The sequence below is a fragment of the Eretmochelys imbricata genome, chromosome 9 (genome assembly GCF_965152235.1).
Source record: "Eretmochelys imbricata isolate rEreImb1 chromosome 9, rEreImb1.hap1, whole genome shotgun sequence".
Classification (NCBI taxonomy): Eukaryota; Metazoa; Chordata; order Testudines; family Cheloniidae; genus Eretmochelys; species Eretmochelys imbricata.
Genome location: NC_135580.1, coordinates 29,566,145 through 29,638,233, shown reverse-complemented (window position 1 = coordinate 29,638,233; position 72,089 = coordinate 29,566,145).

Here is a 72,089-nt window from a genome sequence, read left to right as displayed (position 1 = left end):
GTCATATGTCTTGATGGAAGGGCAAGGAGGGCAGAGCACTTAACTGGCAAATAGATGGACTTGGCTCTCATGACAGCTTCTCCTTATTGCCTAAATACTACTGCCTACCAGCACATCAAACAATGGGCCTGATTCTCTTTTATACTAGAGCCCCTTTACACTATTCCAGCAGTAAAAAGGGTCCACAAAGTGGGTGCAAATGTAATTCAGGCCCACTTTAAGATCTCCAGCTCTAGCAGACGAGAAGAGCCTTGGTGTAAAATAAACATCAGGCCCTAATATGTGTAGATGCTGAAGAATCTATTGTTTGAGATCCTTATTTTACAGTTGCTCCATTGGCATGGATGTGTATCAGTCAGCTCTGTGTGTGTGTGGAATCCTGTGATGTGTGACTTGCCTATCTCTTGTTTGCACCTGTCACAGAATGACCTGCTTCTCCCATCTATACTTTTTGGTACTGCTACATCTCCTGGGAAATTCTGAGTTAGGAAAATGGTCACTATGGGTGTAAGGGCTTTTCAGATCAAATATGCTAGCACGTGGGACAAGTCCCTCAATTTACTTTGTACACTTCAGATCCTCAGTAGCATTCCACCCGCTTTCCTTTGCAAGTGTGAAACGTCACTATTGGCAATGCGCCAGCATAGACCACACCACTGCTCTTTTGTGTCTTGTTAAGCCTTAGCAGCTACCTTGGACAGCCACAGTAGTTTCTGGTATTTGGATCACAGATCATCATCCAGTGTCCATCATTGTCACTTACATCAAAGGGGATTTTGTCTAATGTTGAGCTTGAGCTGTGTCCTATGTGTCTGTGTTATGTAAACGCCTTGTCTGTATCTTCCTTTCAGGTATATGTCAGAAAGGTCTGCAAGTAAAGGTTAGTGATCTGTGAAACTGGGCAACATCTTGAAAACAGACGGGTAAAGCTAGGATATGGAGAGCCTGTACAAAGATCTAATTGTATGCAATTTAAAACACAGTAGAAAAAAAATTACTCTGAGAACTGTACACTAGAAAGACAACACTTTCACCATGGCAGAATCCTAGCAGCATACTTAGCATTACTTATCAATCTGCCAGCTACCACATCATCAACATTGCTTCCAGCAGTACTTTGTAATTGCACTGGAGATTATCCATCTAAAGCCTGCCACAGCCCAACCCTGCATAACTCACCACAATCAACACTATCACAGTCCAAAGAAGCTGAGTACATGCAAACTTATGGGTTTGTTGTTCCAAGGGAATACAATGTGCCTAACTATTTCTACCCCAGGCACTTTTTATCTTGTATTTGCAAGTGCTAGAACTCCTACAAAGGCATCATAATTACATGTGACCTTGTGCTCTCTCAAATGCATCAGCAGCACAAGGGATGATTCAGGATGACAGGGTCACAAGCAATGGGAGAGAGTGTCTGATCTATGCCCCTTTTACATACATCTCCATCACATAAAATAGCCTGCCTATGTTTTCAAAAATCCTGATGGGAGGAATTAGAATTTTACATAACTTGAGAGGATTTAGGTTCTGGCCCTATTTTATTAAAATTATGATAGAATCAGATTTGCAGAGGACATATGCACCTGAAAAAATGATGAAATAATGGTTATACGGGTGATATAGGCTGATATTTCACTGTATGATAACAACTATTAATAACATTTAGCTCTTACATAACAATTTACCTCTTCAAAGGCCTGCACGAAGATTAATCAATACAAATATACCTTTGAGGTAGGTAAGCATTGTTTCCATTTTACACCAGGGGAAACTGAGAAACAGGTTGAGTGACTTTCCCAAGGCTACACAGCATGCCAGTACCAGAGCTGACATTAGAACTACAGACTGCCTGACTCCCAGTCTCAAATTCAGTACACTAGTAACTTCAATTGATTTAACAAAGTAATGTTCTATTTACCTTGACCTGCGGAAAGTGTTTCTGGTTTCAGGCTAAAAACTAAACCACACTGAAGCAAAAAATTGAACAGAAAATACAAAATAGATACAAAATAGAGACAAAATGCCACAAATTCACACATTCTGCAGCACTGAAAACTTTGTTGAGGAAGAGAACCTATGGGCCCTAAAGAATTTCCACTGTCCCTGGCAGCACAATGTCACAGGAAGCCAACTTTCAATATATCTGAGAGGAAACCATTTTTACCAATCAAAAACACATTGTCTGATTCAGCAAGTTACCTCGCCATTATTATTATGTCATTATTAAATATTTTTGTTACTTTTATGGCAGTAGTGCCTAGGAGCTCAAGTCATGACCAGGACCCCACTCTACTCAGCACTGTACAAATAGAACAAAAAGATGCCCCAAAGAGCTGACAGAGTTGCCTCACTGAAACTAATGGGACTATTCATTTGCATATGTCAAGCACATGCTTAAGTGCTTTGCTGGATTGGTGCCTCACATCTTTTTTTAAAACCTTAAATTACCACAAAACTCAAGAAACTGCGCCATTTGGATAAATACCTACACCTCTGTGCTGTATACACTGGTATCATACCACCCGCGGTGCAGGGGACAGAATCTTCCTTTTATGTTGTAGAACTTCCTCTCGTAGGCTGAATTACTATTTTTTTTTTTTATAAATTGCAAATATTTAAATATTAATAATACAACTGAATCTCCAATTTTTCCCTTTTCAAAAATCATAAATTTCCAAACCCACTTTGCTTAAATGTCTAGATAACTCTATACATACCTCTCTACAAATACTACAAGATTTTAATTAATGTGAATATTTTCCAACCAAATCCGCTAATACATTGTCATGGTTTGGTATTTAGCAAGACTGTCTTCCCCAGTTGTTTCTCCTGCCCCAGCCTCCACAATATAATCAACTAACTCACACTTCGTGCAGTTTTGGACTATTTTCCTACTCCCTATATGGTAGGCATGCATGTGCAAAGCTTGAAATCATAATTGTGGGACATCTCTGTATTTTTTGCTGATTAGCATGACATTCACAATATTATTAGATATTGGACCTAGGATTTGGACCTAATATCCACGCACTCCAGTTCAGGTCTGTTTCTGGAAACTCTCCCTAACAGGAAAAACCAAAACCCCAGAACTTGGAAGACTTGGTAATCCATATCAAAACTTTGCACCTCTTAATATTATTTTAGGCCCTGATCCAGCCAACCACTTGAGAACATGCTCACCTTTCAATATGTGAGTAGAGCCATTGAAGCACTACTTGTATGCTTAAAGTTAAACATTGTGAAGGCCAAGACTATAATAGGGTTCAAAAAAGAACTAGATAAATTCATGGAGGATGATCCATCAACTGCTATTAGACAGGATGGGCAGAGATGGGCATCCCTAGCCTCTGTTTGCCAGAAGCTGGGAATGGGCAACAGGGGATGGATCACTTGATGATTACCTGTTGTGTTCATTCCCTCTGGAGCACCTGGCACTGGCCACTGTCAGAAGAGAGGATACTGGGCTAGATGGACCTTTGGTCTGACCCAGTATGGCCGTTCTTATGTCCTTGTGGGTGTTTACATGTCAGGGCCTTAGTCAATTTGCCAGATTAAAGAACAGAAATATCTCTGAAGTTTTAAGAGATTATCTAGATTTCACTAGGATTTCTGTCAGTTCATGACAAACTTATGTACTTTATGTCAATTATATTTTTAACCTATTCAGAATACTGAATTTCAACATTAGGATGCTAGACTGTTCATAACAATTTTCCATATAGATATGTCCTGTCACTGATGATCACCTCTGGTACCTTCCCAGTTCTGCAAGTTTTATAGATCGTTTGCGTTCACTAGACAAGCTGACTATTAATTGTTCATCTCCTGCCTAAGGAAAACCAGTCCTGAAACACCTAATGGGTTAATTAATGGAGTTCTTCACAGGTGTGGAGGTCAGCAACATAGAACTCAATGCAGAAGCAGAGACTTAGATCCCCCAATCCAACAAAAATTTATGCAAATATTTAACTTCACCACCATGAGTAGTCTCATTGAAATCTATGGAACTACTCACAGTAGTAAAGTTAAGCACATGCATAAATCTTTGCACAATTGGGTTCTTGTGGACCCTGTCAGTTCTCCCTGTTGTTTGTGTGGGTCTTTCACACAGCACCAAGGAGAAAGAAAAACTTTTTAAAAAAAAAAGAAAAAATGTTATTGAAAGCCCATACAAAATTTACAAGGGAGCTCAGAGTACACATAACCCTGAAATTACTTCTAACTCATTTCCTTTAAACTGCCTGGATTGCAACTTAACTTTGTCCCTTTAAACTAAGCCACAGTTCTCATTACTATCCTTTTGTCTAAAGCTATACTAGAGTTCACGTAAAACACTGCAACAATGACTCCTGAGTCATTTGTTCATTACAACCAGAATCCGATTTTCTCCAAATGTTTCTGCTCTTTCCTTTGTTCTTCCTCCATCCATACTGACAATTTGTATCTTTCAAACACTGGGATTTCCTAAAAGCCTCTCAAAGGCTAGAACGTCCTTATTTTAATCTTGTTTCCCATTTCAGAGGCCTTGTGTTGTGTAAAACTGTCCTTCCAGTAAGAGGTTGGACAGGACTCCTCTCCTATTTTGTCGACCATGCCTGAGTCAGCCAGGGTCACTGCTGAACAATCCCTTCTATCCTTTCAGAGGCTCAGTTTGCTGCCCACTGCATTACTCGCAATCAACAGATGACCATGCTTATAATTCTATCTCCCGTTTTCTCACATGGTGACATATTGTGCCACCACTAGATCACTGTTTTTAAATGTATTTACAACCTACCCTACATTATGTATTTTTCTGATGACACCACTCTTATGACAAAAATACTATCCATGTATTTCATATGTATTTGAGCTATGGTTTAAAGTTATGTATAATCTGTTTAAAAAAGCAACTATTGAATATAAATGTGTACAAAGGCAAACAACATGCCTTTGCAATCTGCTGTGTTTGCAGAATAACTTGTTTTCTTTCACCTATAACAGAATAACCTTCAAAATGTAAATATGCTGAGTTCAAACCAATCAAAGGATTGGAGATGTTTTTCCAGTGCTAATATTAACAGTGGCTCATTTTATTTTTAGTTATTTCAAAACAGAAACAATGCAGGGCCAACACATTTTTCTCCTGGGGAAAGTGAGAAATGTCAGTGGAAGTGATATGGAAGCCAGAATCTCAGACATCAAAGGATGCTTCTATGGAGTTTTACCATCTTTGATACAATCCCAAAGTTGATTAAGTGGTAAAAATCAAACAAACCAACCCTACAGATGTTCCATATGTATAAGCTGGCTAAACAATAAATGTATGTAACCATCTACTAAGAAGAGGGCAAGACCTTTATTCTGTAAGACATGCCTTTGAAAGCATTTTTGACACTGCTTGCATCTCTACCATGGTTCTGAAATTCACTGTTCAGACTCACCCATCATTTAATTTCACCCAGTGTTGAAATTCACAGGCTTGTGGATATATAGTATAGGGGAACAGAATGAAATAAGGAAAAGCAGCTGGTTTCCCGCCAGAGAGAAGCGTGCATGTGGAAGCCTAAGCAACAACTTTCGGACCAGACAAGGCTCAGTTCATCTTGTGCGTTTCAAGGAACTAATCCACAACAGCAGAGAAGTGAGTAGCAGAATTAAGGGGTGCCCTATGGCAATGAACCTTCCTGGGGTGTGAAAATCAGGTAAGCGGGCAGGGCTCTGAGCCGTTGTCTCCTGTGTCCAAACGCACAGAATATGGTTGTATCCTCCCCCACCCCCAGCTAACTAAATAGGTTTTCTCCAGCGGCAGCAGCAAAGCGCAGCTGATTGGAGACTTACAACCCACGCGTGCCCCAAACATAGAAACCGAGATCTGCTGCAAATCACCCTCACGAGTTCTGACAACCGACCGGACCTTCTCCAAATACCAGCTCCCGCCGCCTTTGCGTGACCCTCCCCGCTCCTACCAAGCAGCGCTCGTGCAAATCTCTCCCCCAGCTCTGGACCCTGCAGACTGCATGGACCCCGCCCTGCCCCACACGGCCCCTCTCCTCCTTCCCGGGGCTGCCCACTGGCCACGGCAAGCCCCACCCACAACTCACAGCCGATGCAAACTGCTCACGAAGCCTCTTGCGCGCCCCCCTCCCCCCGAAATCGCAGCAGCCTAAGCGCGTGTCGACCCAACCCAGCACCGGCTTCCCCACGCGGCCGCGTCCCCCCAGCCCGCTGGGGCCCCCTGCGGCTGCAGCGGGCCCTTGCCACGCGTGCGCAGCCACGCCCCGGCCTGGGCCCGCCGCCCAGGCAAAGCTGCTCTGCGCGCGCCCCCTCCGCCCCACCCAGGGCAGGGAGCGCAGCCGCCTCGGTCTCTGGCTGCTCCCAGCGGGGCTGCACCACAGAGCGGTCACCCGGGCGTCTCATCAGTGCTAGAGAGCAGCGCTCAGTATTGCTGGGGGCCTGGGTGTGGTCCCCAACATCATGCCACCCGCCCCAAACACTACACTGCCTGGCAGGGCCGGGCCCCAAACACCAAGCTACCTCTCCCACACAACACACTGCCTGCCAGAGGGCACAGCCCCAAACAGCAGGCCACCTGTCAGAGCACACTGCACAGCTGGGAGGGTGCGGTACCCAGTGCTAAGCCCAAAGACTCTGTGCCAACCACCAGGGTACAGTTCCCATCACTAACGCCCAGGCATCAGCCTGCAAGTTAGGGTGTAGCACCCTGCCTGAAGTCCCAGGATCACGTGGCATCTGTGGGGTTAGAAAAAAGGAGCTTTATATCTTGAAGATAAATGGAGATTTCCCTGGCTTCTCAATGGGGCCCAGCACTCACTTCTAGTCTTGGAAGGTCCTGAGATAAGGGACTTTACAATCGTGACAATTTTATGTAAGGAACAGCTGCACCCAGTTTGCAGATTTGTACGGCTCCTCTGAGCTCTCCACAGCTGTCTTCATAGTAACTAAGGCACTTGGCTTTTCAGACAGAGGGATATTTTTAAAAACATTCTAACCTGACACTTTTCTAAGATAGTTTTCTTTCACAATATAAAATACATGTTGGTGTGGTTTAAACTGACAGTCACTTGAGCAGACCTGCACTAGAAGCTTTGCCAATCGTGTTATTGTGCCTATCTTAAACTCTCGCTGATAAAACCTGATCATACCACACCATCGCATATGTCCCATACATACACCGACAGATATTGGATTAGTAAGACAGTGGATCGCTTAAAGTGTTCTTCAGAAAGTGTGTTTGTTTGGGTGAAAATCCTCATGCGAGTACTCTCAAACTTTAGGCCAAATTTTTCAGAAGTGGCCAGTCTTTCGGTGAATCCCACTGCACCTCTCCCTTCTCCTACTTCCAGTTTTCTGCTCATCTCTTGTATGCTGTCCCCTGCATCTGAAACTACTTCCCTATTACACTGCAACATGTTCACTCTCCTTCAGATCCTTCCTCAAAACTCACTTTTCCCATGAAATCAGAGAATAGAATCATAGAAATGTAGGACTGGAAGGGACCTCATGGGATATTTTGTGTGAAATTTTTTTAAAGAAACTAAAAATTCAGAAGAGGTGTTTTTTTTGAAGAACTTTTCCTTTTTTTTTCCCATGTAAAACCAATATGTTGATTCCCAAGGGCCCAATTAGCAGATTTTACCTGTCCAGTTGTGAGTTTCTGGCAAGAATCAAGGATGAGGTTTGAGATGAACCAATGATGTGAGCTGTGTGTTAAAAAATATAAGGTGTAGAGATTGATATATTTAAACAAGAGATGAGTTAAAGTCCTCTGAGAGGTAGTAAAGGTAAGCCATTGATGGAAGTAATACTTTTGTCTATGACTAAATATTTATAAGCAAGGATGTTGAACTAGACTTATATTTCCTATGGAAAGAAGAAGAAATATAGAAGGAAATCAGGATCAGCAAAACTGTTTCATCAAGAAGTTAAACTGTCTGGAGATGACAAATGAGGATGTGAGAGGATCCATCAAACTATTCAGAGGGAAGCAATAAAAAAGAGATGTCTTAAATATTTTTTTTCAAAACCTCTTTCCTAACATGAGGGGCACTGATGGATTGGAGAAAGCTAACACAACACTTATAGTGGAAAAGGGAACAAAGAGAGATTCAACCAACTAAAGACCCAGGGCCTGATTCAGGATTGTGTTACTCCAGTAACAGTAGGTTTCAGAGTAGCAGCCGTGTTAGTCTGTATCCGCAAAAAGAAAAGGAGGACTTGTGGCACCTTAGAGACTAACAAATTTATTTCAGCATAAGCTTTCGTGAGCTACAGCTCGGATGATGAAGTGAGGTGTAGCTCACGAAAGCTTATGCTCAAATAAATTTGTTAGTCTCTAAGGTGCCACAAGTACTCCTTTCTTTTTCCAGTAGTAGTAGTGAATTAGGTCCTTGTCTTCTTTATATTAGCATTAAGAATTTAGTGAAGACTTTAAGTGCAGAAACACAGAGAGATGACAGGATATTGGAAAGTTTAGAAATGTACAGTTTAACTGAGAAAAGTCAGTATTAAATCATGGAATGGAAATTATGCCCAACAAATGTGACAGAATAACAATAACAATAAGCTGACAAGAAGAATTTATGGCCATGATGGATTCGGGCTTCTGGAAAGCCTTAATGCAATACCAAAAACTAGCCTACAAGGTCAGAAAGTGTTGCAAAAGGGTGAGCTGCCTGAGTGGATAAAGAAGTGGCTTTGATTAAAAAACAGAAGATGTTTATAGATGGATGGAAGCAGTTCAGAATGGAATTTTTGGAAGGATGTTTTCTCTTTATTAATTATCTGGTAGAGGAAGAAAAAACAGCACAGAGGAAATTAATCAAATTTTCTGTAGACACAATAGGATGAGATTTAAGAAGGAAGGCACAAGGTAATAAAATCCAGAGTGACTTGCAGAAATAAGGAATAAAAAAAGGTCTGATTCCTGTATTTGTTGAAAAATAAGAGCTAATGAGAGTTATAGCAAAATTTTAAAAGAGACGATCCTTTCATTATCTCTTGGTTATAGAATGCTGAACATGAAAATGACAGCGATGGATACAACTGAAATCTTCCACCTAATGCTTCACAGCAGTAAAATATGCAGATCAAGACTTTTCACAAACGTGACACAAAGTTTTAAGCACATCCACTGTAGGCTGGCATACGTAGTCCATTTATGATACAGAATACCATTCAAGAAAATATATTCAACCTCTATATCTGCCTATGCCTAAACAGATCTGTTATGATGCTGCATTCATATCCTAATCATTAGGCACTGCAATTTCAGCAGTGAGAGCACTGAAGTCACTTTGCGGTACATCACAGTAGCAGCAGATAGTACTGTCTTTTCTTAAAGAAAAGGAGTACTTGTGGCACCTTAGAGACTAACCAATTTATTTGAGCATGAGCTTTCGTGAGCTACAGCTCACTTCATCGAGCTGTAGCTCATGAAAGCTTATGCTCAAATAAATTGGTTAGTCTCTAAGGTGCCACAAGTACTCCTTTTCTTTTTGCAAAGACAGACTAACACGGCTGTTACTCTGAAACCTGTCTTTTCTTAATCGTAGTGATATCACAGCCAAAATGCATCAGCATCTTCACATATTCAGAATACAAGACTACTCTCAGTGCATTTCCAATATATCTCAGACACTTCTGAGTTAGATCCTGCTCATATTTCATTGGAATTAAATCCCATAGCTTTACAAACATAAAGATCTTAGTATTTCAAAATTTCATGAGACTGTTTCCTCTTTTTGAATTAAGAGCTTAATGATTGGCTCACAGTTCATACACAGCAGTGTTTTGAATCACCATGTACTGTACCTTTATAGAGGCTATTTTTCCTTTGTGTGTAGAGTCAAGCATATTAGTACGAGTGCAAAATATGCTACATTAAATAGGAATTGTTTGTATAAATCAGGTATTCTTACCCTTGTTCCAAAGAGTGGAAAATAATTAATTGCCTCATTGAGCATCTTTTCTCCCACGTGTGATCGTGTGGACAACCTGTTCTCCTGTTCCTTATGAAGAACACCGCCCCTCCCATTCACAAATGTTCAGGCCCCCTCAACTCCCATTTCTAACCACATCACCCAACTTCTTTTCCATTTACAGTCACACACAGCATTTGCCCTGTTGATCACCTACCATGCCTTTGGCATCTACAGCAATTGCTTGTGTGGAAAAGTACTATTAGAAAAAGTATTTATGGATTTAATTGCTTTTACTGTGAGAAGTGTTTTCTCCTTTGTGAAAGAAGTTAAGCATGCTGTCGCCTTTTGATTTTCATTTCATCTTCTACGGGACAGATGTAGAAGCAGCTGGGAAAATGGAAAACCAACACCAGGTGACCAGCCAGCCCTCTGCATACCAGCAGTAAGTGCTCTGTCCAAAGATTACGGTTTGAGAACCATTGACATACATTGTTCCTTTGCATGTAGCTGTGCCTTGGCTATTTTAGATATACTATGGAATATTGTTAGTGGTAGTATTATGGTAGCACCTAGAGGCATCAGTAAAGATCAGGGTCTTCATTGTGCTGGGAGCTGTACAAACACATAGCAAGAGACAGTCCTTGCCCCAGAGACCTGACAGTCTAAAGAAACAAGTTGTACAAAGGATGGGAGAAGGAACAGAAGCACAGAGAGGTCAAAGGACTTGCCCAAGGTCACACAGCAGGTCTACATTTTCTGTGCTTTAAGACCATTGTTTAGAATGTTTTAAACTCTCTTTTCCTTTGATTCTGTTTTTTCTTTTTAAGTGCCAATTGTGGATTTGTGGTGATGATTCCATGGGAAAGCTTGAAAGTCCCATTATGTTTTAAGACCTATTTCTAATACTCTTCAATCTTTGTCAAAATCACTCCTTTTGTCCTGAAAATGTCATGCTTAGTCTCTGGTCAGGAGCGATGGGTTTGGTGAGTTGCTGGATTTTTTTGTTTGTTTGTTTTGCATTTTCATTTGAAGCAAATCAGCCAAACCAGTGTTTGTTTTATGTCAGACTGAAACATTTTAGGATTAGATCCTCAGCTATGACCCAGCTGCACAGACCACTGCTGCTCTGTGGATGGCTGGTCCCCCTGCTCTATTAACCCCACTTGAGAGCTGCTCTGACTTATTCCAGGCTGCAACAACCAGATGGACCAAAAAAGCTGGTAAAAATTGGTGTAGTGAAGAGGCATCCCAGTTCCCATTTCTTTTTCTCCAACCATGCCCCTTTCCCCTGAAATGCCAGTGGCAAGGTGGATGTGTGGCATAACAGATTATGCCATCAATGCAGCACAGAATGTCTGTGTTGCACAGAAGATCTGGCCCTCTATTATTTTCTTCTTGTTTTAATTAAAAACAAGGTTTTTATAATGCTTCAGACCTATGATGAAACCAAATTCAGTTAGAAAAAGTGCCTTTGAAATGTCAGAAGACAGTACAATTTAAAATAATAAAGTTATTTTTAAAGTGTCCCTTAGTATACAATGACAGTTTTTGATGTGTGATTCCCAGTGCAATTGTAAATCAAGATATCAACAATTGTGGCTGCATGCATTAACCTGTATGTTGTGTTTTAATGGTAAGAACTGATTGGTAAAATGGTCTGTGTTTGTAAAAATAATTATGGATTTACTTAGGAGTCTTAGAAAATACTACTATTTGGCCTAAAAATGCCCTTGCTTAGTTTCAGGATGAATTGGGGGGTGGGTCGGGGGGGGGGGGTGAGGGGAAGGGAGAGGAGGAGAGCATGCTTGAAACAAATTGGCCAATCTATTTTGAGTTATACAGCTTTGAGAAATATTGGCATTTCTAATGTTTTAAAGGTGTTTTCAGTGGGAGTTAGGTGCCTTAACCTTCTTAGGCACTTTTGTAAATCCCACTAAATGAGCTTTAAGCACCTAAATAAGCACCTTTGAAAACCTTAAGCACCTTTGAAAACCTAACCCTGAAAGAATAAATGAAATCTGAATATTAACTGTAAATCTAGAGAAAACCAACTTTCTGATTATATAATGCTCCCCCACCAACTGCTAATAGTCTGGGAGAAGCTTGTGTCTGACCACTCATGTTTTCACACATTCAGAATCCCCATGTAATGTACTGTGTAAGATAACTTCCACGGACAGAACACAAATCGCTAATTCACATAAGGAACTCTCCTAATATTGCAAGTTGAATTTGAATAGCAGCAGGGTCTTAATTCACGAACCTGTTCACTCTTGGGTCTTGTAGTATTAGATTTTACTGTGTGCCAATCCCACTTTAAAATGGAGGATGAAACTTGTAATACACAAATCTATGGATTTAAAAGTCTGTCTGCAACTATTATTAGTAAATTAATCAGTGAATTAAAGCTGTTAAATGTTAACTCTGCAACCTAAGGGCCTGCTCCAAAGCCCATTTATATCAATAGAGGGACTCCCACTGGGTATTGGATTGGGCCTTAAAGCTCTGTACTCTGTCCTAATTACATTAGGCCCAGCCTGACTGCTAGCATATTAGTTCCACATCCTCTGCAAACGCAGTATCTCAACTCATGTGTCCTCATGGAGACAACCTGGCACACTGATGGGGATGCCTTTTACGTGGGCCCAGTGGTAATGTTTATTCCTATATTTTTCATCTATCTGATCCCATTCCTATCAGAGCAGTGACATCATTCTTCTACCACAGAACCTCCCATCAACTGAGCACAGTCTACAACTATCAGAGGGGTAGCCGTGTGAGTCTGGATCTGTAAAAGCGGCAAAGAGTCCTGCGGCAAATACGTCTGTTAGTCTATAAGGTGCCACAGGACTCTTTGCCGAGTCTACAACTAGTGGCTGTTGAGCTCACCCTCATGTTGTTTGATTGTCCCAATGCAGAGAGAAAGGAGAACAGGCCCACAGCAACTTCCTCAAGTCCGGGCAGCTGATAGGGGGGAGAGAGTCTTTTCCAGCCACAGATGTATAGTTCTGCATGCCCAAGTGAGAAATGCGCTTGGCACAATATTAAACAAATGCATGTTGCAGGTCTCTACCAAACCGTCCTAATGATCAACTCTGCCCCAGCATTCTGACTCCTAAACTATACATCAAGAAAGGGTGCCCCAGAGAGTCACAAACAAAAACAGAGTGGGAGAGTGAGAGATTCCATCATCCCGTCCATACAGGAAACTCTTGTGTGCTCCCCATCAGCCCCCTCACACGTGTTGCCTCTGCTGCAGAGCGCCCGCACCCTCACGAACACCTCGGCAGGGGGAGGGGTGCAAGCAATGCCCCTAACTAGGGCTGAGCACAGTGAACCGACTCCCAGCACCTTCCGCAGCGACCTTCCGCTCTGCGCCTGGCCTGGGGCTGCCATGCTTTCCCCACCCCACCAGGGTTAGCTGCCATGTAGGCTGCTGCAGCTACCTCCCCAGCTGAGTTCTCTCAGGCAGCTGCCGTGCTACACAGAGGCAGCGACCTGGAGTGGCCACTCCTGGCAGGAGAAGTGTCTCCTTCCCACCCCCTCTTCTTCCCGCCCGGGCCTGACGGCCAGGGAGAGGGGCCAAGCGATCCAGAAACATTCCAAGGGGGCACAGCATGAGGACAGAGCTCCCTCCCCAGCAGCCCGAGCAGAGTAACCCCAAGAGTGGTCCACTGAACTGCAGTGAAGGGCCACGAGCTGGAGGGGGAGCAGTGCTGGGCGCAAGTGGCCCACGCATCGTGTTATGCAGCACCTGACCATTGTGGCCGTGGACTCTTCATGGGTCTGCAGGGTTAATTCGCTCTGAGCTGTGTCAGGGCAACTCAGCACTTGCAGAAATCTTGGGGGGGGCATGAGACCCCAAATGACACCCCCCACACACGTTGCCTCTGCTCCTGAGCACATAGCTGGGTCAGTCTAATTTTCTAGTGTAGACCAGCCCTCAGTGTAGGAACACAACCTCCCTGCATGACATTAGCTACCTTGACAGAAGCCCTCTCCAGCGACACAGCTGTGTCTGCCCTGGGGTTTATGTCAACCTCATTAGGGCAGTGTTTTTTTTCACACCCCTGATGGACATAGGTATGTTGTTATAACTTTTAAGTGCAGACCAAGCCTGCCTAAAACTGCGATTTAAAACCAGTTTGGTTAAACAAGTAAAAAAAGGCAGAATGGACATTCTTATTTCAATTTAAACCAGGTTTGTTTCAGTTTAACTGAAGTTGATTAGGAAACAGTTTAAGATAACCTCAGCTAAACCACTTTTAATCCAAAATAAGAACATCCACACAGGAGGTTGCACTGATTTCACTAAATCTGTTTAAAAGCTGATTTAAATTAAAACAGTGCCACTCTCTTGTGTAGATAGGGCCACTAAGCAGTCCATCCTTCCGAGGCATCATCCGGGTAATCCGACACGGTAATCTGAACATCCCATGCAAATAAGATATAGCATTGTACCAGTGAGATTTTAAACATTTTAAGCTAAAACTTTGCATTTTTTTTACAAGTTAATGATATAGGACCTGATTCTACTTCTCTTACAAAAACTTCCATTTGACATAAGTGGTGCAGGATTAGTCCCTTAGCCTGTGGTTTGAAATGAGCGTATTTACTTAACATGAACATACAGTTCTCAAGAACTCATACTTACACAAACAACCAATATTGACTAATAAAATGTTTATCATGCTTAATTAAATAAGTCTTTATTTGTAAAATAGGGGAAAATATGCGTGACCAGTACTGCAAATTTGAGTTTTAAGAGAAAATACTTGTTTTTTTCATACCAGCTGAAAGATACAAAGGGAAAATTTATCTTGTGTATTATCTAATAGGCCTTCCAGAACTAAAGACCACAGGAGGTAAGGCTAACAAAATTAATATGCAAAGAAGTTCAACACTAGGGACCTATAATTTTCTTGCAAATGGTTTCACTTTAAGGATGAAACAACACAAGACAATACCAATTTCTTTCAGTGTTTTTTTTTCTTTTTCAAATACATGACGCTTTAAAAAAATTAACACATGACAGCAGGTGGGAAGAAACTAGAAGTGGGTATTCAAAGTATGGAGACTACAAATTTGATTTGCCTAATATTTCACTAATCGATTTTAATGTATTGATATGTTAAAATAATGTGGATAGATATATTTAATTAAAGCAAGTTTGGCTATCATTCAGACACAGAGTAAACATTTAGTACATTCAGTGAATCATTAAAATGCATGAAAAATAATATGGCCTTCAGAAAGTAGAATCATAAATAACAAGGATTTGGGGAGTTAATACAGGCAATCTACTTGACCACATTTTGTAAATTACATTCATTTTTTCTTGAATTAAGTAATACCTAAAAACTAACCATTACCAAATGCATTATTAGTTGCAGATTATTAATGCTATAAGACAGTATTTAGTACATTAACGGATTTATACTGCATTTTCCAAATATAGGAATGGTAAAACACATGGTCAATGAAAGTTTAATCCATCCTTGCTTATATTTATGGAATTACCTTGACATTTAATGTTCTCTTCTTCTTATCTACTTTGTAATCAGTCAGCAATAGCTAGATGTTGTTTGTCTTGTAGTAAAGAGCTCACTGCGATTAGATTTCTAAAATATATTCCTGCACCCCAGGGAATGGTTCAATGCAGTCCTATTCCTATCAATTTAAAATAGGTTAGTGTCAGACAAGCTTTGAAACTAACAAATCAGTTCAGTATAATTTGAAATTTTAAAATCTGGGCTTTCAAAAGAAAAGGAGAGAATGTCAGGTTGTATGTCTTGGCCTAAATTCCTCATAATTTGATGTTCAGACAGGTCTAAATTTGATCTGTTATGATAAGACAAATTAACTAAAATAATTTCATTGCTATGGCTCACCTTTTAGAATTATGTGATGGGAAGTGTTTCAATAAGTATTGTGTAACTGATGCTACATAGGCATTAATTGAAACAAGGTTTCCATAATAAAAATAATTGTAAAGATATTTTACATATAAAGAGCCTGATCCTTACCAGGCACAACACCCCACTGTAGTCAACAGGGAGTTATAGCAGAGTAAGGACTGCAGAATTGTTTGTGGTTTTAAACCACTGAGCACAGAAAATTCTTTGTTAAAATTGAACAGTTACTAAACACTGTGTTAATGTGAGATTGTGATTGTGCAGGCCCAATCCTGCACAGAGGATCACAATGAGACTGCTTACATGAGTATTTATGAGTTATTCATGTGCATAAGTGTTTGCAGGAATAGACTGTACCACAAATACTTCCTTAAGGTATAAGACAGCAACGTAAAGTTGCAGAATCATTTTAAATTTGACAAAAAGCTATCATGGTAGAATTCAGTCTAAAAATGCCATAGCAAAGTTTGCGTTCTCACATAAAGCACATTCTTGGCCGGATTGTATTACATGCACTCTTATAACTAACACCCTACACCATGAGTGGTCTCACTGCAATGAATGGAACTGCTTTTGGAGTAAGATCCTACTCAGTGTTAATAAGGGTATAAAAATCTGGCCTTATAACAGTAAAAAGTAAATGGTGAGGCCCTGATCCTGTGATGATATACACTCAGACAGATCCTACATGCACATGAAGCCCGTTGATTTTAGTGGAAATCTGCACAGGTGAAGGAATCTGTCCATGTGCATGTCATGGCAGCATTGGGGCTTTTTATCTATAAAACCGCTGGTGCAATATCTTTATTTAAGGCCCAGGTTTTCAAGCAGTCACATAGGTAACATTACTCACACAAGCAGTCCCATTAAAGTCAACAGGACTACTCAGAAGTAAAGTTATTCACATGTGTGTTTGCAGGATCAGTCCATGAAACTGACACATGTATTTCCTTAAAATGTAACACCAGAGGCTGAAGAGAATAACCGTTTGGTTTCATGAACTTGCTAGGTTGTTTTATTCCCTCCCACTAAACTTTCCGTTTTCTTCATTTTAAATATTTTTTAAAAATTAATTCAGCTATTTAAATCTGAAAAGATATATAAATGGCAATTGCTTGATTATTAGTTCTATGGGGATTTTATATTTAATTCAGCTGCATAATTTAGGACTTTGATCTTCAGCCCATAATAACAATAGCAACAACAATAATGTATTATTTATAAATTTATAGTATTCCAAGTTCAAATTCCTCTGGAAGACTAAAAATCAAGCTCCATTTGTTCAATATGAAAAGCCTCTGAAATGTAATCTCTGTGGGTTGATTGATGTATTATATAATGTAAAATGTTTTTTATCTTTCTCTCCATATAAACATGTTAAACATTCTTGGTATTTTTCTGAATAAAAATAATTTGTTCCATTTCCCTTGTGCACTCATAATTTGTTATCTTTTACAGTATTTAATAAATTAATGTAGGCAATATAAAATTGAATTAGCTTATACATAATCAAATTAATTATATATTAACTTTTTCCAAGGCTATAAAATATGAATTTCTACTGAAGCAGTTGTTGCATTATGCTGCAGTTTTGAAAGAATGCTCTTATTTTTTAAGGAACAGCAAGAAGGTAATTGCCAAAATTAAATACAGCATCACACTTATTCCCTTTTAATTGTGCTATTTTAATTTCCTTAGATGACCATAAATCACATCTTAGTGAGCAGAGGGAGGGTTCCAGGGGACAGAAGAGTTTTGTTTAGTTAATTAAAGCTGCACTTTTTGTCCAAGGCTGTTACATCATGGACATCAACGTGTTTGCTAAACACTACAAACTTCATTTATTCCATTTGCTGGGCAACATTTTATTCACATAAAATGCAGTCCATATACTAATACCTTTAAGGAAGCCTCATCCAGTTCCAGCTGCCTCATCCAGTTCTGGGCTTTGCAGCTGGGATGCTGCTCCCAGTTCAAAAGAAAATGTACTACTCTCTTATTGCATGTGTAATGCTCAGTTTAGGACTCAGTCCCAAAGTGGAGTTTCCCTTTCTCCAAGAAAACAGCAATAGGCAGAGGGATCTCTTTTTCTTCAATGACACAGCAGAGATTATGGGCTTTGAATGTGCAAGGTACTGAATGCCTCCTTTCTGAGGGAGTATGGGCTCTGAGCACTCCCCAGAAGTGTTCAGCATTTTACAGGGCAGGCAGCAGGCCTCTCATAGCCCATTAGTGAGAGGCAGATTTCCTCCCACTCCTACATAAGGTTGTTCTAGTCTTAGGGCTGCAGTAACTCCAGTGTGTGTCACTTCAGCAAAGGAGGACATAATGGTAGCTCTAGTTTTATGGGGGAGAAATGTAAATGGCCCTAGCGCAGTGGTTCTCAAACTGTAGGTCGGGACCCCAAAGTTGGTCACAACTCCATTTTAATGGAGTCGCCATGGCTGCCAGTAGACTTGCTGGGGCCCAGGGCTGAAGCCGTAGCCCCAACCCCACCACCCATGGCCAAAGCCTGAGCCCACTGCCCTGGGCCGAAGCCCAAGGGCTTTAGGCCTGGGCGGCGGGGTTCAGGTTACAGCCCTTCCCCCCCCCCCACCCCTGGGGATGAAGCCCTTGGGCTTTGGCCTCCCTCCCCTACCTGGGGCAGTGGGACTCAGGCTTTGGCCCCCAGCTCAGGGGTAGCAGGGCTTGGGTGGGCTCAAGCTTTGGTGCCCCCTCCGGGAGTCGGGTAGTAATTTTTGTTGTCAGAAGGGGTTTGAGAACCCCTGTCCTAGCTGAACTTATGCTCATTAAGTTAGAAATTCTCCCCTGTGCAGAGAACCATGCAAGAGTAAAATAGAACTTATGTGGGACTAAAGTGGGGCATAGGTCCAGTTCACACACCTCTGCCCAGGATGCATTTTACCCAATCTCAGTCAAAGGCTTGAAACCAATGGTGCTACTCATGTGAGTAAAGTTATTCATGTGTGTAAGAATTTGCAAAATCAGGCCCTGCTTTAAAGACATTTGACCTAATATCTACGTGTAAAGTGTTGTAATGCTAGCATACTTTTGACACACTAATATTACTACCAAGACATAAATAACACATTTCTGAAAATTCAATTCAGGTCTCTCTTGTGGCTACCAGGGTGTTCAATGTAACCCGTTTGCCTTCCTGAAGTTATGTTGGGATATAGACCAGCTGACTCTGAATGGATCTTCCTTATGGGAGATGGGAGCATTACTCTGTTAAATTAACATCTTAGAAAGGTTTAAAGAACTAAGTTGAATGCAAATTTATTTTACTTTAATTTCAGTTTCCGACTGGGCAGATAGCGGAACAATATCTGGAGGAGTTAAGTCTGGACCAGGGATCCTGATCCTGCTAACACTTACTAGAGACAGTAGCTCTGACTACAGTGAGTAGTCCCATTGAGCTGTATTATGCCAGTAGCTTTTAATTGGATGATAATTGGTTTCAATGAAGAAAGGGTTCTGATTATAAATCAATAGCAAGGTATGGCACCTTGACTTTAAGATGAGCTCTGTCCTTAGTGGTAAGCGTTTGCCGGATCAGTAACATGAGCCAGTGAGCACAGTTACATGAGTTCTCCTTCCTCAGACAGTTCCTTGATTACTTGCCAATAAGTATTTTTGGGGGGAGGAGGTTGTGTTTTCCTTAGGAGTCTGACATTTCTAATTAATAGCTCAGCTAGCTGCTGAGACTGTATCCACAGGGATGTGTGACTTTGTGTGTGACTCAGGTATAAGGGAAGCCTTTCTTATATGTGTCTGACATTATAAAAACATACCAAGTAGTTGTCAACACAGTATTTTCAAATAAAAGTTATTTCCATTTACTGAAGTGAAAGTTATTGAGAGGCTTTTTATTTGCACGCTGGAAGTATTTGTGTTACCTTTTTACAAGGAAGGTTTGGGTTATTAGACAAGTACTGTAGCACCTATGTACAATGAACGTTCTCATAATGTTTAAGACAATACATTTATTACAGTATATCTCAAAAGAATTCTTTGGTTCTTAACTTTTGTGCAGATTTTTGCCCTGGACACCACGAAAGGAATACACAAGCATAATTTTTCAGGAATTTGCCCAGGCTGGCCTCTGTATTATTTATCAGTACCAAACAAGCAGTAACACATGCCCATGAGGAGGGAGTTACAAGTTAAGTAACTCCTGGGAGGAAACTTGCCTTAAGCCATTTATTCCTTTATTGCAAATTTTCAGCCACTTGCTCCTGTACACCTACACCTGAATATGCAGTGTTGTTGTAGCTGTGTCAGTCCCAGGATATTAGAGAGACAAGGCAAGTGAGGTAATATCTTTTATTGGACCTGAATAGGCAATCATAATGGTCACCAGGCCCAACTGCTTACATATGAATGTACAGTCCCAACCATCTTGTCCTAACTTGAGTGCTCCCGTGTCCAGCCACGTCCCCATCACCCCTTAAAGGTCAGTTCTTTTGGAATCCATGGGAAGAGTTGCTCCCCAGGTCTTCTCAAATAAACCACATTTGGGAAGCTGCACACTCATCCTTCTTGTGCTAATTGACCCTTCACCTGAGTCCCTCAAATTTCAGGCCTACAAACTGTGGTGATACAATTACAAAAAGAACAAACCCAATGAGAAACTCATGAATGGAACAAACAAATATACAAACCAAGAACTTGATGAAAGTCTACAGCATTAAACACACTAGTGGAACCCAAAGCAACATACATCCCACACATCTCCCTTCCTCAGTCAATAACTCTCCCCAGTCAACACCCTGCAACAATGGAGAAAAATAAAATCATGCACCCTGCCTTAAGTAAAAGGGTAGGAAAGCTTCACAGGACATGAGAAAAGATAAAACACTGCCCTGGCCTTCCTTTCTTGTCACCATGGGGCCCCTCCAATCAGGGGACAGGAGATAGTGCCATCTTTGCCATGGCTCAACTGTTCCCTTCAGGCAGTTTCCAAACTTCCTTTAAGACCAGCTGGCCAATCCCGTTGGCTTCCAAAGTGAAGGTCTCTCAGAAGAATGCTGCCATTACAGCCACCCTTCCCCTTTATAACGGAAAGAGAGAATCTCTCTCTTTCCCTCCTTCCATCTCCCACAAACAGTACCCCTCTTAAAAAGCTAGGATTAATTAACACTAACGATGATGTGTCCAATGGAATACATAGAAACACAAAACAGAAGAAAATATTGCAAGTTTATGTATTCTGCAAATGCATTTGCTCATCACTGTTACCTGATTTTTATTCACCATTGTTCTTTCGAACACCTTGAAATCAATGGACCATTTCTTTTTATAATACTCAGCATAAAGGTATTATGAGGATTATTTAACCACTGTTCAGAAATACTGATGCCTCAAAACTTACATCACGTTACCTAGAGCCCAAGTGAAGCAAACAACAACTCTAGCTTCCAAACAGCAGAAGTACATGCACAGCACAGCAGCAGAAGACAATTTCTTGGAGAAACTCTGTATCTGTTGTATGGAAGATGAGACTTATGCTGAATTGGACCACATGGTACATCAAGATATTGTTTTCTTTGTGAGAAGGCAAACTAGCAATGCTTTGTGTACACCAGTAGCTGTGGGATAGGTCGTTTCAGAATGTTTTATTTTAAAAGCATTTAAAATAAATGTGGTATAAATCTTCTGATTTCATAACAATATTAAGTTAAATCAGTGTTGCAGTTATTATAGTGCAATTTTCTTCCTTGAGAAATGCTGTGGACCTACTGTTTACCTTTCAATAGATTTTATTTGCCAAATTATATACCAAACTGTCCCATGGGCTTACTGAATATATGGGTGCTAACAATGAAAAATGTGCATAGTTTTAATACCAACTTTGTAAATTGCCTTAATAATAGCTTGTATAATGTAATAGTATTTTCAACCAGTACTTTTAATTTCTAGCTCATAAAGCCTTTTCATTGAACCCCAAGGGTGTAGCTATAAAAGTAAGATTTAATTTTGTATATAATGTGGCCTAAATTAGCTTTAAAACAATAGGAGAAACATGCAGCTCAAAGAGATAAGACTAAAAGTATTATAACTTGATGAAATTTCCTATAGCAAAATTAATCATTATTTCTACTTTAATGTAATTTGACATAAAATGTAAAACTAATGTAGATCTAATCATAGCATATATTTTAAATGACTTTTTGTTTGAAATTGTGAAGGCTGTGAAGGAGTTTAACAAATAAACAATCTATGAAGTCTTTTGAAGACACTTCTAAATATAAATTGCGTATATTTTTTGCTAAGTCTGTGTGTTTTAATCAAGGGATCTTATTCTCACAAGAATTACATGCCATTTATGCACTCATTTCTTTGACCAAAACTAGGAAATATGTATGTATTAACCATATGCAATGTTGTCAACCCTCATATTTATCAGGACTCTCATGATATTTGATATCAGAGGGGTAGCCGTGTTAGACTGTGTCCACAAAAACAATGAGGAGCTGGGGGCAACTTAAAGACTAATGTTTTTCTTAAACTTCCAGTTCCTGAAGTCATGTGATTGTGAGACAACTTTCATTTAAAAAATAAATAAATAAATGTATTGTCTTCATGGTTTCAGAGAAAATATTGAAAGCCTGACCCCTAAAAGCTCAAAAACCAGACAATAAATAGGAAGAACTCAATATTTATGATTTTTCAACTAATCTCATGTTCTTGGGGGTCTAACACATGATTTTTGAATGCCTGGGAATATTAATACTGTGTATTTCAGAGTCTATTTTGCTGACCATTCCCAAACACACAGCAAGATCTCTAAGGACAGCAGGAAGGTACAAAATTCTTCCACCCACAGACAAAGGCTATGTGTATTAATGAATTTTTAATTGACTTCTATTTTAAATTACCACTACATAAAAGTAGACCCAAATTTTCACCAAGGCCCAAGCCTAGACTCCCTTTTTTGCAAATGCAATTTCTGCCAACAAAACTGTGTCTCTATATTTTGTGTATACAGACAAATTATGGGCATAAATAACAGCATATTGGACAAATAACCCACTTGGGAGACTGGGTTTCAGAAAATTTAACCCAAAGTGTTCTGCAAATAGTTGGCCCTGACCTACTCCCATTAAAGTGAATGGCAAAACTCATCTAGCTTCAATGGCATCAGAATCAGGCTCAACAGGAGTGGCTTTGTAGATTTCCCTCCATCTGTGTTTCTTTTCTAACCTATTTTATCTTTGTAAAGTATATTTGTTTGTTATGCCTGCTGCTGGTCTGACCACATGAAGTGAAGGAAAAAATACAACTCAAGCAACAACACAAATCTAGTGCAACTCAGCTATCTTTTCATATAATTATTTTGCCTTTAAATGTGGCAAACATGTTGCCAGGATTTAAGGAAATCATTAATAGAAATGTTAACAAAATTACAAGCTCAACAGATTTGGAATGTGTAAAGCAGGTACTTTATCCAGCAGACTACACACCTCTTTAGATATCATTTTACAGAGGGCCACCTTCCCACCGGGGGGTGGGGGGGGGGAATCTGTGGAGCTTCCTCCATTTCATTCTGTTGGAGAAAGAGGTTCCCCACTGCTTTAACCCCATGGAATCAGCACTAGGATGGGATGCCAGGATCTGCAAATATCAAGGAGATCAGGTAGATGTTGGGGGAACCTGCCAGAGGCCCTATGCTTCTACAATGGCTCTGGGTGCACTGTCTCAATCACCCAGCTCTCTGGTAGTGTGGTGATTAAAACCTCCCTTTTCTCCATGGTTGCAGCTGCAGCCTATGCCCTGGGCAACAGCTGCAGCCCTTGTACTCTGCTTGAATGATGAGGTAGGACCACTGGACCGATATACGTGTAGGTATCATGTAGCTCATTTGCTTTCAGCCTAACCAGGTCTCAGAACTAAGTACAATAGTACTTTGTTTATGGTGGTGATTGTTGTCAAATTCCTGCAAAAATCACTCAGGGCCAGATCCATTAAAGGACTTAGGTGCCTAAAGCACCACTGTGAGCCACAAACACTCCACTTGGCAGCTGCTTAGCCCTGTAGGCACCTAAACTCACTTGTTGCCTATATTTTTGCTGTAAAAGTTCCCTAGGTGCCTACGTTTCTGACTCTGAACATACACACTGCTGCCCGATTTCATTGTCACACTCAGCATTGCAACAACTAAGTCCCTTTTGTGGATCCAGGCCCAAAACAACATTAATTTCCAGTTAGAAAGCAAACAAACCCCACATAGGGGCCAAATCTCATTCGTATTACCCAAGCAATTAGTCCCACTTACTTCAGTGAGACTACATGCCTGAGTAAGGTATGCAGACCCTAGGAGATCTAACTGCACAATGATTTTTAAAAGGAATGAAAAATACAACTTATACCTACTATAAAATGTTCAGGATGCGCTTTTCCAGCTCATATTTTCTGTTCAGCTAGAAATAATGTTATTATCCCATAAGCAAGTCTGAATACCAAGAATACGTTCTGAAAGGAAAACACGGGGGCCTTTTTTCACTCAGAAGATGCTATTGCTGCCATAGAAGCTGCTCAGAGACTGGCAGTGGTATATGATGTGTCAAGTCGGTTCAGCATAAGAGGCTACAAAGTGAAAAGTCAGTCTCTGAACATCAATCATGCGGCACCGGAGCAGCACTTTAAAGCTCTGGCTGTGAGCTAACTGACTAAAAGACTCAAGACGGCATTAATTTATTTCCAAACTGAGTTATTTTTGTTTGGTTTGTTTTTATTTTTTTTACTGAATCATGCATTTTGCTCAGTTATTATGATTATTTTTTACTAGACTAAATTTGGCAGAGGGAATGATGACTGTGGCTGGATGACTTAGGGAGAGAAAAGAATTCAGACAGTACCTCAAAATTCAGAGGGATTTTTTTTTTTTTTTTGCTTTGCTTTGCTGCCAGTAATATCAAATACCAAGTAACAGAGCACAAACATGCTCTGTATCTATTTGTTGTTTTGATTGGTTCAGAGGGCTGGGTGTCATTGCATTTTCCGAATGGCACTCACTAAAAAGAGCTGGGCAAAGATTACAAGAAAAGTATTCATCAACATTCCCTCAAATTAAAAAACAAAACATGAATTGCTTTGACAGTGTTTGTGACCCTTTTATTTGTTTTCTACTATCTCTGATGAAGAGATTTTTTTAAAGAGCATTCATTGGAAGTGATCATTTTGTGACTATCCATGGGAATCTTTTTGGTTTCCTTTAATTATATGTAAAAGTTTCAGTCAACTAACCAGGAAGCAGTATCTTATGACTTAGTGGCGACCAATCAGATACTACAAATAGTGAGTAGCAAAGAGTTGAAAATGTAGTCACCCTGAATTTCTTACAGACCTCCTCCAGGCTGCAATGGGTCCACGTGAAGTGTCTGCCAAATAATTTTGAATACTGAACAGATTAATAAAAATCAAATTCTCTGATGTTCCCAGAAAATTTACAAGGTGAAAGTAAAACTGAATTATTCATTAAGAATAACTTGTCCATCTAGCCACTGTTCTTGAGTTATTTTATCCTTCTGTTCCAACATTACTAAAGGACATTTTGGCTTTTTCTGAACTTTTTCAAGAAAGATCTAGCTTTCCATTCCTTCTATGTCCTGCAATTCCATCGTATTGTCATTGTAGCTATTGTGCTGGTTTTAATTTGCTCACCTTTTCTTGTAAGTGCTGCAATTCTCATCAGGTGAGTTTGTCATTTTCTTTTCATATCTTAAAATAAGGAACTTACCCCTAGATTTCATCAATACTGGATATACATTAACGTCTTGATACAAGTAAGATAGACTCAGTTGTTTGTCAAAGGGGAATTAGATGTAAAGAAAGAGTTAAAATTGCCATGCCTTGGTCCATACACACGTATTTGTTTGAGAAAAAAGTTGTAACAAGAAGATATGCATGCCTGATAATGAATGAAAGCCCGTTTGCACCTAATGTATCAGGGAAATTATTCAAGAGCAGTTAATTTTGCCATTTCAATGTCTTCATGAGTTATCTGCTATTTGTTGCAAAAAGACAAGTTGCTTGGCAACCGTTTTAACATACAACAGTTGACTTTTCTGAACTTTGGGAAATGTTTTATTCATCAGCCAACATTCTTTGCTACTTATATTGGTTCTTCTCATTTCCCTCATTTTCAATTCCCCCTTCTGACTGTGAATATTTCCCTTCATGTCCTGGCCAATAGTTTCATAATCCACCAACTACCATGTAATAATGGATACCAGTTTTGTATGTTACATTTAAAAAAAAAAGACATTTGCTTTGTAATTTACACTGCACAAATATTTGAAACATGATCAGAGTTTGGATCTAAAATAGTGATGAACGCAGTGATAAAAATATTTTGACAGTGTTTGGAAGCACAAAGTCAGTTTGTGGAAAACGTCTTTAAAAATAATTAAAAATCAATACAAGAGGCACTCTCTTTACCCCTTTAAATACTGCAGATACATGCTTTAATGCTTATTTTACAATTAAGGAAAGAGAAACAGGAAGCCAGGAATTGTTTCAGGTGGCATAAGTAGGAGAAATTAAATGACATTGAGCAAGGGCATATTTAGGAGGAATGTACAGAGCCTCTGTCCTTGGAATAGTGGAAGCCTCACGGTCTGAGTTTTCCTGCCTACATTTTCTATGGATGTACAGATTCTGGACATTCCAAAAGAAAGGCACTGATATTTTGGCCCACTCACCTTTCTGAAGCTTTCATTATCAAACCCAGTTATGAGGCACCCTCACGTGTTCACCTGATTCTCCATGTGGAAGAAGGGTTGTTTGATCTGAAACTAGGGGGCCATGTCTCTTGAAGAATTCATATCGGATTGTTTTAGAGTGGTAGCCATGTTAGTCCGTATCAGCAAAAACAACAAGAAGTTCTTTTGGCATCTTAGAGACTAACCAATTAATTTGGGCTTATGCCCAAATAAATTTGTTAGACTCTAAAGGTGCCACAAGGACTCCTCGTTTTTGTATAGGATTGTGTGTCTTAAGACACTGACATAAGGAGCCACTGCAGGTACTAATATGTTGGGTAACTGTTGCAAGTATGTTACTGGTTCTTTTGCCCCATATGTTCCCCCTGTTCACTCTGTTGATTATTATGCACCTTCATATACAGACCTGATTCTCATTTGCACTAAGGCTCCTTCATATCATTGTGGCAGTATAAAGGTGCCTTTGAGGAGACAGCTCAAGGCCACTTTACACTCCAGATTGGTGTAAAGGGGCATTAGTGTACATGAGAATCAGACCCAAAGAAAATGCAGTCAGCCAAACACAGACAATCAAACTCTTTTTCTGCTAGGTCTTTGAAATCCCAGGCATGCTCTTGGGGGTTTTAATTTTCGCTTTTCTTCTGATTTTGATTTCTATACTGTTTAAAATAACTTAAGAGGAAAGTTTCTGATAGGCAGAGTTGGTAAAACTGTCTGTCATTAAGGTTACCAGACACTTCCAGTTGTAAGACTTGGTTTTCAATTACTTATAACTTTGTCAAACTTTAACCTTTTGGGCAGATATTTTCCATGCTGGGAGTCTGCCTCCACCTGGATTGTTCTATAAAAATTGTTCTATAAAAATGGTTCAGCTGTATCTGAGAAGGAGGCTAGTAAACAATACATTGTTTTGCCAATGTTAAAAAAATTCTGCCACTTCCTTTAAAAAGCTTTAGGAAGTTAGACACACAAAAACTATGATAAAAGAACATTATGAAGGTTTCAAAGTCCAGCACTCAAAAGTTAAGAAATGCCAGAATTAAGGTTGGCTGTATAACCTTAATGCAATGCATTTGTGGAAAGGCATGGAAGTGTACTACTACTGTATACTTTTTTTTAAAAAACGGTGAAATCCTGAAGCCAATAGGAGTTCTACCATTGACTACAGTGGCACCAGAATTTCAACCCTTGGCTTTGGCAATTGGGTGTACATTTACCTGGAAATCTATGCTAATCTTTGTCATTTGGTCACACTGGTCACTGCTCAGACAGCCTTCTGGTCTGCTTTCTCCTCTCCACTCCACTGCACAAGGGTTCAGTTTGCTGTACAAATAGTATTTCACATATGGCTGGTTGTCAGCTTTCCATCAAAACTGTTTTCTATGGAAAATGAGGTTTGAGCCTTTTTTTTTTTTTTTTTTTTTGGTGAGGGGAAAGTGTCTTCTTTCCTCAGAATGTTTTGATTTTTTCAACGTTAAAGTGAAAACCTGAAAACTGATCCTTTTTTGGCTTGGGCCAAAAAGTTTTCAGTTTTTTTGGCAAAAAAGGGTCCACTAAAAATTTCAACAAAAACATACTTTTTTCTTATTCATCAAAATTTTCTGTGGCAAAAACATTTTTTTCTCCAACCAGCTCCAGTTTCACACGCTACGTGGAGCTCAGCTATGTGCTATTTTCCCAGTAATTAACAGGAACTGATTTCACTAAGTTTCTGTCGCTTGGCCTTCTTAAAAGCATGCTGCCAGCTAGCTTGACGTGTAGGCATTGGTGTCCCTCTGGGAGGATAAGGAGATCCAGGGCTATTTGAACTTGGTCTTTCAGAACACTTTGGCATATGACAGGGTGTCAAGTAAGTAGTTGAAATGTGCATCATTCAGAGGGGCAAGCAGTGCCAAAAATATGTCAAGAGACTTAATGTTCAACACAACAGGGTCCAGAACAATAAAAGTAGATACCAAACCAGGGCAGAAAATACATTCATTCTGTGATAAGCTTGTGCAGCCACACAGCTTGAGGCATCCTTGCCATGCGGAGGTGAGGGACAAGAAGGATGAAAAGGAGAATAGTGGCTCCATGAACCAAGCAGACCAGATGAATAATAACTCATACCATCCGATTCCCTGGGTGTAGCTGAGATCTCAAGTTCTCCTGGGGAGGCATGGAAGCAGAAATGGTGGCTGGGCTGGTTCAGGAGGAAGGGAACTAGAAATTGGGAGATGAGGGGCCTTCTATATCCGCAATGCAGTTTCTTATAGTGAAGTGTAATGATGAAGCTGATTTTCAGGCAGGGGGCTGTGGGGAGCATTTTCTCTGTTCTTATGAATACCATTATCTCTTGTAAAAGGGTGGTTCCACTCTCATACAATGGCAGATGGGTCCACTCCTTTTGTTTTACCTACAAAACCCTTGCTTCCTTCACACCCCTTCCCTCTACCTCTGTAGTGCAAACAACGGCTTCACTCCTTAGCCCACCCAGTTCAGTTTCCCCTTAATTCCCCTGGGTCAAGATCCCCCCCTTTCTCTTCCTTTTAGACTGCACAGGCTACTGTTCCTGATCAGAGTGGATGTGGCGAGCTCAGTATGCACAATAGATAGTCCACACTGTTCCTCAGATGTTCTTGTCAACTGATGGAAATGGCCCACCTTGATTATCACGACAAAAGGGTTTTTTTCCCCCGCTCTCCTGCTGGTAATAGCTCACCTTAAGTGATCACTCTGGTTACAGTGTGTATGGTAACACCCATTGTTTCACGTTCTCTATGTATATAAATCTCCCCACTGTATTTTCCACCGAATGCATCCGATGAAGTGAGCTGTAGCTCACAAAAGCTTATGCTCAAATAAATTTGTTAGTCTCTAAGGTGCCACAAGTACTCCTTTTCTTTAAGCCATGTTATGTGGCCAGACTAAAAATACCAGACAAGTGGGCAAATATTTTTTGAAAAGTTCCACAGAAACCACACTTGAAAAATGAGGGAAAAAATTGCAAAAAAAAAAAATAATAATAATTCACATAATGGCCCCTATGGCCTAAGCAATTACATTATATTTTTACATATTGATCCATGCCTCATTCAACAGCACCACAGTGGCATACTGCTTTTAGCTAACTAAAAGCATTCTGTCTGTCTGTGCTTAATGCAGGAAAACCAGCCCCAGTCATATTTTGATAGATAGCAAAGTGATGTACAACTAACACCGGCAATGAGAGTTGGCAAAATAATTACACTGCCTATCCTGCCTGCTGCCAGACACCAAATACATTTTTAGAAGCATATTGGAGATAAACAAGTAATCTTGGCCCTTATTTTTCCCACAATCCTCAGCAGTTATGTGAGCTAATGGTTATTCTTATCCTTTTACCTTTTGTGCCAAGTATGCTTCCATAAATAAAACTTGAAGCAGCCAGCAATACAAGGAACTTATTTTAGAAGTCTTAATGACATGAAAATGAAATAGGATCTTCATATTTACTTATCAGTTGAATAACTGTATTAAACTTAAAGATGGTCTTCCAGAATGTCCTGTGTTTGATAAACAAACACAGATGGAAAAACAAATTATCATAATATTAATTGAAACAGTCACAATCCTTTCTGGTCAAGAGTTATTATTTTAATTCAAATTTATAATGGGGAATAATTTGTTGCAGTATATTTTTTTATTATTACTAAAATTTAAGTAAAAATAAATTATTTTTAAAAATGGGAAAGGCTCCTAGTTTTCTTATGTGTAATAGTAATTGAATCCACATTTGCTGAGCTATGTAATAAATAGTGTTTCCTGCATAACTTGTATTAATCTTGGAACAAGATATATTTTCAAGTCATTGTGGAATGGAGTGCAAAAGCAGTCAGATTTGAATGTGACATATTAAACTGTTCAGTCAGCTTACTACATGCCATAGCAATAAAAATAAAATTATACCAGTAATGCGGGTATTTCTGCTTCCAAGAGAGAATAAAAAGTCTGAGGATTTGAGTCTGGTCTGGATGACAACACAAAAGAGCAATATTTTTATTCTGCTTAAGGCCCCATCAGATACAATATATTCTATGAAAAAAACTAGTCAATACAACATTAAGGTGGCAAAGTTAAGCAAACAAAAGCCAAGATGTACACAGGTAAGGAGGAACCTTCAATCTGATCTTTGTCCTGTTGTGTGTCTTTATTACAGTGTGGCCTGTAATTCTGTGATTGCATCAATAGGAATATATTTGCATGAGAATATTACTCAGCAGAAGTGGTTTGACAGCCTGGGCCAAATCTTGCTTCATCTGAACCAGTGTAAAATCGGAAGTAATTTCAATCTCTGTGGAGTTAATTCAGATTTAGCCTGGTGTAACTAAAGGCAGAATTTCTCCTAAAACAAGAGAAGCAACACCTCCTTTTCCCCAATTTAAAATTACTCATAAGTTTTTTTTAAATGATCTGAACTATATAATAAGGTTCTTGTGGAATGGTTTTTATCGGCACTCTGGGATGGATGGAAGAAGATATTATTCATATTACTGGATCCTGTAGAAAACTCCGTATTTAAATGATTGATACTACATCACAGATTAGTTGGCAGAGACTCTGTGCTGACTCTGAATAGGCTAGTGTGGGGCTGATCTGAGAGATCAAATCAGGGATAACAAAATTCCCATGTAGGATGTTCAGAGGGGCAGAGATTAATAGGCTAGAAGAGAAGTCACTAAAGTAGGGGAAGAAGAGCAAAATATTTTTCTCCTTCCCTGCAGACCCTAAACATGGGCCAGGGACAATTTTAGTTCTAAGTGTTTTAAGAAATACAGGTAGTGCACATCCAGGAGAGCCAATCACCTGAAAGGATGGGGCATAGCAGAAGCAGAGCCATAGGTTTGCTTCTTCTGCACTGGCCCATGAAGCCAGCCCAGCATGTGAGGGAATCAGGTTCCCTCTGATTACTAAAGCAGTGCAGAGGCAGAGGCTGACAACACAATCAAATTCAACCCTGCTGCATGTCTGTTTGCTAGACACCGAACACCTAGGCACTGTCTACACACAGTTTCTGTGCCAATGTAACTAATTTGATAAAAAGACTGATTGAATTCAACCAGTGCAATCTCTAATGTGAACACACAATAATTCCCGTATATATGAGGTGTTTATACTAGCACAGCTTGTTTTGGTTAAAGCTATATTGGTTAAAAAAAATGACCACGTTTATAACTAGCATAACTGCATCCACACAAGGGGGTTGCAGTGATGTAAGTAGGTCAGTTTGTCTACCAATTTATTTACCTCAGTATAGAAATGATGTGTAGACAGGGGGCATAGAGAGCTGGTTGGAGAAAGCAAAAAAAAAATAATTCCCCCTCCCCTTTGTTTTTCATCAACATTTCGTTTGGATTGAAATTTTGCAATAAAATGTGAGCATATAGCCACAGAAATGAACTGCACAACATTGAAGGAGACACAAAATATTCTGCAACATTTTACCTCTTTTCAAGTATTAAAAATTAAAAGAGGAAAAATATGATCATTTCAATAATATGTGGGTGACACCAGCAAGAAGATCCTATATTTTTTTCCCACAAGTGAAGAAAGATCCTGCCTGGGATTTTGTTTCTTGTGAGTTATATAAGTGACAATTCTTTCTTTGCTCATGAACCAGGATAATAATAATGGGCTAAATTCAATGGTCTTGACTTGAGCAAAACTTCCGATTGAAGTCAATGAGCTTTTGTACAGATCAGGAGCATGGAACGTAATCCAGTAATAATTATATGTTGCACTTGTACAACTTCTTCCCTCCAAGGATATCAAAGTTGTTTATAAATGTGAACAAAGGTAGTATCTCACTTCATGAGGTAGTATTATTTTCCACATTTTACAAATGGGAAACTGAGAAACAGAATTAAGTGATTTTCACAAGGTCATAAGGCACATTTGTGGCAGAACTGGGAATAGAAGACAAGTCTTCCTTCTAACGCCAAACTCTGAGCTGTATCCACAAGACCAGCTGTCCTCCTGCTGTGGCCCACACCACCATACCATTTGAAAATCCCAGGCACTTTCATACCCACCACTGGTAAAAAAATTCCCAGTCACAAGACCCTTGCCTCCCTTCCCCTGCCTGTTTCAACCCATTCAACCCTTTGGTGACAGGCCACCCATCATAACTATAATTTTTGGTGTTATCAATATTTATTTTTCTCTTTTTCCCCCAAAAAACTTCAGCTTGTTAAAAGAAGGATAATCCTACATGGAAAAGAGGCAAGATGAGCAATTTCAAAGGGCATCTTAAGTGTGTATTTGTCAATGATGTGGAGACACTCGGTCTCCTCTCCCACCATTTTGTTAATGCTCTAAGATAAAGCAACAAAATGGCAACTACTAGTGCTCAGATTAATAAAGCCTCCTGTGATTTCCAGCTGTTGACTATAAGTGACAATCATTGTATAGTCTTTGTATCCAATGTGCTTTTCACAGTACCCGTATTTGATTTCTGACTTTCCGTCAAGCTCCAAGTAGAAGCTGGTATGCAGTACTTTTCTTTATGAATTGTGCAAGTAATTTGTTGCCTGACTCACACTTAAAGCATAAATTGGAGAAAGAATGTGACAAAACCAAGGAAGGAGGTTTTTCTCCATTAATGAGGCCCTTGTAAAGGAAAAGAATGGGATTTTGTTTGTTAATAGTGAACAGTGGTTAACGCATTTCGCTTTCAGGATTTTAAATAATTTGCAGATGTTCTCATATGTTTCTCACATTTTCTGAAAGCTGACACAGAAGTTGACTCAAGTTTAAACATTTATTTAAAACTGCAAGGGATCCAGCTTTCCCTGAAATCATTTCATTTAATTCAGTGATATCATTGAAAATATAACAGCTTCCATCACTGTACCATCTAATTAAAAAGCAATATTTGATATTTCTATAATTCAGTGTGTTTATTATAATCTATATTTATATTGGTTCTTGCTTATTTTCTGAAGTAGCACAACTCTAAGGCATTGAACAATTTGACCATGGTAATTATTTTCTTCCTACATATTTGGAAACAGAATATTTCAGCTTTTTAGGAATTAAGTTATTTGGCAAACAAAACAAGCTGATTGTACACACCTGTGCAAATCTGGAGTGACTCCCTTGAAATTAACCGGCCAGATCCTCAGCCCTAATGAGGCTGCTTTGCACTGCTCTGGAAGGCTAAAGCAGCCTTAAAGTTAGCTTAAATGGCCAGTGTGGTATTCGCCTGACATTGGGGAACCGCTTAGCCATCTATTTGCCACCTGGTTCCCCTGGTACGGGGGTGGGGGGGTATAGGGTGTCAGGAGCAGGGGTGGGTGTGGGCTGAGGGCACATCATTCCTGTGTTCCTTGTAGAGCTGGGAGACATTTGTGTTTGAAACGTTTTTTCTCCCCTAAAAAAGGCAGATTTGAGCCAACTGAAACATTTTGCAAATTCATGTTGAATTTGCAGAATTGTCAAAATAAAACCCAAACAAACAAAAAAAATCCCCAAACCTCTAAACATTTCATTCTGACATTTTATTAAACCAAACATTATAACTGTTTGATCTAAACACAACGTTTCATTTGGAAAATGGCCTTCAAGTCCATTTTTAAAAATCAAAATGAAGCATTTCATGTCAGGTCTAATGAAATGTTTCATGCAACCCCAAATACCATTTTGTTGACTTTCTGTTTCACCAAAAATTCTGAAAAATTTTCATTTGGGGTTGACTCCAAAAGATTTTTCACCTCAAGTTCTCAGAACTGCCAGTGAACTGAAAGTCAGTTACTCACACAGCTGTAGTTCCCTGTCTATATCAGAGGACGCTAAGGGAGTCGTTGCAGAGCAGCCCAGCTGAGCCAACCCTTGGCAACGGGAGCACATAGATTGTGTAGAGCCATTTTGGCCCATCCTCACTCTTGGGTGCTGAGCCAAGCATAATTTAGCCACACGTAAGGAGTGGAGCAAATGGAGTTACACCAGTGAAAGTGAGAGCTGAAACAGGCCTAAATCCCCAATGAAACTACTGAAATATTGTTTAGTAAAGGGTTTGGGTGGGAGGCATGTCATTTTTTAAAGTGCATGAACTTAGACTAACAACTGTATTTTTCAACACCAGGATTACCGCTCGCCCAATAACCTATTTCTGAGAATGGAAAATAGCTTGTTTTACCTCCAGCAAATCAGGAATGTATGTGTACTGATGACTAAAGCGGACTTGTATATTTAATTCCTTTTGTGCCTAAGCATAAATCAGATGTACAGTAGAGTAATAATAATCACTAACATTCATATGATGCTTCGTATTCAAAATAATTGGGCAACATGATGCATTGTGAAATTTATAGACATGCTACTAAACTAATTAAACCTATGTGTAAAGTATTTTCACAATATTCATCCATTGCACAAGCTGAGTGAATATATATTTTACTGTAGGTAAATATAGTTTATGCAAATCCATTTGAGGCAACTGGAATATGAAGAAAACTTGATGCTTTTGGCTCTTGGTTTACAGTGTAAATAACAAGAAGATTATGGCACACAGATAGTATGACTTTGGATGCAATACAAAAACCTAGCCAGACAGATGAAAGGTAAACCCAACAAAATATTTAAAATTCAGGATTGCACTCTCTCCATAACAACTTCATGCATTATTTTAAAAATGCACATGAAATAAGGAATATATGCCTTGTATTTAATTAGTCTGGCTTTTTTATAACTTATGTCATAACTTAAATTTGTCAGTTGCACCTATTTATATGCAGAATGAATACCTGAAAAAATGCTGCCCTAATAAATCATGTATTAATGCTGGTAAACAAACATTAGAATACGTTATCAAGGGATGTGGTAAATTCTCAATTCTGTTTTTCTAAACTATATTCTGGTTCAACCACAAGTTACTGGGCCAGATTCAGGAATCATCGGGTGTCATTTAGCACCTGTGTTAAGCAGGAGATCGTAATGGTCACTTCTTGACTTAGGATCTCTGAATATTACAGGAGGAAGCCCCAAAGCTGGGCAAGTTTTCTATCTTGTCTTTCTGCATCTCTGCATTAACATATAGTATGGCAGTAGAAGTGCCTTTTCTTTATAAAACAAAGGATTTTTGTTATAATGAATGAAAGTAATAGTTTGCACAAATAATATTCAATTTATAAAATGACAATAACGTAGTTTGATTTAACACCTGCTTTCTACAGTCTGTTGCATGTATATATGTAGAAATATTTTGCAGTCACTTATATTACATGGTGTGTAATCATGTGAACTAAGGTCCAGCTTTTGGTTGCTCCACTGCAGATACACGACAGGACACAGGAAGCTTCTTTTCTATCCAGCACTTTTGCATAGCAGGGAGCCATGCTGCTGCAGCACTTGCTTCCTCAGAACGGGGCAACAAGGGCCACTCATGCTGCTAGCAATGTCAATCAGCCAACAGGGCAAAAAGAACACCTGGATACTGGCGCTTGAGGACGCATAGGTTGCACCTTTTCAGAAGTCCCCTGAAAGCATTATACTTACACCTGGTTTTGGCAGGCATAATGCCTCCAGATAATGCTATTTGCATAGCGCACTTTCTCACCACCTACATTCGTGCCTGCCCACCCCATTTAGACCTAAAAATGAACTGTGGAAGGTTTACTTCATGTAAACTATTTAAATCAGCATCCCACCTTACATCCTTATCCAAACATTTTGAGGGTTTATCAGTCAACCTCAATCTGCTCCATTCCTTGTTCCAATCTTATTCTTCTCAATCCATACATCAAAAGACTCCTGCACATATGGGACCTTCTCTCTACACAACCCTCGATGGCTCCCCAGGTTTGCTCCCGAAGGTCAGCACAGATTAGAATCCAATACATGTGTCAGCATGATTGCTGCAGCACCCCACTACATTCTGGGGTTTACCAGGTCAAAATAATGCAATGTATCCTGACCAGTAAAGCGATGGCGTACATGAGAGTTAACCGTAGATTTTCTCCAAATTGTCTTTGCAATATAATATCCAGGTCTGCATTCCACATCAGCCTAGAGCAGTGATCTCCAAACTGCGGTGCAGGCTCCCTTATGGGGGTGCAGAGGAGCATTCGGGGAGACGCAGGAGGGCTTGGGCCAGCTCACTCAGGGGGTGGGGAGGGAGCACCACCCACTCTCACTCTGCCCTCAGCTCTGTTCCAGTCCCGGCCCTGCCACAAGCTGCAGCCCCAGCCTCTGCCCCCGTCTCCTGGCCCGGCCACGACTCCTCACCTGGCTGCAGCCCCGGCCCTGACCCCGGCCCACTCCCAGCCGCAGCCCCAGCCCTGACTGTGGCCCCATTCCCGGCCCTGACTCCCAACCACAGCTCCAAAGTGGCAGGGGGCACGGACATGGATGAAGAGGGTGTGAGGTAAAAAGTTTGGAGACCACTGGCCCAGAAGTATGGGATCTCAGCAAAACAGAAAGTATAGTTGAATCATCATCTTCAGTAATATTCAGCAAAGTGGGATCTGCCTGCATGTTTTAGTGTATAATCCATTAGTGGAGGAAAGGCAAAGTATTGGCAATTATATTTTATTAGGATTATTGTATGTTGCTTAATCTTTTGATCATAAAGAAAGCTTACCCACTTGATAAAAGGACTGTGTTTGAGCTGAGGAGGATGTAAAAGAGCCTTATAAAGCATAAGTCCCCCAGCGAAACACAACTTAAAAAAATCAAATGCCACAATCCATTACTACCTAAAATATAATGTAGTTATAGTCATAATTATAAACTATTGTATCTACGTGGACATTTTTGCCTGATGGGAGTCAATTATGCAAAGTATGCCAAGTCCATGGGTGGTGACACTTTCAATCATAAAAGAACATTGCTTCCTTAGCTCTACCTTTTCTAGGTGGTGGAATATGGTGAAGTTGGGGAAAAAGGGACCTCAAGCCAGACAGATTCAGAGAGATTCAGAGAGGGTGCAGGAAGTACTGAGTGGGCTCTACACCTCCTCATTCGCACTTGTCTCTGTCTAATATATAATCAAGTGACATCAGATACCTTCACATGATACTTTGGCTGAATGTGAACAGTTATTATTGACACCGCACTGCTGAAATATTTTGCCAAGGAGCAAATACACCCAGGGAATAAAGTGGAAGGTTATTCAGTCTCTCTCTCTCTCTCTCTCTCTCACACACACACACACACTTTTTTATGAAACAGAAAATACTATGGCAGTTGTGAAGTTTGAATATTGCTCATCTAACATATGCATTTATCTAATGAGCTTGGGAGTCTCCATATAGTTCCTTGATGGCAAATGTCTGCATCAAAAAAATAGCCACCATTCTAACTGATATGGTGCGTGTACCCCTTTGCTACCAGTGAATTCTGAACTCCCACCCCTCACCTTGGGTGGAGACCCCTCCTACCATTTTTGGGAGGCAGAAATTTACCCAGGAATGTCTTCAATACCACTTTCAGTAACAAACACTCATCTTTATCAGAAATTGTCACCTTGATCAGCAACAAACAGAACCCAATACCAACATCACCTTTGAAGTCAAGGCTCAGGGGCATCTCCTTCCCCTAGGCTGTCCCCTCAGTTTGTCCCTCAGCCCAAACTTGTTTTTCAGTCAGCTTTGTACCTGCAGCCACTGCTGCCACCACTCATTGCCACATCTTCTTCTTTCTTCTTCACAGTAGCCCCTGACACAGGAAGTTGATGCAGTATTTCTTGTCATCCCTCTGCCTAACTCTCTTTGCTCATCCTCCTGCCAACCAAGACTCGAGCGTAGGGTCAAAATTCACACCTACACACACAGACCCATGCATTCAAAGTCTCAGCTGAGACGCCAAGGATTTCAATGGGTATAACATCAAAGCCTGACACCACACTGTAAGGCAGAACAGAAAAGCTTGCATTATCGTTGCCTTGCTGAAGCTGATTTGTATACAAGTGTAGAATTTCAGTTTCTGGGGCTGTCAATTTCACATTTTCCAGGAGTATCAAATTCACACTTAAAGAAAGGCAGCTGAGCATAGTCCAACTAGCTCCTGAAATATCCATATCTGAAAGCACAATAATATTTAATATGAGACTTGTAATAATTTATACTGTACTACTAAGTTGTATGTGATTGAATTTTCACAGCGGAGAATGTAACCCACTGTTTCAGATTGTAGAGTATAGGAATTGGGTAGTAGTAGCCCTTTAAATAGCTTGTGAGCCATCATTGTCTTCTATGTTTCAGAAGCCACCAGAACCCTGGCAGAATAGTGTGTGTGTATAGCTAAGACATGCATATTGTATATAGTTAGTAAACATCATTATTCAGCCCCCATCATGGTGCTTCCATATTATGCATGTTGCATAACGAGAAGAAGACACAACAAACTCAACACCTTTTGTTTATTTTTCTTGCTAATTTGTAGATTTTTCTCCAAATTCATCACTGCACATGCTGCCATAACTCCATGGTCTTTGTTGGAGTTGGACCCACTACATCCAGCAGTGAATTTGATCTTTTATCTGTAACCCAATACATTATAATTTTATTCTGAGCAAGGTAGCTTCCCGACCTTTTGTTGTAAGAGGTATATTTTAATAAAACCGCGAGGCTAATAGATGTTCTGGTTTCAAAGTTTTCATACTAGTTCTAACAGCAGTGGGATCGGAATCAGGTCAAAGATGTTTATCATGAAACATGTTGGCATATTTTTGCAGACTGGTCATAAAAACATTCAGCTTCCATTTAACAAAGAACTCTGAGCCAGTCCTCAGCGGAAGTAAATCAGGATAGCTCCGTAGATTTATATGAATTTATACTGATTTACACTAGCTGACTTCAGTGAACCTTTGCCTCTTTATACCAGCTGAGGATCTAGCCCCATTTTTATAGCAGTGATGCTGATCATTCTAATAATAATTTTGACAGAGGCAACCAATAAATGGTTCAAAAATATCATCCCTGATCTGCGCACATTAGAAATGCCTTCAGCTCCTTAATGTTTCAGTGAACACACCTGTTGGTAGTATTCATGTATTTCAGTGAACACACCTGTTGGTAGTATTCATACCAACCATACCTGTTGGTAGTATTCATGGAAGGTGAACTCAAAAGTGTATGAACATAATTAAAGCTCCAAGCACAGGATGAATCTCAATCACTACTCCATTGAAGTTAGTGTGCGGGGGATAGCTCAGTGGTTTGAGCACTAGCCTACTAAACCCAGCGTTGTGAGCTCAATCCTTGAAGGGGCCATTTAGGGAACTGGGGCAAAAATTGGGGACTGGTCCTGCTTTGCGCAGGGGGTTGGACTAAATGACCTCCTGAGGTCCATTCCAACCCTGATATTCTATGATCAGTGGCAGGAGTAGGGTCTTGCACATATATGTGACCCTACATATGGAAGGCTCCATTTCATGATACAAATTCCTGGACCCATCCACTCTTCAAATTTTCTGTCTCTAGCAGCTTAAGAAAGCTCAAACATCTATGCCTTTTTAATTGCTGGTGCTAGGTCTGATTCATGATCCGTCACTTATGTCTGTGAGTTTCAATACCAGGCTCATATACTGTAACTAAAGGAGTGAAATTAAAATTGTGTAAAGATTAATTACATTAAAATATGCTCTCTGTTCTGGAATAGAATTAAATATGGCAGAGACTGGGCCATTTGAAAATGTTGACTCATTTTTCAGTTCAGTTCTCAGAGGCCTTGGCCCAGCAGCACATTACGTAATTTAACTGCAACTTTTCCAGATAACTTTGTTGCCAGAACAACATATGTAATCTAACAGGAACAGGACCAAGATCAGACCCAGCGACTCTTATTTAAGGACCTAAATAGCTAGCCAGATTTACAGATGAGCTCCCCTCCCATTTTAGGCATGAAGCAGCCAGATTTTCCAAGGTGTTTTGCAGCACTTAGCAGCTCCTATTGTTTTAAATGCAGTTCCGAAAATCTGGGCTCTTCATTTAGGTGCCTAACAGGAGTTGAGCACTTCTGACAGTGAGAGGGAAAAACAAACAAACAATGAAGAGAGAGGGGGGAAGAGAGGAAGATCGGATACACACCTGTTGGTGTGGTATAAAAGATTTTCACAGCATGAGGTTAATGAGTGGCAAAGACCTGAGTGAAATACACACTGAAAACTATATGAACGGACCACTCAAGGGGAGAAAAAGTGGTCTCTGAAGGGACATCGGTGTTTTAATAAGGAAAGTTGAAGTAATCCTACAAACAATTAAATGAGGACAGTGACAGACATTGGAACCTTTTGGGGTCAAGCGAAGAAAACATTATTAAACCTTTAACTTTAAGCAAGATCACTTCTAAAGGCAACCTGTCTAGGGAGCAGTGGAACAGGGTAGAGAGAGCAACAACTTTCCAGAGCTATCATTGGCCTTTCCCCCTTTTTGAAGCTCAAATCCAAAGCAGACTAGTAGGACCCCATCTTACCTAGCTCACTTTAATCCAAAACACTGATCTGTTTGCCCTAGACAATGATGAAATAAAAGTGTTACATTCATTATATTTGACTGATGTTTTGGTATAAAAACTTAAATCAATACACAGAACAACGTGCATGTGACCAGCGTGTGCCTTGTGAGGAATGATGTTAAAATGTTTCAGTTGGTCTCCAGTGCTGGTTGATTTTGGTCCACTTTGGAGAGGTAGTCACTTAGGCCCTGAGTCAGCAAAACAATTAAGTACATGCTTAATTTTAAGTATATACTCAAGTCAATGGGATTTAATTATGTGCTTAAGTGTTTTGCTGAAAAGGGCTGAGATTGCTCATATGCTTCAAGTTAATTAATGTGGGTGCAATAAAGTACATTAATATCAGTAATTTAACATTGGAGAATATTTAGGCATATTTGGGGATCGTCACGTAGGTCAAGTAATTGCTTACTAAAGATGGTCCTTAACACACACATGTACACTGGAAGTAAGCCATTTATCTCTTGCTATGAAACTTTAGTTAAATCATTCTGACCCTCATGCATGGACACTAGTGAAGTTTTTTGATGAACTCTACAAGTAACTTCTAGGATCCTCCTATGACAATAAATACCTGAGTAAGCATTTGGTAGTGTATTGAAGAGGCATACTCACAACATGAGCTACATAAACTCATTCTCTAAATGGGAATATTTTAAAAGATATTGAGTACAGATGTTTCCAAGTAGGATTTAAGGTCTCACTGGGTGTCCCCAACTGGTGATCACTCTATTATATGCTTAACTCTTTATATATAGAGAGTTCAGATTCCAGTTTTCCCTTCTCAACCCTGCACCCAGCAAGAAATCATTGTTACATTTCAACACTTCTTTTCACCCAGTACCCAACACAAAACACGAACAGCTGCAGTTTCACTGCCCAATCCTTTCTTATACCCTTACAACATTTGTTCTGTTAATGTAGGTTAATTCTGCAAATAACACTTCTGTAAATTGTTCTTGCAAACTGCTACATCATTTATGTAAGGACTTCTGTGAACTTTGAAAAATTAATGCCTTTAATTTTGGTTGATGGCAACATCAGCAGAGCTCTGTAAATTGCACTTTAATGAGATTTTGCTACAGGGGATAATCTGCTACTGACAGAGTAACATCTTGAAAACATCTGTAGACCTATAATTTCTCTATGACGATTAGATCCCTCCACAAGACTCCAAATACAGACCAGAAATAAAGGAAAAATGTAAAGTTCTAAATGAGTACACAACCTGTTATTTAAAAAGAAAGGCACGCAATGAAAAGTTTCATGTGCTGAAAATAAATCAATTTTTCTGACTAATTAACATTTAGCTTTATTTAATTAAGAAAGTCTATTACTGTCTCCACTGCTGTGCATCTGTATATAATGAAGCAAACAGCAGTAGGTATAAGATACCATGGAGGGATATGCCCAAGTAACCCAGCACTATAGGTGCAAAGGAATGTCTATTATTGTTAAGTAACTGACATCAGAGTCTTTCTTTAATGTTGTCATAAATAAAAGGAAGATTTTCACAGATGCTTTCACATATGGTTTCTTATTTGTCTCTGATGGAGACTGGGAGTTAGATTAGATGCCAAAATTAAATGATTTAAATAGACAGCTGCATAATGAAAACTACTAAATAACACCTTTTAAACAGTTTCTATTTATAGTAGTTCTAACTCACAGAAGGATGACAAATCTTGTTTTGCTTAAATCAGACTAGCTTGTCGCTATAAAACCCTTGCTTTTACAATGCCATAGCTTCAAGGTAGAGCAAATCCCATTTTGTAGCCCATTAGAAATGTACAGCACACCAAATTATCCTGGCAAAGAACAGTGGGAAACTCAGAATCCAAGGCTAATTTTAAGATATGAACGTAATCATTGAAATATGCAATTTATTATTATTTTCTAATAAAAGTATATAGGATGGGTTGAAAAAGTAGGTTAAGATAGGTTTCAGAGTAGCAGCCGTGTTAGTCTGTATTCGCAAAAAGAAAAGGAGGACTAGTGGCACCTTAGAGACTAACCAATTTATTTAAGCATAAGCTTTCGTGAGCTACAGCTCACTTCATTGGATGCATCCGATGAAGTGAGCTGTAGCTCACGAAAGCTTATGCTCAGATAAATTGTTTAGTCTCTAAGGTGCCACTAGTCCTCCTTTTCTTTTTAGGTTAAGATAGGGCTTCAGTGCAAACCTCTGGTGGAAAAACCAAACATTCTCCATCAAAGCCCAAACTTAAAATAAGAAATTAACATGAAAGGAAGCATGATGTTATGGCTGTCTACAACAGCAGTAGTCTACTGCAAATTACTAAGCACTAAGGTATTATATTTTGGTGCCAAATTTTGCAAAAAGTGCCCCTAATTTTGTGCATGCAAAAATGCATGGACAATCATTGTTGGATATAATTGCCACATTTGTCATTTAAATTGTTATTTACATATGCAGATTAAGTTCATAAGCATGGGCATCCAACCACAATATGCACGTAAACACACACACACAAAAACACTTTGAGTACACAAATAACTGAGTTCAGTAACTGAGTATGAATGGTTAAACACAACATTTCAGAGGCCATATTGTTTGACAATGTAAGCTATTTATTTTTTTCTTGACTTGTTTGACCATTTGCTTGTATAATCATGAATTAGGGAAGATAATGATTCAGATGTATAAACCCTGAATTAAGCTATTTTGGAAGTGGACTAGGAATAGCCGTACCAGCTAAGTCCTGTCTAGTTCAGAATCCCATCTCTGACAGGTATTGGAGTCCTATGCTTCAGAGGAAGTGGAAGAAACTGCATAGAAGTCATTTATGAAATGATCTGCAAAAAAGGGAAATTCATTCCTAACCCCTGTGTCAAACAGTGGCTGTTTCATGCCCTGAAGCATGAACATCTCCTGGAAGTTACAAGTCCCATAGCCTTCTCCTCAACATGCTCCTGAAGGGGACAAAGTTTGTATAGTAAATGGGGGCATATTTACGAAGGAAAACAGGCCACAGCACACCTCTGGAGTCAGGTGATCATCCTTTTTAGCTCCCCTCTTGGAGTTAGTGAAGGGGAGAGTCTTCAAAGGAGCAAACAGCAGTTAGGCATTTAAATCCTAATGAAAGTAATTGGGAGTTAGGTGCCTAACTGCCAGTTTGTGTCTTTGAGAATCTGGCCAAAAGATTTCAGGTCTCTCCTCAGTCTCCCCATGGGATTGTCTTTATGGGCTAAGCTGCAGCCATGGATGTAGTTATCTCTCTCTGGCTTCAGGTAGTCTCCAGTGTGATGGCAGAGAATGTGCATCACACAAGTCCGCACCCACTTCTTTAACATAGACATTAAAATAGCCTACTGTCACCCTGGGCTCAGCTGTCCTAGAGTTCCTGCTTCAGGATTTGTGAGCCCATAGCCTAGCTCATCTCTTTCTATAGAGTCATCCCTCATTAACACCTCCCTCACATCTGTCAGGTAACAAGTCAATTGCTTCACGGAGCCAGCAGAACCCACTTTACCCTTTCAGGCATGGTAACTGGGTGGGATGAGACAGGCATATACTTCAGCCTGCTACAATCCCTGTTTTACTATTCTCCATACAGTTGGCACCATTAAGAATGAATCAAAATTTACTGGCCACAGTAGCTGAATTTAGCACAGTATTGTGGTAATTCTCATTCTAAGTAGAGGTAACAATAAAACTTTTATATATATTAAACTCTTTAATTAATCTCAACATAATATTAAATAGTATTATCCCACTACAGAGGAGGACACTGAGATAGTTGGAGGCCGGGCTTGGTTTCAGGTTCAGGACTTCCTGACTCACAACCCCTCCTGCCCCACTTTGCTTTTTCCTCTAGACCCTACTGGTTCTTGCAAAATCCCTGGTAAAGTCAAATATCACAGAAGGAATTTTTAAGGGCTCCTTCTGTATATAGGGGTAACAGCACATTAAAAAAAACCCTCTCTTTGGCTATAAACAGCTGCCAGGAAAATTTTCCAAATGACATCTTGGTATTTTATTAACCAAATTTTGTAGGAATTTAAATTCATATAAAAAAATTGTGTACTTTGTATGGGTTTTGTTTTCATTTTACTTAGGTCTTTAATGTCAGATAAATTACAAAAGACTCCATTAACACAGAATTTAGCTTAAAGTGTACTCCAGGCAGTCTTAATGCCTTTACAGTCTTAATATAACAAAAAATCTGAAAGGCACTCAACTGGATACAGCTATATGTAAATTTGCTTAAAACTACAGAAGCTTAGGAACAGACATTACTTTAATCTTGAAATATGAAACAGTGAGCTACTAACATGTTGGTCTTTTAAATTCATCTGTTAACAATTCCCCCATTAAACCAAATAAAAATGTTTGAAACTTGACCAAGACCTATGGTCATTATAAAAATAGACAACTAAGGCTTCAATGACTGCAGCTATTAGAAGGCTCTTCCCTTTCATTTTTTGCTTACAGACCCCCTGTACCTTTATACCCTATGTTTTTAATATCATCCAGTGATCAGTTTATCCTCTCCTCATTCAAATTCCTCCTTACAAGCTACTTTCACAACACAAACAAGAAGTTTACTGAAACAATTATAAATATATATATGTTTTAAAAATAGTCCTATTAGGATGTTCATAGACCCAACCTGAGGCCGTGTTCCTGTAATAAGATACACTTGGGCAGACCTTTGCAATCGACTGGTCCAAAAAAAAATTGGATTTTCAGTTCACACAAAAAAAATCTCAATTTCAACTTTTTATCCTGGTTCAGAATGGGAGAATTTTTTATATATATATCTTGAAAAAATCCTGACCATTTCTGCCAGTTCTATTACTATTACATTAATAAACAAGTACTTAAAATTAAAAAAAAACCCTGCTAATGCTCCAAGTGCTGTCACATAAGGAATACACCATGGATATTCTACCTTAAAAAACTTCACTTAAAAAAATTAAACATGACTCTGGGCATCACTGTCTGACCCATCAGATCTAATCAAAGCTCATCCTATACTCCTGCAACAGATAATCAGAGGCATAATACATGTAGAAACAGCAATAAAACTAAAATGTATAATAAAATATGATTGTGAGCTATGCAATTAATATAAATTGTTTGAGAACAATCCAGAGGAATGGTATACTGGAGCAGACTTAGTGCACCTGATGGGGAGACAATGGTAGCTCTCTGCAACCATTAAGCTTCCCTTGTTTCTAGTGCTGCTGGGGGCTAGTCTGGATTCCAACAAAACTTAAAGCAACCTCAGGACAAGATCTAAATTGCACTGGCTTGTAACATCCCCCTCAGAGCAGAGTCCGCTGAAACATTCTCACTACTCTCCTTTCTGCGCTGGGCATGTCCGTCAGCAAGAAGGGCTGGGAGCTAGGTATTTTACTTTTACACCACTCGGGGATTCCTCCCCACTAAGGATCCCCCTGACACCCACTTATGGCAGCATTAAGACTCCTTCACAGGTACAAAGTGGACCTAGAGGGGCAGTGGGTGTGGTCCAGTATGCCTGGTTTTGTGCTGCTTTACATACATTTAAATCAGATTCACCCCCTTGCAGTTGATGGAATTATGCCAGTGTAGGTGAGATCACAATAAGGCCAGTATATGTTACACTAACAATAATAGACTGACACAGAATGATTGCAAGGCTATTGTCATTCTTGAGCACGAATTCCTGTTAGTGAATGGAGAGGTAATATGCACTTTTTAACGTTAGATGAGCCCTCTTGTGAAACCTCCATGTCTATTCTTACCTCAGCCACCTTTGTACGTGTTAATACTGCTACATACTGTAGTTCAATGGTTCTCAAGCTGTAGTATTCAATGCCACTAGAACAGAGACAATACCATGGCAATTGGCAAAGGTTGGGTATGGAGGATGGGAAGGGTAGTGATCCATGAGTGTTTCCTTTTCTTTTGAAGTAATTTTCAGAATAGAAATATGAAGAATTACTGCTGTAGTTTTTCAGCAGGAATGAATGTCAATACCAGCATGAATATCAGAAGTGGCACTTGGTAGGATTGGTCTGTTAACACAAAATATACATATTTAACACACAAGCAAAATGTCTGACTAGCAGGATATAAAACACTATTCACTTCTGATGAGCCAATCAGACAAAACAATAAATTGTTATTTTCTTTCTTGAGCTCCCACCGCACAGACTATTCAGGGAGCTATAAAATTCATTTAAAACATTATATAATACAATAAAATGTAGTAATAAACTACCATCTTGACAGTGAAAATGGAGAAACAAATTGAAGGGGTTCATGGTGGGAGGGGAGGAAAGAGCTAAAAATATCTCATTGGGACATTATTAATGTCCAAATTTACCTGAAACTGAATAGTAACTGCATTACCAATCATTTTCTTGAAAATCTTTTTGTAGTCAAAAGGGCGAATGTAATCCTTGTTGGATGCATAAAGAGGGGAATCTCAAGTAAGAGTACAGAGGTTATTTCACTTCTATATTTGTCACTGTTGCAACTGCAGCTGGAATGTGTCCAGTTCTCCTGGCACAATTCAAGAAGGATGTTGAACAATTGGACAGGGTTCAGAGAAGAGCCACAAGAATGATTAAAGGCTTAGAACACCTTCCTTTTACCAATATGCTCAAGGAGATCAATCTATTCAGTTTAACAAGAAGAAGGTTATGGGGTGACTTGATTACAGTCTGTAAGTATCTACATGGGAACAAATAGTTAACTATGGGCTCTAACAGAGAAAGGTATAACATGATGCAATCGCTGGAAGTAGAAGCTAGACAAATTCAGGCAGGAAATAAGGACTGAATTTTTTACAGTGAGAATAATTAACCATTGGAGCAATTTTCCCAGATAATGGTAGATTCTCCTATCATTGGCTATTTTTAAATCAAGATTGGATATTTTACTAAAAGATCTGCTCTAGGAATTATTTTGGGAAGTTCTGTGGCCTGTGTTATGCAGGAGGTCAGACTGGATGATCAAATGGTTCCTTCTGGCCTTGGAATCTAAAACAGCAAAGGTTTGAGATTGAGCTAAGATTGGCAAGCATTCCAGTATCATGAGATGATTTCTCCAGTAGGTTATAACAAATATTAACGTTTAAGAATGGTTGACATTTTGCTGTCTTTAAGTGAGACAGAGGTTATGCCCATCAGCAATGGAATGACAAGCACGCCACTTATTTTCAAGATAGACAAGGTTCAAAACCTCAGGTGGTGTGTCACCAAAAACCCAGCAGACTCTGGACATCTTTATCAGACACCTAATCAAACACAACCAGGGTGGTTCTCACAAAAAAAAAAGAGCCTGGAAATGAGCTGATCTCTGTTATTCACAAACAATATGCCAAACTAAAAACAACAATCAGCTGAAGGAACTGCCAGTAGGCATAAGGAGGAACATCTGGATTAATCAGACCACATACTACCTGAAAGAGCTCTGTTGGCTGGTTCCTAGCAGTGTCACTGGCTCAGAAAAAGTAAGAAATTTTGGTTTCAATCTTTGCTTCCCTGTACACCACATAAAATCTTTTTAAGAAAGAATATCAGACTCCCAGCAGCTCTCCACCCATCTTCAATCTGTGTCGCAGCTGCTTCAACTCCCTGATATCAACCATTAAACCACAGTGAACTTTGAGCACACGAAACTGTCAGGATGTTGCAACAGTCCAAAGAGTCAAAAGCCCTCTCAACAGTTGATAAATGCTATTGGGGAACTATCCAACTTCCTGGTTGGAGGGGGAGATCAGAAATTCATCAGCAACAATAAATAGACCACAAAAGCTCCATAGGATCTCAAAGATCTTAAGGAAATAACCAGGATTTGGCATAGACACAGCTGAGGAATAGCTCTTGCATTGAAATGTACCATATAGTGGTCAAACCATACAACAAGGATGCATGAGTATCCATATTATACTAGATCTAAGTACAAAGTCAAACCTTTTCTCTCACCCTGTCAAAACTTTTCTCAGTTGTATGGATAAAATCCAGAGACTCCACTACTTGAACGGATGCAACATTTAGAAAATCCAGCTCGTTATGGATATTGATCAGCTCCTACACATGCTGGCTCATCTGAACTTGAATGCGGAAATTTCTAAGGTTAACAACACAACTCCAACAGTAGTGCTGATGCAATTTCAGAGAATTCATATGTAATTTACTCCATACAACCTGGCAGCCTGAGCACCATCATAATTGTAAACTTTGTTCCTACCTCAGGAACACAGGAAATACCTGGATGTGCTAAACTCATCTTCACAAGTTGGCCACTTGTGTATCGCAAGGAAAATTCAACCAGATCTCAGCGATGTACAAGATCTAGATCTCTTTTTGCTTGTGCTCTGCAGCCAAAGATGCAATAGCCTCCACGAAAAGTGATCCTTTGGGGAAACTGGGTAGGGAGAAGGACTGAGAAGACTTAAATTGGCTTGGCAAACCTGTACTTCTACAACACCTGCTTCTCCGTCATACAAAGGAGACTGACCCTTCTTCAATATTACAGAGACAAGGTGGGTAAGGTAATATCTTCTTCAAGAGAAGAGCTGTGTGTAGCTCAAAAGCTGGTCTCTCACACCAACAGAAGTTGGTCCGATAAAAGATATTACCTCCCCCACCTTGCCTCTTTAATACTCTGAACCCAACACAGCAACAACTACTCTTCTTCTATACATCTTGTTTGCTGAGTACAAACTTTTTCTGGGCTCAGTCTGCTCTCTCTGCTCCTTTTTCCTCCACTCCCGTGAGCCTTACCACAAGATGCACAAACTTCATGGTTTCTGAGTTCTTTGAAGCCTTTGAGCTCAGTCAAGAATTAATGTGCATGGGATATTTTTGACCCACATAAGGCAACTGCATTTCCATCCCCTGTCCCCAATGAATATGCAAAAACAGTATCTAGTATCTGTTCCTCAGCTGGAAGTGAAATAAAGCTGTGTTCTGCTCAAGATTAGGTTGGAGGCACAAATTCTTAAACACAGTCCTCAATCCTGCCAATCACATTTAGGACATGACTTTGTTGCACTGTTACTGTACCTTGCATGGAAGACTTGTGAACAAAGGCTTCTGCCTTTATGACTGATGAGCAATAAGTTCATTGAATGGGTGCAACTTTTAGAAAATCCAGTTTGTTATATTTATGGATATTGATCAGTTATTATTATTGCATTATTTATCTTCACTGCCTCAAGCTCCTTTCCTCTTTCTCTATTTCTCATTAAACTTTTCCATGTGTCTTTGACTTTTATACAGAATATGTACAGTACCTCCAGCTGCAATACAAACTTCCCCATATTCTCCCAGCTCATAAACTACAGTTATGGGGAGGCAGAAGGGGCTGGGGGAGGAGGGAGGACGAGCTCCTGAAATAGAGCAAGAAGAGGCTCCTCATGGCCCAGGCTAGTTTAAATTAATGAAAGTGAAGAGTGAGGGACCAATCAGCTTTCCTCCTCCCCTAGCTGGTCAATCAATGGATAGAGCCTCTCGGGGGAGGCGAGGGGCCATTCCTGCATCTCCCCCAGCACGTGCTCTCTTCCTCCCTTCTCTTGGGGCTGTCCCAGTAATTGTCAGTCCTGTTAAGTTTTACACCTGTTGAGCCAGATGGGTGGCATCTTTTTCTTTACACTGTGCCTCCCTGCTTAATTTTAAGTAACTAGCAAGATGTGCAGATACCATAGCTTATCTCATGAGCATTTTATGGTTTTCACCCTTTCCCTGTCATCTCCCTGACCTTTATCCCATTCCTTTCACTTACTGTAACTCAGAGACCAGTATTTTGTTTTCCTGTAAAGGGCTGTGCACATATATAGTGCTACAGAAATAACAGACAATGATTTTTAATATAATTTGTTAATAGTTAACAAACTCATGCTGCTTGTGGCTCACGGTTGTATTAACCTCTAATTACTAGTTTTTCAGTATCTTACTAAGGTTAGAATTTAGGGGCACTAATCTCCAGGTTCACTCTTCTTTCTGTTTTTATAGATCAGTACTATATTTACCTTTGTCCGGACTCCCAGTATAGACCCTGGTCCCCTGGACTTTTCATAACAAATGGCAATTGTATAGGAAGGTCATTAGATAGGTCTCAATTTAGGAAAGCACTTTAGCACATGCTTAGCTTTAAACACAGGCTTACAGTTAGGCATGGGCCTAAGGGCTTTCCTGAATCAGTGCTATAGTCTCCTGATACTCCAGGGTACATGTTGTTGGGATTGGCTGTTTTGTATCTGTTAAAATTTGGCTAAAACCCCATGGTATTAGTTTTATCCTTAGCTATTTTTATGAAGATGTTCTTGCTTCCTAGCTCTCAAAACTTTGTTTCTTTATTGGTCTTGTCAATGGCAGTTTTAAAAATTCAATATCTTAGCTATTTCTGAATCATTATTAATTTCATCCCCCTCTTCACTTACTAGTTGTGTTCACAGCAGGGCAGATCAGATAAATTAACAAAGAAAATCCTTAGAAACCGGCGGAGTGCCTAGAGCAGAAGTAGCTCTTCCCTTTCTTTAAATAACATTAACAATTGAAAGCATGAATGGTAGAATGCATTTTCAAAAAGTTTTCCAGTGAATAAAAGTAGTGAGTTTACATACTGAAAAGCATCTAAAATTCCGATCAAAGCGCCAATGAAAAATAAAGATTGGAGACCAAATTTGGACCTGGAGTACTTGTGGGCAACTCTCATTGCTTTTAATAGAAGCTGTCCCTGTTAATACTAGAATTTATTTTTAGCCAGTTTAACATTATTTAAAGACTAGATCCTCAGTTGGAGTAAATCAGCACAGCTATACTAAACCTATGCCAGGTGAGGATCTGACACTAAAAGTGTTATTTTTAGGCCAAATTATTTCTACAACAGTTCTACCTCATTGCAATTTTTTTGTAATGTATATAGTGCTTAAAGTATCAACTGACATTTAAAAGGAATGTTATGAAAATAAAATGATGGTAATAATTCACATTGACGGAAGAGAATTAATTTAAAACTGTAATTACAAATTACTTACTATAGATATGACCCTATTTTCCTTTAAGATGGGATCTATGGGCAGACATTTAAACAAACAATGAGAACCGTAAGTTTAAATTTGAGAAACCTTCTACTTTAGCAATTGTACCTTTTTCAAACCATTGATTTAAAGGCAGTTTATCAAAGCTGGTTGTGAGCAGCCTGAAGTCTTAATTGCACTTCCTATTTCTATTTTAGCAGTTTGCATTCTCTGTTTTCCTTGTAACATGTTTTCAAGATACATGCACTGGGGAAGCTCATCATATATTACAATTAATGAAAAAGTATTTCCAAATGAACATGGAAATCTGTTCTGTTTTTTTTCTTCCTATCTGATAACAAGCACTAAGGTTTTTTTTCTCCTGTTCACTGCTGATTGAATAATGTTTAGAATGTAATTTTAGAAATATGTTTAAAAATATTTTTCCTGATCAAACTAAGGTGTCTCTCCTATTCCTACTACTGCCAGGCGTTTGATTTACACACAGTTTAATTATTCAGATGTTTATGATGTTCTACATAATGAAATTTGGACCCTCATATTTTCTTCCTACATGCTCAATGCAGGCTGCAATTATAGCCACAGATATCTGTTTATTTGATGAATTTTGCTTCTTCTGCATAGTTTGATAAATATGGAAATAAGTCAAAACCTACTTTATATACAGTAATTAAAGTGAAAAATCTAGTCATGATGCAAATCCTTAATTGGACTCCAGGAGAGATATGCAGAATTTCTCTTTAATAATATGGGATGACTGGGGACAGAAAAACAAAGCACACTAAAATATGGTTTAGAAGTACAATTAATCACAAAACAGAAAACAACCAATTTAGCATAGCTCATTCAGTGACTCTCAAGGCTCAGGTAATGTTCTTTTAATCATCTGGCTCTAATATTAAGGTTGTGTCATATGCAGCTAAAATAAAACACAATATAGGTGCTGATCTTCAGTATGAAACATGTTCTCTAGTCTAGTTTGTAAACACAGCCTTTTCATACTAAAATGCTCAGAGTATTTAATGATGTGTAAGTGAATGATCAATGCAGTGTAAAATGGTTTTTAACTGTATTATTTAAATGTATTAATTCATTAGCAGGAAAAAGTCACTGTTCTTTTGCAGGGGGTTTTTTACTGTTCACTGTGCATAATTTGTTTTGTCTTAATAAAAGGAAAAGAAAACATCTTTTTTTAGCTTATGACATTCTAAAGTAAGAAACACTTATTAAGCAACATTAAATAAATGTTCACTAGGATGGTGCAGGTGTTGCTGAAACACAAATCTCTGGGAAAAATAAGCTTATGAAAGCTAAGGAAATAAATGGTTTTTTTTCAAGCACTGAACATATATTGCTCTAATCAGCTAAAATTAACCATCATTGTCACTTAATTTGATTGTAAATATATTATTCTCTGTATAGCTTTGTGTAATATCCCATTAGGGGAGTATGAGCATGCTTTAATCGGAAGGTGCTAGATTTATTGTGCTACTTTGTTTAAACTATAAATACAATTAGTCTGCTCTTGATCTTCTTATCTTAAATAAGAAATGCCAGAACAACCTTTTTTGTCTTTAAGTACATTCTATGATTTTAGAACTGGAGTTAGTATGCATCACACCCATATAATCATAATTACATACAGTAAATGCCTGCTTCAAAATCTAAAGCATTTTGCAGAACATGCTAACTACCCAGCAACCTGTGATTGTGGATTACACTGAAAGCCCTGTGGTCTCTGACATTGCCATGAGGACCATTCTGCTGTTACCCAGATGTCCCCATTGGTAGAGGCCATGACTGCAAGCTCCATGCTGAGAGCAGCTGAAATCAGAGAGGCTTGATGTCCAGTATTCAAATCACTGTTAAAACTCACGATTCCTATCCTCTTTGACAGATAAAAGGAGCTCTAGGCAACCTACTTTCAATGTAGTCTTCTCTTGAGTACCCCGAGATGACCTGGCACCTCTTCATACACCTGCCATAAAACTTAAGGGCTTCAGAAACTTTTTCTTTGAAGTATCCTAATAATAACAATCTAAGCTTTGATGTTTTTTCTTGTACCACATGCTTTAACGTCTTATAAGCTAAAGTGTAGTTTAATAATGCTCAGTTGTGGCACACAAAATAGCTGTATATCTTTAGAACACAACACAATAAATGACAGGTTTCAACGTAATACAAATTGTAGTAACGATGTTTTGCTCTTTATTTATATAGTATCATAAACTTAAATTCCAAACACTCAAATTGGGCATGAACCACTGAGGCTGATTTGTATGAAAATTGAATTTACACTATGCAGACTGCAAAATAAACTTCTTGTGTAAATAGGGTGTGTCAGAGTGTGACCCTGATTTTTGAAATCTGAGGGAAAACTTCCATTAACTTCAGTGGTTCAAGATCAAGCTCTTACAGTATATCCTGATATGTAAAACTAAGGGTGAGCCCCTGGTCCCATTGAAGCAATGGGAGTTTTGTTTAAAAACATTCCTGGATTCATGGCTTGACCACACTTCTCTACCGTTTCCTCTGAGAGCGTTGGTTCAGTTCTGTTTTATGTTGCTTAATATGTTTTTAATAGTCAACAGTCCCCATCACCTGAATATTTTAATCTTAATATTGTTTCATTATCTTTGGCTTTTTTTGAGTTACACCAGGGATTAATTTGATCCAGGACGTATAACTTATATAGTTCAATGTGAGACATACAAAAACTCCCTACTTTAGGTCCCAATCCTGAAAATACTTATGCACATGCTTAACTTTACATGTTGTGAGCCGTCTCATTGAAATTGTGCATACATAAGTCTTGGCGGAATCAGGTCCTAAGCTTATCTAATGTTACTAGAATTCCTGTCTTTCCTATTAATTACCCTTTTTGTTGGTCAATTCCCCCATTGAGTTTCACCCTATTTTCACCTTATAACTTTCCAAGGCTTTCATCTTTGGAGATCAAGATTTACAGGTTTTGATTTACTCTATCAAAGAGTGATTTTGGGAGGAAGAGGGGTTGTTGGGTTTTTTTGCATGAGGGGTAGGAGTCTGAGAGAGAGATTGAGGAAAAAAATTTAGCTACTTTTGAGAATGCTAAGAGGGGAAATAATATGTTCTTCCAATTGCTTTTATATATATATATATATATATATATATATATATATATATATATTCTTGCCACGTTTTCTAAACAGCTTTAGCACAAATAACAATGGGGTTAGAAAGCAGGAATTTGACAAGGAGATAGTCCTCAATAAGGAGAAATGCTTTTTTGAGTATACCAGTGAAATATGGTTTAGTTTTGACCAAGTTTCGAGCCTTTGAAGAAAATCACACATTCTTTGTGCAGCACATTGGACAAGCTTTTTTTCTCACCAGGGCCTCATTCCTGCAACCAGAGCCTCACAGTGGAACCTTGCAGAAGTCAATGGGGCCTCACAAGCACAAGGGTCCACTTCATGTGGGATCGATTGCAGGATCACAGCCTCAGTTTGTAAAGGGCTGAAGGAGGCTACATGGCTAATTCATACGTGTTGTGGAAAATGTGCATGTGTGAAGTACTGTGAATGTGTGCAGGAAATGAGGTAAGTAGGCTGGACCATTAGGAGAATGAGAACAGTATAAGTATCCAGGAATGAGATAATTACAACAAGAGATACATGTGTTTTTAGGTATGAAGAAAAAAATGTACACTGTATGGTAGGATCTGAGCAATACTATGTGATTGTTTAATTAAAGAGTCAGATCCTCAACTGTGTCCATTTACCCCAGCTAATGATCTAATTCAAAGTCGTCATTGTAATAAATATTCACAAGCGGGCAGAGTTAAGTTGAATGTGTTAAGTTTAGAGTTAAGTTAGTCATTTCCTGACTTTTTAAGTGCTTAACCACGTCACAACCTCCTAACATAATTGTTTTTAAGGAAAATGAAAAAATACCTGGACTTGGTTCTATTCATCTTTTTTCAATTGTTTAACCCACAAGTCTGCAGCCCTTTTCTGAATTCATTCTAACTTATCATCTCCTTCAAGTATTTGAGGTACCCAAAACTCTATACAATATTCTAGGTGCTGTTTCACAAGTGCCCAATAGAGAGGAACAATCACCTTCTTAACCTGTGATGTGATGCCTCTGCCTGAAATTACTTTTTCTGCTAATACACACTTGCACACAAAAGCTCTTTCTCTAATTTGCTGTCCCCTGTAAATCCTAAGTATTTTTCAGTATTACTGTTTTCTAAGTATCTCCTTCCCATTATCTAAAGTGTTATAAGTGGTTATATTCAGAGATTCTAATTGTTACAAGAGCTACTCAAAGTGTGCAATATATTTTTTCATTCACACTTGTCATTATCACATTGCATTTAAACCATTTCTCATAAGAACTTTGTAATGTTCTATAGCAGACTAAGTTAAAAAGGACCAAATTCTTCTTTCAGGTATTTATGAAAGCTCCCATTGACTAACTTCAATTAACTGAATTCATTTCAACTGATTGGGCCAAATTCCTTCCTGCTGTAACGCCATTGTAGATTAGTGAGCCAAAGTACTCTGCTGACTTACATAGTTGAATTTAGTGTGGAATTAAATTCCACACCAATATCTCAGGACAGGATTTCACCTCATCTGGAGGTGACCTTTATCAACTGTGCAATTAATTAGACTAGCCCAATCCTTCAAACTACTAAATGAAATATTATTTCCTGTTAGGCAGGAAATCAGATTAGATCATCACAACAGTCCCTACTGGCCTTAAAACCTATGAATGTATGAGACACCTACTCCCATATATGATGCTTACCGCCATGAGTAGTCCCATTGACTATGGGTGAAATCCTGGCCCCCTGAAGTGAATGGTAAACTCCCATTGGCTTTGATAGGGTCAGGATTTTACTTTAGGTATCTGTAGAACTGGGATCTAATATAGTAGCACTACATTTGTTTTAATAAAACCCAAAAATGAAATGGTTGGAATCATGCAAAATAGCTCATCACATTGAGAAGGAAGCTAAAAATCAATGAAAAAAAAAAGCAAGGCAAAACTACAAATATTTATATCGTCTTGATTTGGAATTTGGGGTTTTTTGTTTGGTTTTGGTTTTACTTAATGAAGAAATGGAAATACCCTGTATTTGAACAACTATTTGAGGATACTACTATTTAAATGGAGCAGAATTTGGATATTATGCTCCATTTTTCAAAAAACAATTACTAACCCAACTGGATCAATTTCAGTCAGACCTCAATGACAATATCAGCCAGTCAGTCAGCTGAAACAAAATACCTCTGTGTCCCTGAACAACAGATTACACTGTACCCCTCAAACCTGCTGTCACCTGCTTCTTGCAGTGACCCCTGAAAGTCAGCAACTCTACTCTACTTCAAATCTGGGAAGGGAATGAATTCCAAACTTGAGGATTTCTCCTGGACAACAGCCTGCCACCAGTCCCCTCCCTAACAAACCAGAGGTCTGATAAACTACAGAGAACTGGTGTAATATGCTTATGACATGAAATACTATTTAATAAGTGAGGAGACAGCTATCTTCTCTATCTTGTTTCCAAATAGTCTGGTGCAGTTGTACTATGTAAATCACAATAGAGTGTTCCAGCTGCAAAGTCACTAAAGCATATTATTTTATAAATTTAAATAAACAGATAAATAGTTGTAGTGAGGGTCAAAGCCAAAAGAAAAAGACATCCCTTTCTTGTCAAGCAAAAATGAAAAAAGGAGTCTTGGCCACAGCTGGTACTTAATCCTTTGGGCACAGCCCTTGATTTAACAAGACTCCCATACTATAAGCCAGACAAGAAGTACCAGTTCACCCCTTGTAGCAAAGAAGATAATATAATCTCCAGTATTTCTTCTGGTGACTTCACCTAACCTAATTCACAAAGTATTGCAGACAACACAGGGAAATTATTTATTAGACCTTGTTCTAACTGATAAAGAGAAACTGATCAATAACTAAAAATTAGTGATAGCTAGTGACTTGATCACATTTATAATATACAAAAAGAATAAAGTCTGGAGCAGTAATATATTTATCAGTAAATATATAATCAAGTGGGAGGAAGAATTTAATCAGAAAAATGTGAATGATCATTGACAAATCTTCTAAGAACACCTTATTAGATGCCTCAAAAAGTCACAATCCCACAACTGAGAAAGAAGGCCAAACTAGTTTTAAAAGACCTGGTTTAGAGAGGAATAAGGCAGCTATAAAAAAATTAAAAATAACATATAACAAATAGAAGAAACGGGAAGTTCATATAAATGAATATAAATCAGAATTTAAAAACTGTAGAAAATTGATAAGGGAAGCAAAGGGACACAAGGAAAAAATCTATGGCCAGCAGAATTTCAAGACTAGAAGACAGCTAACATGGTGCCAATTTCTAAAAAGAGTAAATATGGTGACCCAGATAATTGTAGGCCTGACAGCCTGACATTGATCCTGGAGTAGATAATGGAGCGGCTGATATGGGATTCGATTAATAAAGAATTAAAGGAAGGTAATATAATTAATGAAAATCAACATATGTTTATGGAATATAGAGCCTATAAAACTAACTAACTTTCTTTAATGAGATTACAAGGTTAGTCAATGAAGGCAATAGTGTTGATGTAATATACTTAGGCTGCTGTAAGACATTTTACTTGGTATTGCACAACATTTTGATTAAAAAACTAGAAAGATATCAAATTAACATGGCACACATTAATGGATTAAAGACTGGCTAACTGGTAGGTCTCAAAATATAATTGTAAATGGGGAATTGTCATGGACCAGGTATATTTCTAGTGGGGTTTCAGAGGAATCAATTTTTGGCCTTACACTATTTAACCTTTTTATCAATAACCTTGAAGAAAACAAAATCATCACAGATAAAGTTTGAAGATGACACAAAAATTGGGAAAGTGGTAAATAATGAAGAAGACAGGTCACTGATTCAGAACGAACTGAATCACTTGGTAAATCATGTGCAAGCAAAAAAGGTGTATTCTAACACAGCTAAATGTAAATGTATATATCTAGGAACAAAGACTATAGGCCTTTCTTACAGGATTAAGGGACTCCTTCCTTAGCGGTCGTGACTCTGAAAAAGATTTGTGGGTCGTGGTGGAAATCAGCTAAATATGAGCTCCCAGTTGACTGTGGCCAAAAGAGTTGATGCAATACTGGGATATATAAACAGGAGAATCTCAAGTAGAGAAGTTATTTTAACTGTATATTTGACACTCGTGTGACCACTGCTGGAATGCTGTGTCCAGTTCTGGTGCCCACAATTCAAGAAGGAGGTTGATAAATTAGAGGGGATTCAAGAAAGGGCCACAAGAATGATTAAAGGATAAGAAAACATGCCTTATAATAATAGACTCAAAGAGCTCAATCTATTCAGTTTAACAAATTAAAACTTAAGGGGGTGATTTGATTACAGTCTGTAAGTATCTACATAAGGAACAAATATTTAATAATGGACTCTTCAACCTAACACTATTCAATGGAATATGAAGCTAGACAAATTCAGGCTGGAAATAAGGTATAAAATTATAACAATGAGATCAATCAATCATTGGAACAAGGGTCATGGTGGATTCTTCAATGACAATTTTCTAAATCAAGAAATGATGTTTTTGTAAGATATATGTTCTAGGAATTATGGGGGAGTTCTCTGGCCTGTGTTATACTGGAAGTCAGATTAGATGATCACAATGGTCCCTTCTGACCTTGGAATCTATTAATCTATGAGCCTTTCAACATGATCTCAGTCTTGTTCCATGGAGCTTCTTCCTAGTCATATGAATAAAGAGCTCATCAGCACCAACTTCAACAAGATGGAGAGAGACAATTGGGTGCCTTCAATATACTGAAGGCTCTATAATATATGCTTTCTCAAAAAAATCCTAATATCCACACATACTCATTGGACAGGAGAGGCATCATTAAGAAATCTGGCTGTACCCCACAACAGAGCACAAATGAACAATGGCTTAACACTAACCTCTGGAATCTTTTGGCTAAAATGGCACATCCAAAACTAAATCCAAATCCAATGTCATTCCATCAACTTGTGCTAAGACTGCAATCATGTCACCAAAATGTCATATTCAATGGTCGCAAAAGCAGCTAGGAAATCTAAATGACTCATGGTGATTTTATCTCCTATTGCCATAGGATATTATCAACCAAGAACTATTCTACTTCTGAGAAAGTAGTTAAAAATGCTGCATATTTTTCACACAAATAATTGTTGACGTTTCTAACAATATTGACTAGATCAACTCAGAGCCTTCTGGAAATGCTTTAATTATCCCCTGAGGGCAAATCTTCAAAACATTTTCTCAAGAGAAGAGTTTTACCTGACTTTAATTTGAAGGAAGTAATGTTCAGTACAAAACAAGGTTCAAACCTGCCCAATTTCCAATCCCAGCCCAAACAGCAGACCCAGAGTGTGGCTGTCTGGCAGCCTGCCTTAAGGAAGAAGTCACCACTGATTGTACCATTGTTGTCATGCCAGATTCAGTAGAGTCATCATCTGCATGGATGCTTAAGGCACAGAGTATACCTATAATCAGTCTCAATAATTCCATAACTATTGCATTGAGCATTTTTATCAGCACGTACAGGGACTTGCAGTGCAGTGGGCTAATCTGTACGCCACCACCAGTTCCAATTAACCCCATACCAAGACTCACTCTCAAGACAGACAAACTCAGAATGATCTATTCTAGGGCACGAGACCTCCTATATTTCAGACTATATGTAAACAAATACAGCAAGCCATTTCCCAGTTCCTCTCTTGCCTTCATATTGGACCTAATACCAGTCCAGACAACTGTACTTAATGAAGGCCTGTATGAGCCATTGTATAGTTTATATTTTTTATTTAGGATTTAGAAATATAACCAATGAATGATTTTATATTCATCTAATAATAAAGGATTGTTGTTATGATTAACGGTGTTATTTGGCTGTTAATTTTAATAACAAGCCATTTCCCCAGTAACTTTTCACAAGAAAGAATGCCTCCAAACAAACTTTTGAGACCAGAATGTTTTCTGCAAGAGAACTGTTGTATGTACAGAGATAGATCACCTTCCTGCTTTTGAATTTACATCCAACCAGTTGCCAATTGCAAAAAGAAAAAGAAGTTGCAAATTGCAAGCCCAGTGTAATAATGCAATGGCTGGAATGCTTAAAATCTGGTACCCTGCCGAAAGTTCGCATGGTAAAGCTATAGTCACCTAATTTCAGCTGAGAAACTGTTCATTGCCATGGCAGATATATTTGGTGAAATAATATAGGAACCCAGCCAAGTAAAAATATAGATACTTAAGAGACATATTGTCACAAAAGGCTTAATCCTGCTCCCATTACAGTCAGTAGCAAAACTCCATTGACTTCAACAGAAGCAGGAGCAGGACAATAGTTTGCAGAGAAGCTGATTGCTGACATCTGAAATAGTGGCATACACAACCACCCAGAGGTACAAGTTTATGAAATCCTCTGGCTGGTTTTTATTTACCTGAAGGTAGGTAAAATAATAATGATAAGGAGTTACAGACTTCCAGAAAATACTTCTACTGTTCTTACAAGATTTCACCTTAATGTATTATTATTTATCTTTTCATTATTATTATAAATGAAGACCTCACAGGAGAACTTTAATGGACTGCTTTATGGAATCTGATGGTAAACCAGAGGCATATAAAATGAAGCTTGCAATATGTAATGATTTTTATGAAAGTTTCATTAAGTTCAGCAGAGGTAGGAATTCAGATGATCAAGTTGTATCAGCATTTATTAAAAATTCACACAAGTATTTGTTCACCTATTCATATTAAACTCATGAAGTCTTAGGCGCAAACAACAAAATAAGGTTCCATAGTTTTTCCTGCCTGTTGTGAAACTAGTGAACAAATAAGCAAAGAAAAAGTTCCAGATGCAGATAATGTTACAGAGCAAGCAAATCCATAAGAAGATGCTGTGATGCTGTGGCACCTGGACTATTTAAAATTTCCAGATCCAGAATCGCATATGGAAATAGGTTGTCAGAACTTATTTACAAAATAAATATTTTGACAAACAACAACAAAAATACATCTGTACTGCTGAACCATTAATACACCCTATAGTACCCCCTTCAATGATTAAATGTGAATAATAATTCAAAATTATTCACCAACAGTGAGCTAACCATAGCAATTGCTTGCTCTTTGCCTCTTATCATTTAATTATCTCTCTAAAGGAAGGGAGACAATTTTATAGGACTTAGGCCTGATTTCCCTCAATAGAAGTCTTGATTACTGTATCTGGGTAATTACAACTCCTTTCTGGGTGCTTGAGGGAGTGTAGTTTTCTCCTGTATGCCCTTGCCCAACTCAATTTCCCAGAATCCCAGTCTGTTTCTGAGCATACTCATTGACAAATAAAAAATGGCCTTGAGACCATGATCCTTGTCAAGATGACCACCCACTCCTATGAAGCAGTTGCATTCTTAGAAAGAGAAAATTCCCTAATCTACATACAGGACAGAGGAAAAAGGAATTATCAGATGGAGGGTGTGTCTCCACTGGACTCTTTTCTACATTTAAACGACAATTCCCCTTCCCTTCCAGTTCAGGAGATCCTCAAGTGTGTATGCAGAGAATGTGTATATACATGCAAACATATATACAGTTCCACTCTCCTCCTGGCTCCTATACCCGGATAGGTAAAGGGACCAATATTTACATTTTACTCTCTGTCACTCCAGCTATTAGTATGGGAAAGGAAACACCACCATTTCCCATGAAGCATCATTCACATTTTCTCTTCCAAAACATGCATTTGATTTAGTTGAAAAGGGAGTTCAAGCACCCATTCAGGATATGGGCTAAGACCTATTTATAGGGCTCCTTCTACCCTCCAAACGTCCCCCCCACCTCCTGCACACACACACACACATACACACACACACACACTACAGACAGTGACTGAAAGATTTTCAGTTTGAAGCGATGGCAGAGAGAGAGGCAGAGGATTAAAGAATATGATTTAAAATGTAATGGGGATGAATAGGGAAAATCATTTCCATAAGACAAGATCAGTAAGAGCACTGGGTGAAGAGAATTATGAAGCAAATTTCTCAAAGACCTTCCTGCCACTGCTATTGTTAAAGAGAAGCAGAGGAACTGGCAGGGTGCTGCCACAGGGCAGGTAAATGCATGTGAAGTAAAATAGAACAGATGTGACTACACTGTCGTGTCAAATGGCACCTTTTATACCCAAAGCACTGCAGCCAACCCCTTCTCAGTGCTCCTGTCTATGAATCTATCTGAGCAGTGGCACAGAGAAATTGGTTAGAGCTAGTGGCCATGACCACTGCACCACAAACCACAGGGACAAGCACAGCAGGTGCTTAAACTGCTAGAGGCACAAAGCTATTTAATACTCCGTGGGTTTGCTCAGGAATGACACTCATATGCAGCAATCACAAAACAAACAAGGAACTTTATTCCCAGTCCAACAGAGACAAGGTCCCACATAGGTAAGAGGAAACACAGAGTAGTTCAGTTGAAGGGGTTACTGTCACTAAACATTAAGCAACAATAGATGCTGCTATTGGGATACAACACACTTAACAATTCTATTGTTAACTACAGGTCACAAGCTCTCTCCCTTGCAGCTGCAACTCTGATCCCAGTACCTGCTACATTCCCAAAGCTAAGGGTCTGCTGAGCCTTGCTGATCCCTGGCCCTGGCTACATCTCGTCATTATCTGGTCACACAGAGACTTCCTTGCAGTGCTCTTCTTTCAAGACAGTTTTTCTTGGGCCTTTTCTTTCTGACTCTAATCTTCCTTCCTCCAGGCAAATCCCAGTAGCTTCCCCTCAACACCAGAGTTGCTGCTTCACTGGACAGACCCCCAAAATGGTTCCTGTCTACAGTCCACCCTCAACAGATCTGACTAGTTGAGGGAAAGGGACTCAGCTGCCCATCAAAATATCAGTCTCACATAAGTCCCAAAGCTGTAGCAGCTCAGCCTCCTGCTGCAGAGACAATAGTCCATTCAAGGTCTATTACAATACTTTTCAAAGCAATGAGTTAGACAGTGGTAGCTTAGTGACTATGTAGCCACATGTAGAAGTTATAATGCTGTCTGCAACTGGTCCCATGCAAACATTGAGCTGAATTTTGTATCATGGTGTTACCTCCTATGACAAGATGAGCACTGTCAAATAGGATTGTCAAATAGCACTGTCAAATAGTCATTGAGGGTTGTGGGTGTTTATTAGCTTATTACCTTGAAAGATTTCAGAGTAGCAGCCTTGTTAGTCTGTATTCGCAAAAAGAAAAGGAGTACTTGTGGCACCTTAGAGACTAACAAATTTATTTGAGCATAAGCTTTCGTGAGCTACAGCTCACTTCATCAGATGCATTCAGTGCATTATATGATCAATTCCACAGACATTAGACTCTGTTTGATTGATGGTGAGAAAATCAGGTAGAACAACAGGATTATCTCCTCTTAACAAAAAGCAGGATGCTATCCTAAGCAAAGGGAGTCAGGTACAACACTACCTGCCAAAACAAACATTAACGCAGGGTATGATAGAGACTTGAAACCATAGTTGTTAGACCTGCAGAGTTAAGGGTGGGAATAGGTAGAATAAGGAAAAATGATCTAACTACTTCAAAATATAATTGAAGAATTCTCAAGAATTGAAATACCTTATATGCTAGCATATAGAACAGGTCAGAAAATCTTTTTTATTTCCCCTGTGGAAATTTGATTTTTCAGAAAATTTTCAAAAAAACAAAAATATTTCATCCTAAAAATGAAATAGTTTGATTCAGAAATGTCCCAATGGTGCCTTACAGGATTTGTAGTTCAGATACTTTATGCTTTCATTCTCATCTACAGGCCAGACTATATATTTCCCATGGCATACCACAGTGTTCCTCTCTGTCAGATAAAGCCCCATTGCAATTGCATGGCTGCAGAGCATCATGAGAGATGTAGTCCCACAAGAGAGCACTGCCTGTAAAGGAGAACAGAGACATCAAACAGCTGAACTATGGCTCCCATCAGGCACCATATTAAGTATTTCAAAACCAAAGTATTTTGATTTTCGGCCAAATGCCAAAAACATTTTTAGTTTTCCGGTATTATGGGGATTTTTTAATGAAAAATTAAAATTTTCCACAGAAGCAGACACTTTTCTTCAAAAAAAAATTGTTTATGTAAAATAAAAAATCTATTGAAAAGCAGTTCTGATGAAAAATTTTTGACCAGCTCTATTTATAGCACTTAAGGCCATATGCTGCCTTCCCTGCACATTCTAACTCTCATTGATGGCAATCGGACTTGTGCATACAAGGCCCTTGTATTGCAGAGAAATAGTCTGTCTAGCACATGGCACACATTGTTTATATCCAAGACTTTTCTATATGATAGATTCAAATATAATTTGGGGGTGGCTAATTTATCTCCTTTGTATAAAGAACTTCTAGCTGTTTCTATAGCACTCGGATTGAGTCAGGAAATTTAAAAAAGCAGATATAAATTGCACACATTTAACAATACTTAATAGCAAAGCACTGAGCAGCTTAGAAACGAGCGTATATGAGCTAATCAAAATAAGTGTTGCAGGAAAATCATCTCACTTTAATTTTTCAAAAGCTATTAGGTTTCAAATTAAATGGAAGATTAAAATAAAAATTAGCTTTAGCTGCAAGTGGAGGAGGCTAAATTTGGTCAATTTTTGTTGTTTATCTGTGCAGAAAGTCCCTGCATTTACCATTTGACAAATCTTCTGATAAAACACTTGCTGCAATCAGGTGAAGTACGTTATTAATGGTTCTAAAAAGATATACAGGATTGCCTCATCCTGAGGCAATTAAATTTGTGAAGTAAGTGTGTTTAATATCTCTGAGGGTCTGACTGTAATGAAACAGGTGATCTTTCTACAATTGCTATTGTTTATCTCATTTAGAATTTCTTTGCTTTTTTTTTTTTTTTTTTTTAACGCTAATGGATGACTACATGACTGCAGACTCCTTTTGTTAGGGCACAGTTTCCTCAACTTTTGAAAGCTGAGCCACTTTCAGGAAAATGTAACAAATCCTGGCCATTTTAACCATACTGTATGTTGGTAAATATCTCTCTTAGTTTTGGTGTAGATCTTTATGGTATGATACTGCCTCCCTCTCCTTTCTGACATGACTTCAGGAGCAGTGAAATAGTTAACACTACTGACATTTAAAATAGCATCAGTGGCAGTCGAGTTAGCACCCTTTGAGATGGATGGGAGATGTTCACACCTCAGACCTATTGTTTCAGGCTCTTAGCAGACTCAGGTGGACCTTGCTGCATCAGTTACAGTTGGATCAAGCTGGGTGTGGTAATATCTTTTATTGGACCAACTTCTGTTGGTGAAAGAGACAAGTTTCGGAGCTACACAAAGCTCTTCTTCAGGTCACATCTTTCTGTTTTTCTTCACAATCATAAACTAATTTGTTTATGGAAGTTGAATTTCTCGAGCACAATTTTAAGAATATTCTGTATGTCTTTACCGCAGAGTTAACCTGGGTTCCTTAACCTGTCTCATCCATACACAATAACTTCTGACCCTAGTTTGGTGGTACTTTCACCTGAGCTAGCTGGCTCATTTGGGGCTAATGGCTAAAGTCCAAGTGCTGCTTTCACTCTGGCTGGTGAACCCACCCACTTTGCAGTTGGGATTCAAGCAAAACCACTCAAGTGCTGATAGTCCTCCAATGCTTTCCCACAATTCTCACATTTGTCCTTCTAGGCATACAAGTTCTCCCATAATTCACTGGAAAAAAATCAGTGAGCAGCTCTGATTTCAGAAGTCCAGAAGTCCTAGCACCCAACCATACCATACCATGCCATCCTTGAGACCTCCTCCCCCACAACTCCTTTTTGGGTAAGGGCCCCTACAATTACAACACTGTGAAATTTCAGATTTAAATATCTGAAATCATGACGTTTATGATTTTTAAATCCTATGACCATGAAATTGACCAAAATTGACCCTGAATTTGGTAGGACCCTACTCATTGGCTAGTAGTTCTTCATGCCTCCCTTTTCCCCCACATCCTATAAGGGCATGCTCCCATTTTGGGGAAATGCTGAGTTAAGGAGACCTAATAATGGAGATGTGCTTGTGTTTTCTCCACATATGACAGGGAAGCCTGTCATTTTAGAAAGCCCCAATCCAAAAACATTAAGTGAGTATCTAATGACTGACCATTCCCTCTAGAGGTTTATAACAGAGACTGTATCTTTATATTTGAGGCCCTGGTATGGAAAATTAGTGTCAATTTGCTAGAAAAGAGACTAAGAGCAAAGGAATAACATTCTGACCGGCAACACAAAACTGGAGGGATGCTCAGTACTGCAGCTAGTGTTGAAGGGACTAACTATCTCCACCAAAAACTTCCTCACATTTGAGAAAAATGTCTTTCTGCAGAGATAATTAGTATGTGGAACAAAACTAAGAGCACCAAAGGCATATTCTTTCTAAAGAGTTAGACAAATACTAGAGAAAAGGTCTGTTGACCCAAATTCAGTCCTAACATACACCTTGTGCAGCCTCATTGACTTCCCTGAGCTTAGTAGTGGGGTTGGACTGGGGAGTTATGGTTAATTACTAGAGCTTATGGCCTGTTGTGTTTGAAAACTAACCTCACCAGTTTGAGGCCTGCATGTTCTGCCTATAATTAAATCTGAAAACCATAAATATGTGTAATGTTGGGAAATAATAATAAACATTTTTAAAAAGGAAAATATCTACAAGGTGCTTTCCTCTTGTGATACCAAATTTCTAAAAAAAAAAACAACAAAAAAAAAACCTACCCTGTTCTTAACACACATAAATAAACAAACATGCAAAAGGCCAAAGGAATATTTTTGTCTATGATTTAGAAAAAAAACAAATTTTTACTTATAAAACCGTGAGCGAGCTATTAAAAATAAAGAATAAACCTAAGCAAACTGTGATAAAGACTATCCACATATCTTGGGGGGGTTGTAACATATCAAACCTACTAAAGGTATGCAAAGGAGAATCAGCACAGCAGGATGAGCATGGGAGCAGCAGCATCCCACTGAACAACAAAGTTAGTATGAGTAAGCTGGGGGATCCCTACAATTTTTATTTAAGTAAAACAAATTATGGGAAGGCTGGGACCCTGTACTCCTTACAGAGCTCAAGAATTGTCCTAGTTTTCTCAAATCTCTGTAATCCTGGGAAAGGGAAAGGAAGTGGACATATTCTGATATCATTTATACTGGTGTAAATCAGGTAGAACTCCACTAAAGACAATGGAGTTGCACCAGAATAAGACCAGTGAAAGGAGATCAGCATCATGTCCAGATGGCCTGATTCTTCTCTCGGTGACACAAGTGTAAATCAAAAGTTCACTGAAGCCAGTGGGGTTCCAGCAGTATAAAAGTAATGTGAGAGGAGAGGGAGCGCGAAAGAGAAAGAGAAAGAGAAATGAAACATCTATTCAGTTTTAGGGGCCCGAGGAATTTCTAATTCTTTGGGCCTGGATATTTCTCCTAGTGCTCCTGTATGCAATCTTGTTCTGAAGGAAGGAAAGCACAGCAACAAGACTCATTGAATGTAATTACTGATATGCCAGCTATGTTCCAGAACTGGATATGTAACATAAATGTATTTGTAATTGGAAACAAATACTAACCGTATCAAATCCACTGCCCAATTCTAGCAAAGAAATCTGACCTAAGGGTACATCAAATAATTATTACCCAGTGACCACAAAGCAGAAGGATCAATTTCTCCCTGGGAAGAAGAAACCAAGGCAGGGGCCAAAAAACAAACAGTTAAGAATGAGCCTCACAAAAATACAGTGAATGGGACATTCAGTGTACACAAAAGGAATTCCTGATGAAATTCCCTACAAGGGATTTCCCTATTTGGAAATGTCCTTTCACCTTGTGTTTACTGCACCCTGGAATAAGAAACGGACCTGCCGTGGTCAACCACAGCAGCCAGAAAGGGATACAAGGTAAGAGGCAATTGCTCAAGTACTTAAGTCCTAGATTATGAAGGTCTTCACTTTTTAACACTAAGATTTTGTATCCTTTGGTGTAATGGCAGCTAGTGCAAACCCTGGAGGAACTCACCAACTCCTCCAATCCTATCTGAATTAGCAGCAAACAGCCATTTTATCTTGGTACATATCATTTATTTTAAAATAAATGTTTGGTTTATCATCCTTATCTAAAGGACTTCACTGCCAGTGGAGTGCAACCCAAAGGTGAACTGCAAGAGGCACCTGCAGGGCATGTGTTAGTACTTAATTCTGCAGGAGTGAAAGCAGAGCAGACAAGGAACAGCTCATACTTTCCTGTTGCTGGTTCCTCTATTTTTCCCCTACCCACCCAGAGGATCTCTTCAGTGCCTCACTGTGCACAGAGCTCCCAGCTCAAGGTGAAACAGCACCTGAATAAGCTGTGGAATTGGATATCTGTTGCACTTCCTCTAAGTCCAGCATCATGTGGGCAATAGCCCTACCCCAGCCCCATGACCAATATGAGCTCCCAATATGAACCCTTCATAATCAAGCATTACTGCCCCATCAGCATTTCAACCTAACCCTGATACCACCACCAAGTTCTCACACTACCCAGGACCCACCAGTACATATAAGCCACAGTTTTTTTCCCATTCTCAACAACCTCACTATCTCCCAGCACTTACACTACCCAGCACTCAAACATCCCAGTACCCAAAGAAAGAGTCACAGTTCCTTGCCATGACATGAGTCTAGTTCTGCATTCCTTCACAGCTGCAATCATGCTGCATACAGAGCTGAACAAATAATTCTCAGGAAATAAATTACTCAATTAATTTAGCCAGTCTTCCTGATCACAGATTGTCTGAAAGTAGATCATGATATCCATGAATTTACTTTGTATTTGAAGGGTATTTGTAACTTTTTCTCTCTCTATGGCTTAACAGCAGAGAGTTCCCTATGAGTATTCAGTATTTGATAGTTGAAATTTATGCTATATTGACTAATATTGACTGGTCACCTAAGTTATTTGGTGTTCTTTCTTACCCCTGACTGGGTAACCCTTACAATCAGTAGGAGGGCCTAAAGAAGTCATTGGGTCTTTTAGTGTCCCCGGGAGAGGTAACAGATTAGCAGGATTGGGAAATTATTGATATTTTTATTTCTATTGTGGTTGTACCAAAGGGCCCCATGGTGCAAACACAGAACAAAAAGATGGTCCCTGACCCCAAAGAGCTTACAACCTAGAAAATGTAAATCTTCCTCTTTCTGGGCTATGCATGCCTTGCCAAAACCATTTTAAAAAAATAGGCTTTCTTTAAAATTTGTGTGGAGTTTAAATTTAATTTTTCTCCTTTCACAGTCACATAAACTAAATTTGAAACATCCTAGCTGTGAAAAGTGTGGTCAGATAGTTTTCTAATTCAGTCAATTGCTTGTATGTCAGGGGTCTAGCCCAGAGTTTGGGGAGCACTTTCCTCTTGATATGAGGTGTTCCATATATACAAAAGCCATTTCCAGGACTAATAATCACATATATTACTTTAACATTGGCTCTCCCTGAGTTGTACTTGAGCATGCCAGCTTAGCATCCACTTTCCATGATTATCTGTGCAAGTAAAATCCAATTCCAAGTATGTTGCACAGAAAGAAAGACAGGAGATTTCATGAATCACAAGAAACAATATTTTAATAAATTGGTGGGACATGAAAAGAAAACTGTCACCCCACATACTCCAGATCAGTGGTAATGATGTAAATGTGGTGAGCCTTAGCCATGAATTAGTTACATACCAATTAAATAAGTTTTCCATAAACTTTAGCCATCAAAGGAGCACATACGTTAAATATATATATACATATGAAGAGGAAACCTCAGAGTCTGCTAAAAGACTTTTCCCCCATATTCAAATAATTATGCTGTCATTGTGCCTCATGGGCTTCATATACCAAAGAGAATGAATGAGATGAAAAGCAGACATGCCCTACTCCTCCAAGCAAAATGTTCATTCAAGAAACACAAACCAAAACACATTTTTCAAGAATGTTAGTGCACCAAAGAGCAGCTGTAAGCTCTGCTCTAGCTGTTTACACTTGATTTAACTCAATTTTATATGACTTATTCAGTAAAAATGAGTGTCTGTCATGGTAATTGCTATATCACTCACATACCAGTATTTATCTTCTTTAAGCATATACAAGACAAGCCTTTAGAAGGGAGTTGCAGGTAAAAGTTTGTTCACAAGGCCCTGTGTACTCTGCAGCAGACAGTACCTACAATCTGCAGCAAGGTCCCTAGATCCTGCTGCATTCTGGTGGGACATCTGTGGCAGTTTCAGATAAAAACCTCAGTGTTTTTAGTTTTATTTCATTAAATCTGAAAATGGGCAACAGACAGACCAGTAGCCTGTCTGTTATTTATTTTGATAATAAATTTAAAGTACTTTGTTCTGTTCCCCCTCTTCTGGTTTTCAATAAGCTGTATATTGTCATCTGTAGGTTTCAGAGATAGAATCCATTAAGGTGCATGGGACAGTTCACACCTTCAGCTGTTGTTTCAGTCACATTACAAACTCAGGAAGGCATCAGTGCATCAGTTACACACAATTCATATTTTCCAAGTGACCTCAGTTACTCTGAGGGATAAAATTGTAATTTGTGTTTTAAATGAAAGCAGAAATGCTGAAGCAAAACTCTGCAACAAAAGAAGAGAGTAAGTCTATGGCAAATTCCACCAGCAACAACCCATAGAATATGTAGGGCTTTGTCCATATCCTGCTATTAGTTCCTAAGCAGAACCCCACAACTACTTCAACTGAGAATGCTGCTTAAAAACAAATGGCACTAGCTTTAAATTGTACAATATGTTAGCAAATTATTTCTATAAGCATGTCTAGAAAAGGAAGAATAAGCCCAAAACAAAGGAGAGAAGGAATAGGAGCCCCTCACCAAACAGTGTGCCCACCACTATAGATAGTGCCTTCAGAGTCA